General features: G+C 40.9%; 1 long non-coding RNA gene across 2 annotated transcripts; it reads right to left on the minus strand.

Annotated features, from left to right (window-relative positions):
- Positions 1-23,961: 23,961 nt before the first annotated feature.
- On the minus strand, positions 23,962-29,472 carry LOC107772416 (uncharacterized). 2 transcript variants are annotated; one of them, XR_001645066.2, is made up of 3 exons: positions 28,831-29,460; positions 25,027-25,098; positions 23,962-24,229 (listed from the first exon to the last, which is right to left on the minus strand). It is a non-coding gene; the product is annotated as an uncharacterized LOC107772416 (long non-coding RNA). The 2 variants fall into 2 exon arrangements; XR_001645065.2 differs by lacking the exon at positions 25,027-25,098 and having other exon boundaries at positions 28,831-29,472.
- Positions 29,473-72,089: the final 42,617 nt, after the last annotated feature.

The following is a 72,089-nucleotide window of genomic DNA, read 5'->3' on the forward strand; positions in this document are numbered from 1 at the left end:
TGGTCTAATTTCATCAAGTCGCGATTGAATATTAGCGCAAAATATGAGTTAATTATTTAACGAGCGAAATTAATACCGCATTGAGTAAATTAGCTCTGAATTGAGTTTCGATTGAAGGAATAGGTTCGTATTATTATTTTTGACTCATAGGAACAAGAATCGTCGAATTCTGAGTTCGTATGATGGTGTTAGAGCATTTTTAGTGAAATTAAAAGCTGCTGAAATTTCTGGCAGCTGCTGTATTTTTCGCAGATGCGTGAACAGTACCGCACCTGCGTGAACAGCAACCGCAGGTGTGAAAATGCTGGGCAGTGTATTAAATCGAGCAGTCCGAGATTTTTACTCATTTTCGGAGCTATGGAGCTCGGATTAAAGCGATTTTTAGGCGATTCTCACCATATCGAATGGGGTAAGTGTTCTATATCCAAAAGTGATTATATTTAATGATTCCATGGTTATTTTCATCAATTATTAGTGAATCAAATGGAAGAAATTGGAGAAAATTTATAAACTTTTCAAAAACGAAAATTCTAGATTTGGAGGTCGATTCGTTATCGAAATTTGATAAAATTGGTATGGTTGAACTCGTATCGGAATGGATTATCGGATTTGTTGAGTTTTTTTGGAATCCGGGCATGTGGACTCGAGGGAGATTTTGTCAACTTTTCAATCGGAGTTAGGAATTTATCTAAATTGAATTGTTGTGAGTATTAGAGCCTATATTTATGGATTTTCTCATTTCTTGGCTAGTTTTTGAGCGTTGCGCATCGATTTGAGTCGTTGGAAAGGCTTGGAAGCCGGTTATGGAACCTCAGAGCGAGGTGAGTCTCCTTTCTAACCTTGTAAGAGGGAATTGTCCCCATAGGTGAAGTAATTGGATTTGTGCTCCTATTTGTGGGGACTATGTACACACGAGGTAACGAGAGTCAATGCGTAGCTATTATTATGTTTAAGTTCGGGTAGTCTAGGACCCAAAAGCATGCTATACTTGGAATATTTGTAATTTTATTGACAGTTTGAATTGCTTAAATCACATCTAATTAATAAATGAATTTCTAAAAAAATTAAACTTTATTTTCTTGAATTGTTAAAAGAGAATTGGCTTTTTTTGGATAATTGTTTCCTGATAAATTTTTGATTGACTGATTGCAGTGTTTATTTATATTTGACTGCGTCGCATGTATGATTTGCGAGCGGGGTAATAGATGCATCTATGGTTCGCGTCATTCGACCCTCTAGCAGTGCACAGTTTAAATATTGTTGGATCGGGTCGTACGTCCTCGGCATGATTTGCGCATGCTTGTATTGCTTGCCTTGGGATTTATAGATGTTGATATTTGCTCTCCCATACTTGAGAATAAATGTATAAATGATGAAAGGGAATTTGGAAATTTCCTATAAAAGAAAGAATTGTTTACTTGCTTCATGCTATTGAATTACAATCCTGTTATAAAAATCCTCAATTTATTATATTATGGACGTATCATTATTGGACCACTAGTAAGTGTCGAAGTCAACCTCTCGTCTCTACTTCTTTGTGATTAGACGTGATACTTACTGGGTACACCTTATTATCGTACTCGTGCTACACTTCTTGTGCATTTTTGTTGCACATGCACATGATTCCTAGTGGCCTATTGGGCATAGCAGTATGGATGATACGGGGACTAGGTGAGCTGCATTTCTCAAGGTGACCACATCCAGTATAGTCTCTTTCAGCGTATTGTATTTACTTTTTGTCCAATTTGTATTTCGGACAGTTATTGTACTTTATTCGATTCCTTAGTAATTGCTCATGTACTTGTGACACCGGGTTCTGAGATGTCTCTAGGAGTAGTCAGTATTTTGAAATTATTAAAGATATCATTATTTATTTAGTGAAATTTATTCTTTATTGTTTAAATGTATAAAAAGGTGAATTCAAAAATATCTAAAACGAGAAATCACTAGTTATTTAGTATTGGCTTGCCTAACAATAGTATCTGTCGCCATCACGACCCTTAGTGGATTTTGGGTCGTGACAAACTCAGTTTCAAAGTGAACTTTACAACAGATTTCGAGAACTAGATGGTTCAGACGGATCGGGCATCCAGTCCAAAGTGCATGTCATGTTCATTGAAGTTAGATTCCTCCAGATAAGTCAATTCTTATTTTTCCCCCATGAAAGGAATACTTCTTGATTAAGTTGTAATATCTAGTAGTTCACCTTCTTGTTTTCTTTCATACTAATTTTTTGAGTCCCTTTCAGTCTAATTTGGTCAAAGAAAAGTAAAGAAAAGGTCGCAAAATTTGTTACAGTTTCCCCATTATATAAAGCAAAGATTGTTGGCCATAAACCGTAATCACAAAGGCATAAAGCCGTCTGTGATTTTCCCTAATGAGCAAAAGGCTTGAAGGACTGAATAATGTTTCAAAATCCAACGAAAGTTACTCAGTTAAAAGTTGTTTTGGGAGAAAGATTGTTTGCACCATAAACACAAATGGTGATAGGAGCAAAATAGTCAGGTTTTTATGTTGAGAAAAAAGATCTCCAGAAAGTAAAGGCAGAATCTCCCGGCAATTTGTACGACCACCGACAAAGTCAATTTTTCTAACAAGTGTAATGGACGCAAGGTCAAGTCGCCCAAGAAATCAAGGCGAAAAATGACCACCACTTTAAAACTAACGAATCTTTCTTTGCATAACAGGAACAGAACAATTTTAGGAAACAGTTCGTGAAAAGACGAACACTACCAAGTGAAGTTCTCAAATTCTTGATTTTCTTCCAATATACATATAATCATGTTATTTATTTTCATTATAGGGAATCAATATCTATCTTCAATACAGGGTACGACATTCTCTATTAGCCTCTCAGAGCGCCACGAGCAGCATCTTATTGCCAACACAGGATACTATATCCCTTAGCTGTATTATTTTCTGCCAACATAGGGTACGATATTCCTTAGTAGCATCTCAAAGAACCAAAAGCCTCACCTTATTGCCAACACAGGATACTAAATCCCCTGGATGCATTACTTTTTGCCAAAATAGGGTACGGCATTTTCTAGTAGTATCTCAGAGTGCCACGAGCCTCATTTTATTGTCAACATAGGGTACGACATTTCCTAGTAGCATCTCAGAGCGCCACGAGCCTCATTTTATTGCCAACAAAGGGTACGAAATTCCATAGTAGCCTCTCAGAGTGTCAGGAGCCTCATTTTATTGCCAACATAGGGTATGACATTTCCTAGTAGTATCTTAGAGAGTCGCGAGCATCATTTTATTTCCAAAATAGGGTACGACATTCCCTAGTAGAATCTCAGAGCGCCACGAGCCTCATTTTGTTTCCAACATAGGATACGACATTCCCTAGTAGCCTTCCAGAGCGTCACGAGCCTCATCTTATTTTCAACACAAGGTACAATATCCCCTAGTTGCCTTCCTTCTTGTTAACATAGGTTACGACCTCCCTTGTTAAAGAAAACCAATTGTTTTTCAATTCTTTATTCTGCAATAGCAAAGATAGTTTATAGTATTTTCAATAACTCACAAAAAATTTCTAATGCAAGCTGGGGCAGAAAATTATTGTTCGTTTTGTTTGTTGGTGATGGTTTGTAGGTTCTTCTACAAAGCATGGATTGGATGTGCAAAAATATGATTCTAGCTCTCGCCAGAGAAAGTGAAATGTTTGTTCTCAATACCAGCCCGCAACCAGCTTTGACATAATGCATACGGGGAGATAAGATCTCAAGATCCATATTTTCATCATCTGGTCAAGAAAAGGGCCTGTGAGAAGTCTGTTGCATCGAGAACATCAAGTTTCAATCTAAAGTCAATGGGGGAAGCAAGTCAAGAATCAAGACAAGACTCTAGATAGCATTTAGATAGGAATTTTATAACTCTTAGATTTTAAGAGTATGTAATTTTCTTTTCATTTTGATGTAATGGTAGGAACCACAGATCATAACCTCGATGGAACTTTAGTCGACTCTCCCTCTAAGCATACCTCATCACTCTTTTTTCACTTGAACTACATGGGACCTGATTTCCTTATAACCCGGGATATGTAGGCTGCCTAAAACCAAGGCTCGATCACATCTTTTTTTTATCTTCTTTCCTTTTTAAATAATAGTGAGGTCAAAAATCAGTCATCTTGTTTATTTTCTTTGCCTGAAAACTTTTCATGTTTCCAAGCAATGAGGGGCATGCTGTGAACAACTACTTTTTTACCACACCCAAATTCTATACTATTTTAGTATAAATATTTCTTTTAGGTCTAATCTTGATATTTTAAACTTTTATCTTACCTTCAATGGTTTGTTTTTGGGAAAACAATTAATCAAAATTAAAAATTACAAAAAAAGATTCACAAACTTATAGTATAAATATTATTTCTATTTGCAAAGAGAAAAAGAAAATTCATAAAATATATTTTGTTTCTTCTAATAAGAATTTTAAATGCAAACTATGGTAACTATAATATAAATATTTAGTTTTTCTTATGTATATAATATTTAAGTCTAAAAGTAATTGGTTAATATTTTAATCTAAATATTTTACTTTCTCTTGTCTTTATTTTAAAAAAAAGGAAAAAAGTTACTTAAATAAAGGTAACTAACGAAAAGCCAAATAAAAAGTAACAAAATAAGAAGAAGCAAAAAAAGACTATAAATCCTAACTAACCCCCACGATCTGCTCCTCCCAATCCCTCATTTCTCGAACTCCCTCAATTCCCCTCTCCCTCATGTCTCCCCTCATAAATCCTCCCCCCTTTCCCACTTCCCCACTTCCTCACATCAGTTATAGAGCACACACATCTATATATAATTCACACTTGCATCTAAAAAGGAGGGGCACAATATTTTGAAAAAAGAGAAAATTTTGAATAGAAGGGAGGAACGAAAATTGGGAGAAAGAAAGAAAGCTAGTAGCAGCCAAATATTTTGTCTTTTCTCTCATTATCAACACTAAACGTCAGCGACAAAATTTCAGCCATTAAATAACCTACAAACTCAGCTGAAAACAACTTGAGAACAGTCCAAATATCAGTCATTAAAAACGCGTAAACCCAATTGAGTGTGTCCGAGGTTCATCAAATTCCGGCGAGTTTCAAAGTCGAAGTTTTTGTTACGGTTTTTGGTTCTAAAGATTAAAAAGTTGCTGCCTTGTACCAGCTTCGACTTTTTTTATATTTAGAAGGAAATTTTTTTTTCTGCTGCATTAGATGTTCGTTTCTTTCTTGGATCTACTTGTCACGATCCGAATTTCCCACCGTCGGGATCGTGATGGCGCCTAACTTTTAGAATGCTAGGCAAGCCAACAGATATAGTTCTTTACATTAATCTTTAGCCAAAACAGTAATTAACCATAACTTAAACTAAACAAATAAGAAGTGCGGAAATTGTATAACAGTTTAATACACTAATACATGACTACCCAAAAGATCTGGTATCACAATCCACGAACTACTAAGAATTTTCTACAAATACTTGTTTAAAACAAATACATCTGTTCTCGAAATAAAAGGAGACAGGAAAACTAAGATAGTGGGAAGGGGACTCCAGGGTCTGTGAACGCCGGCAAATCTACCTTGGGTCTCCTGGTGGACTGAAGGCAGCAACCCAACACTAATCATGAGGTCCGATACCAAAATTTACACAGAAAGTGCAAAGTGCAGTATCAGCACACTCGACCCCATGTACTGGTAAGTACCGGGCCTAACCTCCGCGAAGTAGTGACGAGGCTAGGACACGACAAATAACATAAACCTGTGCAGTTAGATTATATACGAGAAAATGATAATAACGGAAATTTAACAGATAATAACAGGAAGCGGAAAATATGTTGAGAGGAATATCAAATTCTGAAAATAGTACAGTACAAAAACACAGTAAATATCATGCTTTGAACCAACATAAATAATAACATAGTAACATGTGCACGGCATCACCCTTCGTGCTTTTACTCTCGTCCTTACCATAAGAAACAACAGAAACGGCACGGCATCACCCTTCGTGCATTAACCCTCTCATAACATGGCACAACATCGCCCTTCGTGCATTATCAATATCGGAATACGGTACGGCATCACCCTTCGTGCATTAACACTAACAGAATGTGGCACAGCATCACCTTTCGTGATTTACACTCTTCATCACCCAAACAGCAAAAACAATAACAACCCAACAAGGGAATCATTAATAAACAGCCTCATTTCAACATTTTATTTCACAATAGAAATCCCAACTTGACTCAACACTCACAAATATCCAATACTAGGAAAACATAATAAGACTTGTCTAACATGAAGAATAAGCAGTTTAAGCATGAGCAGTACATATAAAGAAGTACAATAGTCACAATTATAAGACTCACTCGCATGCTATGACCCGACAACAACGCATAGATACTCGTCACCTCACCTATACGTCGTACTCAATAACTAAACAAGTAGCAGATAAGGCAACAATACCTAATCCCTCAAGCTAAGGTTAGCCACAACACTTACCTCAATTCCACAGACTCATCTCAATCATATCTTTTCCCGTCACACAAGCCTCCGGACCAATAGAATGTAGCAAATTACCAATCAAACGATTCAATTTAAGCCTTAGGAACATCCCATGATAGCAAGGAATTCAATTTAGGTCATTTTTGAAAAAGTCAACAAAAGTTAACACCCGGGTTGCTTCGTCCAAACTCGAAATTCTAACAAAAACCCAATTACCCATTCACCCCCGAGCCTGGATATACAATTGATTTTGGAATCCGACCTCAATTTGAGGTCTAAATTTCCAAATTTCGAAATTCCTAAGTTTTACCCAAAAATCCCCAATTCCACCATGAAAATCCTAGATTCTAAGATGAAATCTTGTAAAAAGAAGTAAAAGAGTGAAGAAATGAGTTAAGAATCACTTACTTATGATTTGGAGAAGAAACGGTATTTGGAAAATCGCCTCATATGTTTTAGGGTTTTGAAAAAGTGAAAAATGGATGAAAAGTACTATTTATATAGTAACACCGGATCCTCACTACAGGGTCAGCAAAATCTCGGACACGGCCGCAAACCTTCACCGCGGTCCGCAAAATTATGGGCGTGGACACGAAACCTTGGCCTTACCCTACCGTGACTGTAAAAGCTCCACCATGGCCGCGTTCTCCTACCGCGGTCCGGGAATTTCACTCCGCGGATGCAATCCTAAGATCTGAGACCTGCAATTTTTTGCAACTATCCCACACGAGGTCTTCCTCTAAGTCTAGACACCCCGTAGCCTATCTGAAACCCACCCGAGCCCTCGGGGCTCCAAACCAAACATACACACAAGTCTTAACACATCATACGAACTTGCTCGGGCGATCAAATCGCCTAAATAACACCTAGCACTACGAATTTAGCAGTAAATTGCATGAGTTTTCAAGAAAGTTTCAAAACCTCTAACATTTGAACCAAAGGTCCGAATCCGGTCAAATAAACTCCGTTCGTCACCAAATTTTATAGACATGACTAAAAACCCTATTAAACCTGTACCGGGCTTCGAAACCAAAATACGGGCCCGATAACAATAAGATCAAACATTATTAAATTTCTAAAAAACCATTATATTTCAGTTTAATAATTTTCTTCAAAAATTTATTTCTCGAGCTATGGACCTCGGAATTCAATTTCGGGCATACACCTAAGTCCCATATTTTACTACGGACCCTTCGGGATCGCCAAAACACGGGTCCGCTTCCGTTTACTCAAAATGTTGACCGAAGTCAACTTAAATTAATTTTTAAAGGCAAAACTTAGTATTTTCTAAAATTTCCCCATAAAGACTTTCCGGAATTGTGCTCGGACTATGCACGCAAGTCGAGGAGAAAGAAAATGAGATCTTGAAGGCCTCGGAACTCCGAATTGGCTTCTTAAATACGAGATAACCTTTTGGGTCATCATATTCTCCACCTATAAAACAATCGTTTGTCCTCGAACGGACATAGAAAAATACCTGAGCTAGGGAAAAGATGGGGATATCTGCTCAGTATATCAGACTCGGACTCCCAGGTAGCTGCCTCAACAGGCTAACCTCTCCAATGCACACGAACTGAAGGATAACTCTTCATCTCAACTAACGAACCTACCAGCCTAGAATTGCTACCGGCTCATTCTCGTAGGTCAAGCCCTTGTCCAGCTGGACGGTGCTGAAATCTAATACGTGGGATGGATCGCCGTGATACTTCTGAAGCATGGACATATAAAACACTTGATGTACCGCTGATAAGCCTGGTGGCAGCTCAAGTATGTAAACCACCTCTCCCACTCAATCAAGAATCGCAAAAGGCCCGATGAACCTAGGGCATAACTTTCCCTTCTTCCTGTAATGATCTGGCCGATCGTTTTTAGAATTTATGCCTCGAACCCCTATTAACTGCTTTTCCCAAGTTTGTTTCTGCTATTTTGATTCACTAGGATGTTCGGTTTTGAGTTTCGGAGTGTTTTGGGATACTTAGTCCCTAAATGAGAGCCAAAGCTTTAGAATTTGGACCGTAGTCGGAGCAGTGGAAAGACAGACTCGGAATGGAATTCTTTTGGTTCCATTAGCTCTGTTGGGTGATTTTGGGCTTAGGGGCGTGTTCGGATTGCATTTTGGAGATTCGTAGCTTATTTAGGCTTGAAATGTCGAAAGTTGAATTTTTTATGTTTCCGATTCAATAGTGAGATTTTGATATCGGGGTCGGAATGGAATTTCGGAAGTTGGAGCAGCTCGATAGTATTGAATGTGACGTGCTTGCAAAATTTCAGGTCATTCGAACGAGGTTTGATAGACCTTTTGTTCGAAAGCGTAATTTGAGAGTTTTTGGAGTTCTTAGGCTTGAATCCGATGTTAAATTGGTGTTTTGATGTTGTTTTGAGCGTTCCAAAGATTGGAACAAGTTTGAATGATGTTTTAGGATTGGTTGGCATGTTTGGTTGAGGTCCCGAGGGCATCGGGTGTGTTTCGGATTCTCAACAGGTCATTTTCGAAACTTAAAAAATTGTAAAAAAAGTTGCAGCAGTCAGTTCTGGTTTCCTTCTTCACGTTCGCGAGTGGGGTCTCGCGTTCACGAAGAGGAACTAGGGCTGGTGAAGGATTTATGCTTCGCGTTCAAGAAGGTAATCCCACTTTCGCGAGGCTGTGGGACCTTATGCCTATGCATTCACGAAGGCAGTCTCGCGTTCGCATAGGAGAAGAGAAAATGATCATCGCGTTCATGGCTCGGGTTTCGCGTTCGCGAAGAGGAAGACTGGCCAGTGGAATTTTAGTGCATCACGTTCGCAATCGTTGTCTCGCGTTCGCAAAGAAGAACGCGTCTAGGCAGAATGTTTTAGTTCAAAAATTAAGGTTTTAGCCATTTTTGTGAAAACTAGAGCCTGGGAGCTCGAACTTGAGCAAGGTTTTGAGGAATTTTAGAGATATCAATTGGGTAACGATTCTTAACTCCTTTTGCATGTAACCCATTAATCTATACATGAATTCATTATTTAATTTCGAAATTTGGATGAAAATTGGGGGAAAGTTCTTAGACATAAATTTCGAGTTTTGATTGGGGATTTGACATTGGATTTGGATAATTTTGGTATGTTTAGACTCATGAGAGTATGAGGATTCTAAAATTTTAAATTTTACCCGATTTCGAGATGTGGGTGGGCCCGGAGGGCGTTTTAATCATTTTTCCTAATTTTGCGTATTAGCTTAGAATTAATTAGTGGAATCAGTTACTTGAAGTGTTATTTACATTATGCAATTGATTTGAATAGATTTGGGCCATTTGGAGTCGGATACTCGTGGCAAGAACGTGGTTTCGGGTTGATTTTGAGCCGGTTCAAGGTAAGTGGGTTGTCTAACCTTGTGTGGGGAACTTCCCTTAGGAATTGGTATTATTGATATTTGAAATACCTTGTACGTGAGGTGACGAGTGCGTACTTGTGCTAATTGTTTAACATTCAGTTTTCTTTAAGTAATTTTAACTGTGTTTCTTTGTCCTGTCTATACTACTTGCAATTTAAACTTGTTGTTAGCTTAGGTAAGCATGTCTAATTGACTTAGTTGCATTACTAGCTAAAATTGCTTTATTTGAATTATGTACAGCATGCTAGGCTAGAGATACATGTTTTACCTTGTTATGGAATTTGAAATGAATTGTGTATTCTTCGTATTGTTGCTGTGTGTTTATTTTAGGACTACGGGATGGTATCCCAGGAGATCCCCCTGCATGTTTACTTTGGGACTACGGATCGGTATTTCGGAAGATCCCCCTGCACTTTTACATTGGAACTATGGGACTGCACCCAGTAGATTCCCCCAGTACTACATATTTATATTTGGGACTACGGATCTGAAATTCGGTTGATCCCCGTGCACTATGAGTTGGACTACGGGACGGTATCCCGGGAGATCCACTTGATATGTATATTTGGGACTCCAGGACGATATCCTGGGAGATCCCCAGTTGTTACCTCTGTGTTGAGCTATACTCCTTTCCGTGATTGTTTTGCCTCTGTTATAGTTGTTGTTGCTCTTTCTATTCTATGTTGTTTCTTACTGTTGCACTTAATTATACTATCTTATTCTATACTGTTACACCTTATATTTCATAAATCTCAGTAGGGCCCTGACCTTCCTCGTCACTACCCGACTGAGGTTAGGCTTGGCACTTACGGAGTACTGCTGTGGTGTCCTCATGCCCTTTTTGCACATGTTTTTCATGTGTAGATCCAAGTACTTCCACTCAGTCTTATCACACTTGAGGTGAGGCGCTTTCATAGAGACTTCAAGGTATATATGCTGTGTCCGCAGACCGAAGAGTCCCTTTCTATTATCAGTACTATTATAGCCCTTCTGTATTTTCCTTTTTGATAGATATTTCTGGAGTTAGAGCTTTTTATGTAAACTCTTAGCTTATGATTCATGGGGTTTCGGATTTTGGGAGTGTTAGGTTGAGATTTTGTATTGTTATATGCTAGGAGGCATCTCAAATACTATTTCATTTTGTTATCACAGTTTTTAATTATTTTCTTTCCGTAATTGTTTTCTTTTCCCCATTTGTTAGGCTTACCTAGTCATATAGACTAGGTGCTGTCACAATAGTTCACGGGTGGAGAACTGGGTCGTGACAAGTTGGTATCATAGCTCTAGGTTCATAGGAGTCATGAATCATAAGCCTGTTTATTAGAGTCTCGCGGATCAGTATGGAGACGTCTGTACTTATCTATGAGAGGCTATGTAACTGTTAGGAAAATTCCACTTCATTTGATTTCCTTGTCATGCGAGATTTTAATATTACAACTCTAAACTTCTATCTTCTATTCTCTCACAGATGGTGCGAACATGTGCTACCCAAGATGATTAGGCACCCGCACCCCCTACTGCAGCCATTAGAAATCGGGGCTGGGGTAGAGGCCGAGGACGCGCACGCGGTACAGCCAGAGTGCCCGCTCGAGCTACTACCAAGGAGTAATCTGCAGTTCCAGCCAGAGTCCAAGCACCTGATACGCCTACTGCTACTACTACTCCAGCACTTCAGGAGACCCTGGCACAGTTCATGATCATGTACACCACTCTGGCTCAGGCAGGGTTGCTTCCCCTTGTTGCCGCTACATCTCAGGTCGGGGGAGGAGCACAGACTCCCACCGCCCGCACTCCTAAGAAGCGAGTGCATGTTGAGCAGGTCCCAGATATTATTCCTGTACAGCCTGCAGTCTGAGATCAGCCCGAGGATAGGGCAACGGTTTCCGAGGATGACTAGTTGAGGCTTGAGAGGTTCAAGAAGTACAAGCCTCCTATATTCGGCGGTCTAGCATCGGATGATGCTCTGGGATTTCTAGATGAGTGCTACCATATTCTCCGTACCATGGGTATATCATGATCGATCGGGGTTTCCTTCATTGCTTTCCAGCTTTGAGGAGCCGCCTATGAGTGGTGGTGCACCTATGAGTTAGACAGTCCGGATGAGGCTGCTTCCCTAACTTGGACCCAGTTTTCAGATATGTTCCTGAAGGAGTATGTTCCTCAGAGCCTCAGGGATGCATGGCGCGCAGATTTTGAGAATTTGCGCCAGGGTACTATGACTGTCTCGGAGTACGCTGCCCGTTACACTAGCTTGGCTAGAATGCCCCAGCCTTGGTTTCTACTATTCGCGAGAGGGTTCCCCGGTTTATTGAGGGGCTTATTCCCAGCATCAGGTCTAGTATGGCTCGTGAATTAGAGATGAATATTTATTATCAGCAGGTGGTCAGCATTACTAGGAGGATTGAGGGTATGCATGCTAGGGATAGAGAGGAGAGGGAGGCCAAGAGGTATCGAGAGTCGGGCCATTATTTTGGTGCCCGTGCCCCAGCTGCAGGTCGTCATGGTAGGGGTTATATGAGTCACCCTGTTCATTCAGCTCTTCCAGCAGCCAGTGGTATTCCAGCTCCTCCTAGGCCTTAGGAGCCTTATTATGCACCTCCAGTATCTAGTGCGCCTCCTGTGCGGGGAGCTTTCAGTGGTCACTCCAGCAGACCTGGCCCAAGTCAGTCACAGGGGCCACGTCCTCCTAGAGCTTATTTAGAGTGTGGTAATACACACAATATGGTGAGGGATTACCTCAGACTGAGGAGGGGTGCACCTCCACCGACTTTTCAGCCATAGCGTGCCCCCCCAGAGTTCTCAAGGTATGGTTACAGCTCTAGTTGCTACCCCACCTGCACAGCCAGCTAGAGGTGGAGGTCGGGGAGGTAGAGGTCTCCCTAGAGGGGGAGGCCAGGCTCGATACTATGCCATTCCTTCCCGTACCGAGGTTGTTGCCTCCAATTTTTTCATCACAGGTATTATACTCGTTTGTCATAGAGATGAATCGGTTCTATTTGATCCAGGCTCCACTTATTCTTATGTGTCTTCTTATTTGCTCCACATTTGGGTGTACCTCGAGATTCCTTGAGTTCCCATGTTTATGTTTCTATCCTGTAGGAGATTCTTTTATTGTGGACCACAATTATCGGTCGTGTTTGGTTTCCCTTAGTGGTTTTGAGACCAGAGTCGATTTATTGTTGCTTAGCATGGTAGATTTTGATATTATCTTGGGCATGGACTAGTTGTCGTCCCATTATGCTATTCTTGATTGTCACACCAAAACCGTGACGCTGGCTATGCTAGGTGTACCGCGTGTTAAGTGGAGGGGTGCTTTAGATCGCACTCCCAATAAGGTTATTTCTTTCCTTAAGGCTCAACGACTGGTTGAGAAGGGGTGTGATGCGTATCTAACTTATGTGAGAGATGTCGGTATTGATACCCCTACAGTTGATTCAGTCCCTGTAGTACGGGATTTTCCTGATGTGTTTCCAGCTGACCTTCCGAGCATGACACCTAATACAAATATTGATTATGGCATTGATTTGTTGCCGGGCACTCAGCCCATTTCTATCCCTCCGTATCGCATGGCCCCTCCTGAGTTGAAGGAGTTAAAGGATCAGTTATAGGAATTGCTTGATAAGGGTTTTATTCGGCCCAGTGTATCACCTTGGGGTGATCCTATCTTGTTTGTGAAGAAAAAGGATGGTTCTATGAATATGTGTATTGAGTATCGCCAGTTGAACAAAGTTACAGTGAAGAACCGTTATCCTTTGATTTGTATTGATGATCTATTTGACCAGCTTCAGAGCGCACGAGTGTTTTATAAGATTGACTTGCGCTCAGGTTACCATCAGTTGAAGATTCGGGAGCCATATATCACAAAAGATGCTTTTAGGACTCGGTATGGTCATTACGAGTTCCTTGTTATGTCATTTGGGCTGACCAATGCCCCATCAGCTTTTATGCATTTGATGCACAATGTGTTCCGGCCATATCTTGACTCGTTCGTCATTGTATTTATTGATGATATTCTTGTGCATTCCTAGAGTCGGGAAGATCATGAGCAGCACCTGAGGACAATGGTCCAGACTTTGAGGGAAAAGAAGTTATATGCTAAGTTCTCGAAATGTGAGTTTTGGTTGGATTCTATGGCGTTCTTAGGCCACTTAGCATCGAGTGAGGGTATTCATGTGGATCCAAAGAAAGTGGAAGCAATGCAAAGTTGGCCCAGACCATCTTCATCTATAGCGATCCATAGTTTTCTTGGCTTGGTGGGTTATTACCGTAGTTTTGTTGAGGGGTTTTCATCGATTGCAGCCCCTATGACCAGGCTAACCTAGAAAGGTGCTCCGTTCCAGTGGACGGAAGAGTGTGAGGCGAGCTTTCAGAAGCTCAAGACAACTTTTACTACAACCCTAATTTTGATACGGGGTCTTATACCATCTATTGTGATGCCTCGAGGATTTGCCTTGGATCAGTATTGATGCAGGATAGTAGGGTGATTGCCTACGTGTCTAGACAGTTAAAAGTACATGAGAAGAATTATCCTGTCCATGATCTCAAGCTAGCTGCTATTGTTCACGCCTTGAAGATCTGGCGTCATTATTTGTACGGTGGGCCTTGTGAGATTTATACTGATCACCGGAGTTTGCAGCATCTGTTCAAGTAGGAGGATCTTAATTTGCGCCAGAGGAGGTGGTTAGAGCTACTGAAGGACTATGATATCACTATTTTGTATAACCCGGGCAAGTCCAATGTGGTGGTCGATGCTTTGAGTTGCCGGGCAGAGAGTTTGGGGAGTTTAGCTTATTTACCAGCAGTGAAGAGGCCCATGTCGATGGATGTGCAGGCCTTAGCTAGCCAGTCTGTGAGATTGGATCTTTCGGAGCCTAGTGGGGTTCTAGCTTGTGTGTTTCTCGGTCTTACTTATTTGATGGTATCAGGGAGCGTCAGTTTGATGACCCTCATTTGCTTATCCTCAAGGATAAGGTTCAGCACGGTGATGCCAGTGATGTGACTATTGGTGATGATGTGGTATTGAGGATGCAAGATCGGATTTGTGTACCCAATATTGATGGGCTTCGGGAGTTAATCCTAGAGGAGGCCTATAGTTCACGGTATTCCTTTCATCCAGGTGCCGCGAAGATGTACCAAGATTTGAGGTAGCACTATTGGTGGAGACGAATGAAGAAAGATATATTTGGGTTTGTATATTGGTGCCTCAATTGTCAGCAAGTGAAGTATAAGCACCAGAGACCGGGTGGGTTGCTTCGGCAAATAGAGATTCCGGAGTGGAAGTGAGAGCAGATCACTATGGACTTCGTAGTTGGACTCCCATGGACTTTGAGGAAGTTCGATGCCATTTGGGTGATTGTGGATCGGCTGACCAAGTCCACGCACTTCATTCCTATGTGTACTGCCCATTCTTTAGAGCGGTTAGCGGAGATTTATATCCGGGAGATTGTTCGTCTGCATGGTCCGGTTTCCATCATTTTAGATAGAGGTACTCAGTTCACATCACGGTTATAGAGGGCTGTACAACATGAGTTGGGTACTCGGGTGGAGTTGAGTATAGCATTTCACCCTCAGATGGATGGACAGTCCGAGCGCACTATTCAGATTCTTGAGGTTTCTCTGTGCGTGTGTGATTGAGTTTGGAGGGTCTAGGGATCAGTTCTTGCCATTGGCGGAGTTTGCTTACAACAACAACTATCAGTCCAACATTAAGATGGCACCGTATAAGGCTTTATATGGTAGGCGGTGTAGATCCCCGGTGGATTGGTTTGAGCCGGGTGAGGCTAGATTATTGGGCACAGACTTGGTTTAGGATGCTTTGGAGAAGGCTAAGGTGATTTAGGATAGACTCCATACAGCCCAGTCCAGACAGAAGAGTTACGCGGACCAGAAGGCTCATGATATTTCCTATATGGTTGGAGAGTGGGTTATGCTTCGGGTTTCACCTATGAAGGGCGTTATGAGATTTTGGAAGAAAGAGAAGTTGAGTCCAAGGTTTATTGGCCCTTTCGAGATATTGAGGCGTGTTGGGGAGGTTACTTATGAGCTTGCCTTACCTCCCAACTTGGCAGGAGTTCATCCGGTATTTCATGTTTCGATGCTCCATAGGTATCAGGATGATCCATCGCACATGTTGGATTTCAGTTCAGTTCAGTTGGACAAGGATATATCTTATGTTGAGGAGCCAGTGGCAATATTGGACAGGCAAGTTCGAAAGCTAAGGTCAAAGAACATTGAATCAATGAAGGTTTAGTGGCGGGGTCAGCTGGTCAAGGAGGAGACCTACTTCAGTCATTACCCTCATCTTTTCACTACTTCAGGTATGTCTCTATGCTCGTTCGAGCACGAACGAATGTTTAAGTGTAGGAGGATGTAACGACCCGGCCAGTCATTTTTAGAATTTATGCCTTGATCCCCTATTAACTGCTTTCCCCGAGTTTTTTTCTGCTATTTTGATTCGCTGGGATGTTTGGTTTTGTGTTTCGGAGTGTTTTGGGACACTTAGTCCCTAAATGATAGCTTAAACTTTAGAATTTGGATCGTAGTCGGAGCAGTGTGAAAACGGCCTCGGAATGGAATTCCGTCGGTTCCGTTAGCTCCGTTAGATGATTTTCGGCTTAGGGGCGTGTTTTGATTGTGTTTTGGAGGTACGTAGCTTATTTAGGCCTGAAATGCCTAAAGTTGAATTTTTGAAGTTTCCGGTTCGATAGTAAGATTTTGATATCGGGGTCGGAATGGATTTCCGAAAGTTGGAGTAGCTCCGTAGTGTTAAATGTGATGTGCTTGCAATATTTCAGGTCACTCGGACGGAGTTTCATAGACGTTTTGATCGAAAGCGTAATTTGAGAGTTTTTGGAGTTCTTAGGCTTGAATCCGATGTTAAATTGGTGTTTTGATGTTGTTTTGACCGTTTCGAAGTTTGGAACAAGTTTGATTGGTGTTTTAGGATTGGTTGGAATGTTTTGTTGAGGTCCCGGGGCCTCGGGTGTGTTTCAGATGCTCAACGGGTCATTTTTGGAATTTAGAAAATTGTAGAAAAAGTTGCAACAGTCAGTTCTGGTTTCCTTCTTCGCGTTTGCGAGTGCGGTCTCGCGTTCGCAAAGAGGAACTGGGGCTGGTGAAGGATTTATGCTTCGCGTTAGCTAAGGTAATCCCGCGTTCACGAGGCTGTGGGACCTTATGCCTACGCATTCGTGAAGGCAGTCTCGTGTTCGCGTAGGAAAAGAGAAAATGATCATCGCGTTCACGGATCAAGCATCGCGTTCACGAAGAGGAATATTGACCAGTGGAATTTTAGTGCATCACATTCGCGACCGTTGTCTCGCGTTCGCGAAGAAGAACGCGTCTGGGCAGAATGTTTAAGTTCAAAATCGAGGGTTTAGCCATTTTTGTGAAAACTAGAGCCTGGGAGCTCGAATTTGAGCGAGGTTTTGAGGAATTTTCAGAGATATCAATTGGGTAACGGGTCTTAACTCCTTTTTGCTTGTAACCCGTTAATCTAAACATGAATTCATCATTTAATTTCGGAATTTTGATGATAATTGGGGAAATGTTATTAGACCTAAATTTCGAGTTTTGATTGGGGATTTGACATTGGATTTGGATAATTTTGGTATGGTTAGACTCGTGAGAGTATGAGGATTCTTAAAATATAAATTTTACCAGATTCCGAGACTTGGTCCTGGAGGGCGTTTTGGTCATTTTCCCTAATTTCACGTATTAGCTTAGAATTAATTAGTGGAATCAGTTACTTGAAGTGTTATTTACATTATGCAATTGATTTGAATAGATTTGGGCCATTTGGAGTCTAGTACTCGTGGCAAGAACGTGGTTTCGGGTTGATTTTGAGCTGATTCGAGGTAAGAGGCTTGTCTAACCTTGTGTGGGGGAACTCTCCTTAGGAATTGGTATTATTGATATTTGAAATTCCTTGTACGTGAGGTGACGAGTGTGTACTTCTGCTAATTGTTGAAAATCCGATTTTCTTTAAGTAATTTTAACTGTGTTTCTTTGTCTTGTTTATACTACTTGCAATTTAAACTTGTTGTTAGCTTACGGAAGCATGTCTAATTGAGTTAATTGTGTTACTTGCTCCAACTGCTTTATTTGGATTATGTGCAGCATGCTAGGCTAGAGATACCTATTTTACCTTGTTATGGAATTTGAAATGAATTGTGTATTCTTCGTGTTGTTACTGTGTGTTTACTTTGGGACTACGGGATGGTATCCCGGGAGATCCCCCCTGCATGTTTACTTTAGGACTACGGATCAGTATTCCAAGAGATCTCCCTGCACTTTTATATTGGAACTACGGGACTGCACTCGGTAGATTCCCCCAGTATTGTGTATTTATATTTGGGACTACAGATCGGGATTCCGGTTGATCCCCGCGCACTATAAGTTGGACTACGGGACGGTATCCCGGGAGATCCACTTGATATGTATATTTGGGACTCCAGGACGGTATCCTGGGAGATACCCGGTTGTTACCTCTGTGTTGAGCTGACTCTTTTCCGTGATTGTTTTGCCTCTGTTATAGTTGTTGTTGTTCTTTCTATTTTATGTTCTTTCTTACTGTTGCACTTAATTATACTATCTTATTCTATACTGTTACACCTTACATTTCATTAATCTCAGTAGGGCCCTTACCTTCCTCGTCACTACCCGACCGAGGTTAGGCTTGACACTTACTAAGTACTGCTATGGTGTACTCATGCCCTTTCTGCGCATGTTTTTCATGTGCAGATCCAGGTACTTCCACTCAGTCTTATTAGACTTGAGGCGAGGCGCTTTCATAGATACTTCGAGGTATATCTGCCCCGTCCGCTGACCGAAGAGTCCCTTTCTATTCTCAGTACTAGTATAGCCCTTCTGTATTTTCCTTTTTGATAAATATTTCTGGAGTTAGAGATTTTTATGTAAACTCTTAGCTTGTTATTCATGGGGTTCTGGATTTTGGGAGTGTTAGGTTGAGATTTTGTATTGTTATATGCCAGGAGGCATCTCAAACACTGTTTCATTTTGTTATCTCAATTTTTAATTATTTTCTTTCCGCAATTTTTTTCTTTTACGCATTTGTTAGGCTTACCTAGTTGTAGAGACTAGGTATCGTCACGATAGTTCATGGAGGGCGAACTTGGGTCGTGATACTTCCCAAATCTCATCACGCCCTTCATGGGCGACACCCGAAGCAACACTCTCTCTTCGACCACGAATGCTAGCACGAACTTTACAAGCGGTATAACTCTTTTGTCTGGACTGAGCTGTACGAAGTCTATCCTGAATGATCTCAACCTTATCCAAGGCATCCCGTACTAAATCTGTACCCAACAATCGACCCTCCCCCGGCTCAAACCTCCCAACCGGTGATCGACACCATCTACCATATAATGCCTTATAGGGAGCCATCTAGATGCTCGATTGATAGTTGTTGTTATAGGAAAACTCCGTTAACGACAAGAACTGATCCCAAGAACCTCCAAAGTCAATAACACATGCGCGAAGCATATCCTCTAAAATTTGAATAGTACGCTTGGACTACCTGTCCATCTGAGGATGCAATGTTGTGCTCAACTCGACCCGCATACCCAACTTACGCTGCACTGCCCTCCAGAAATGCAAAGTAAACTGCATGCCTCAGTCAGATATGATAGACACAGGCACACCATGAAGAGGAACGATCTCCCGAATATAGATCTCCGCCAATGCTCCGAAGAAAAAGAAACTGCCACAGGAATGAAATGAACTGACTTAGTTAGCCTATCCACAATAACCCATACTGCGTCAAACTTCCTCTGAGTCCGTGGGAGTCCAACAATGAAATCCATAGTGATACGCTCTCACTTCCAATCGGTAATCTCAATCTCCTGGAGCAAACCACCAAGTCTCAGATGCTCGTACTTTACCTGCTGACAATTCAAACACCGAGCTACATATGAAACAATATCCTTCTTCATCCTCCTCCACCAATAATGTTGCCGCAAGTCTTGATACATCTTGGCGGTACGCGAATGAATAGAATACCGAGAACTATGGGCCTCCTCTAGAATCAACTCATGAAGTCCATCCACATTAAGCACGCAAACACGACCCTGCATCCTCAAAACTCTATCATCTCCAACTGTAACCTGCTTGGCATCTCTGTGCCGCACTGTATCCCTAAGGACAAGCAAATAAGGGTCATCATACAGCCGATCTCTGATACGCTCAAATAATAAAGACTAAGCGACTATACAAGCTAGCACACAGCTGGGCTCAGAAACATCAAACCTCACGAACTGATTGGCCAAAGCCTGAACATCCAAAACAAGCGGTCTCTTACCGACTGGAATATATGCAAGGCTACCCATACTAGCTGACTTCCTACTCAAAGCATCGGCCACCACATTGGACTTCTCGGGATGATACAAGATGCTGATATCATAGTCTTTAAATAGCTCCAACCACCTCCTCTGCCTCAAATTGAGCTCCTTTTGCTTGAACAAATAGTGCAAACTCTTGTGATCTGTGAACACTTCACACGACACGCCATATAGATAGTGCCTCCAAATCTTCAGCGCGTGAAAAATGGATGCTAGATCCAAGTCATGAACTGGATAATTCTACTTGTGATTCTTCAACTTCCGCGAAGCATATGCAATAACCTTGCCATTCTGCATCAACATCGCACCAAGTCCAATACGAGATATGTCACAATATACTGTATATGGCCCTAAACCTGTAGGCAACACCAACACCGACGTCGTAGTAAAAGCTATCTTGAGCTTCTAAAAGATCACCTCACACTCGTCCGACCACCTGAACGGGGCACCCTTCTGGGTCAACAAGGTCATCGGGGCTGCTATGGATGAAAACCCCTTCACAAACCAATGTTAATAACCCGCTAAACCCAAGAAACTTCGGATCTCCGTAGCTGACGTGGGCCTAGGCCGGTCCTTAACTACCTCAATCTTCTTAGGATCTACCTAAATACCCTCTGCTGATACAACGTGACCCAAGAAAGTAACTGAACTCAACCAAAACTCACATTTCGAAAACTTAGCATATAACTGACTATCTCTCAGAGTCCGAAGAACAATCCGAAGATGTTGCTCATGCTCCTCTCGGTTGCGGGAGTAGATCAAGATATCATCAATGAAAACAATCATAAAGGAATATAGGTAGGGCTTGAACACTCGGTTCATCTTATCCAGAAAATGTTGTTGAGGCATTTGTCAACCCGAATGACATCACTAGATACTCATAATGCCCGTACCGACTGTAAAAAGTTGTCTTAGGGACATCGGATGCCCTAATCCTCAACTGATGGTAGCCAAACCTCGAATCAATCTTTGAAAACATCTTTGCACCCTGAAGCTGATCAAATAAATCATCAATCCTCAGCAATGGATACTTGTTCTTGATGGTGACTTGTTCAATTGCCGATAATCTATGCACATCCTCATTGATCCATCCTTTTTCTTTACAAACAACACTGGTGCACCCCAAGGCAAGACAGTGGGCCTAATAAAGCCCTTATCAAGCAAATATTGCAATTGCTCCCTCAATTCTTTCAACTCTGGCGGAGTCATATAGTATGGTAGAATAGAAATGGGCTGAGTGCTAGGAACCATATCAATGCAAAAGTCAATATCCCTGTAGAATGGCATCCCTGACAGGTCTGCAGGAAATACCTCTGGAAACTCACGAAAACTGGTACGGAGTCCATGGAAGGAACCTCCGCACTAGAACCGCGAACATAAGCCAAATAACTCAAACACCCCTTCTCGACCATACGTCGAGCCTTCACATAAGAAAGGGCCCTATTGGTAGAATGACTAGGAGTCCCTCTCCACTCCAATCGAGGCAACCCCAGCAAGGCTAAGGTCATGGTCTTGGCGTGACAGTCCAATATGGCATGATAAGGTAAAAACCAATCCATTCCTAAAATGACATCAAAATCGACCATATCAAGAAGTAGGAGATCTACACAGGTCTCAAGACCCCCAATAATAACCACACACAAACGATAGACACGATCTACAATAATAGAATCACCCACCGGTGTGGACACATATATAGCAGCAATCAAATAATCATGAGGCACAATCAAATAGGTAACAAAATAAGATGACACATAGGAGTATGTAGACCCTAGATCAAATAGAACTGAAGTATCTCTACTGCAAACTAAAACCGTACCTATGATAATGACATTGGATGCGTCAGCCTCAGGCTTGGCTGGGAAAGCTTAACATCGGGGCTGGGCTTCACCACTCTGAACTGCATTCCTGGGACGGCCTCCTGCTGGCTGGCCTCCACCTCTAGGTGCCTAACCCCTACCTCTACCTGACTGAGCGGGTAGTGAAACACCCGGTGCCGGGACCATGGCACGAGAACCCTGATCTGAGAACTGCTCGATACCTGAGGGTAATACCTAGCAATATTCCTCGAATTTCCACAAGTATAACAAGACCTCGGCTATTGAGAATGCTAGCCCTGAACCTGACCCTGACAGCCTGGGTAACCACTCTGGAAACTCTGGAGCGGAGGTGCACTGATAGGAGCTGGTGGTGCACTGTAAGGTAGCTGATCAGAATAGTGGATATGAGAGCCACGACCACCTGACACATCGTGAGAAGCCTGAAGTGTTGAATGAAATGTCCTGGGAGGATAACCTCTACCAAAAGAATCCCTGGCTCCAGACGAGGCACCACTGAACCTACCAGAATGACGATGCCTCTTATCAGACCACTTACCACTCTCCTGAGCTAAAACCATCTCCACTCGCCTGGCTACGTTGGTCGCATCTTGGAAAGAAATCTCGCTCCTTGTCTCCTTAGCCATCTACAATCTGATAGGCTGAGCGAGTCCCTCAATAAACTTCCTCTCTCTCTCTCTCTCTCTCTCTCTCTCTCTCTCTCTTGATAGGAAGTATAAGAATAGCATGGCAGGCCAAATCAACAAACCTAGTCTCGTACTGAGTGACGGTCATAGAACCCTGCTGAAAATGCTTGAACCGCCTGCGATAGTCCTTTCTCTGAGTAACTGGAAGGAACTTCTCGAGAAATAGTTGAGAGAACTGGTCCCAAGTCAGGGCAGGCGACCCAGCAGGTCTAGTCAACACAAAATCATTCCACCATCTCTTGGGGGAACCTATCATCTGGAATACAGCAAAGTCAACCCCATTGGTCTCCACTATCCCCATGTTCTGCAACACCTCATGGAAGTGGTCAAGATAATCCTGGGGTTCCTCAGAAGTTGCCCCACTGTAATGAACCGAGAAAAGCTTGGTGAACTTGTCCAACCTCAACAAAGCCTCAGAAGACATGACTTATCCACCAGCGACCTGTGCCGCAATAGCTGGCTGAACTACTCCAACTGGCTGAGCTTCCGGAGTTTGAAACTGAGGAGCCAACTGCTTCGGAGTGTGGGTAGGGGGAGTCTGTGCTCCCCCCCAGCCTGAGAGATGGCTAGTGCCACAGGAACTGTTCCAGTCTAAGCTACACTCTCCATAAGACCCACTAAACCGACCAAAGCATCCTAAAGCACTGGATGGCTATGAACCCCTCCCCCCCGGGACCTAAGCTGGTCTTGCTGGAACGGCATGGGCTGGAGCCTTCTCATCAAACTCTACTTGAGGCTCTGACGCTGGTGTTGCTGCTTGAGATCTGGGCTGAGCCCTGCCCCTGCCTCGGCCTCTAACACGACCTCGGCCTCGTCCTCCGCCCCTCATAGGAGCTGCTGCTGGGGGCTCGGGCTGCTAGTCAACTAATGAAGCGGTACGTGTTCTCGCCATATGCGAATGAACCAGAGTAAAAAGTTCAATTAGCATTGAGAAATCAAACCGCACGGCAGAGAAGAATAGAAGTGAAGTTGTTCCTAAACTCTGTAGCCTCTGGGGATAAGCATAGACGTCTCGGCACCGATCCCTCAAACTCTACCTAGCTTGTTCGTGAATCATGAGACCTAGGCAACCTAGTGCTCTGATACCAACTTCTCACGACTCGGATTTCCCACCTTCGGGATCATGATGACACCTAATTCTTAGAATGTTAGGCAATCCAACAGATACAGTTCTAACACATTAATATTTAGCCAAAACAGTAATTAACCATAACTTAAACTAAACAAATAAGACGTGCGGAAATTATATAATAGTTTAAAATTCTAATACACGACTACCCAAAAGATCTGGTGTCACAATCCATGAACTTCTAAAACATTTCTACAAATACTGGTTTAAAAGAAATATATCCGTTCTCGAAATGAAAGGAGACATGAAAACTAAGATAGAGGGAAGGAAACTCCAGGGTCTGCGAACGCCGGCAAATCTACCTTGGGTCTCCTGGTGAACTGAAGGCAGCAACCCAAATTCTAATCACGAGGTTCGGCACCGAAATCTGCACAGAAAGTGCAGAGTGTAATATCAGTACAACCAACCACATGTACTGGTAAGTGCTGAGCCTAACCTCGACGAAGTAGTGACGAGGCTAGGACACAACAAATAACATAAACCTGTGTAGTTAAATTATATACGAGAAGCTGATAATAGTAGAAATTTAATAGATAATAACAAGAAGGGGGAAAACATGTTGAGGGGAATATTAAATTCTGAAAATAATACAGTACAAAAACATAGTAAATATCATGCTTTGAACCAACGAAAATAATAACATAGCAACATGTGCACGACATCACCATTCGTGCATTAATTCTCTCATAACATGGCATGGCATCACCCTTCGTGCATTATCAATATCAGAATACAGCACGACATTACCCTTCGTGCATTAACACTGACAGAATATGGCAAGGCATCACCATTCATGCTTTACACTCTTCCTCACCCAAACAGCAGAAATAATAACAACCCAACAAAGGAATCATCAATAAACAGCCTCATTTCAATATTTAATTTCACAATAGAAATCCCAACTTGAGTCAATACTCACAATTATCCAATACCAGGAAAACATAATAAGACTTATTTAACATGAAGAATAACTAGTTTAAGCATGAGCAGTACATATAAAGAAACACAATAGTCACAAGTATATGACTCACTCGCATGCTATGACCCGACAACAACGCATAGATACTCGTCACCTTACCTATACGTCGTACTCAACAACTAAACAAGTAGCAGATAAGGCAACAATACCTAATCCCTCAAGTTAAGGTTAGCTACAACACTTACCTCAATTCCACGGCTGATCTCAAAGCTCAATCACAGCTTTTCCTTTCACACAAACCTCCAGACAAATAGAATCTAGAAAATTACCAACCAAACAATTCAATTTAAGCCTTAGGAACTTCCTATGATAGCAAGAAATTCAATTTAGGTCATTTTTTAAAAAGTCAAAAAAAGTAAACACCCGGCCCGCTTGGTCCAAATTCAAAATTCGAACCAAAACCTGATTACCCATTCACCCAAGAGCGCAGATATACAATTGGTTTTGGAATCTGACCTCAATTTGAGGTCTAAATTCTAAAATTTCGAAATTTCTAAGTTTTACACAAAACTCTCCAATTCCACCATGAAAACTCCAGATTCTAAGATGAAATCTTGTAAAAAGAAGTAAAAGTGTGAAAGAAATGAGTTAAGAATCATTTACTTATGATTTGGGGAAGAAAAAGTATTTGGAAAATCGCCTCTTATGTCTTAGGGTTTTGAAAAAGTGAAAAATGAATGAAAAGTCTCGTTTATATAGCACCCCCGGATCCTCACTACGCGGTCCGCAAAATCTCGGGCGCGGTTGCGAACCTTCACCGCGTTTCACAAAATTATGGGCGCGACCGCGAAACCTTGGCCTTACCCTACCGCGTCCGCGAACCTTCACTGCGGTCCGCAAAATTATGGGTGCGGCCACGAAACCCTTGGCCTTACTCTACCGCGTCCGCGAAACCTCCACCGTGGTCCGCAAATTTCACTCCGTGGCCGCACTCCTAAGATCTGAGACCTGCAAAATTTCGGCAACTATCCCACACCAGGTCTTCCTCTAAGTCTAGACACCCCGTAGCCTATCTGAAACCCACCCAAGCCCTCATGGCTCCAAACCAAATATGCACACAATCTTAGCCCATCATATGAACTTTCTCGGGCGATCAAATTTCCAAAATAACATCTAGCACTACGAATGTAGCACCAAATTGCATAAGTTTTCAAGAAAGTTTCAAAACTTCAAACTTTTCAACCAAAGGTCCGAATCCAGTCAAATAAACTTCGTTCCTCACCAAATTTCACGGACATGAATTAAATACCATATTAAACCTGTAGCGGGCTCCGGGACCAAAATACAGGCCTGATACCAACAAGATCAAACATTATTCAATTTCTAAAAACTCATTATATTTTCAGTTAAACAATTTTCTTCAAAAAATTATTTCTCGGGCTAGAGACCTCGGAATTCAATTTCGGGCATACACCTAAGTCCCATATTTTACTACCAACCCTCCGGGACCGTCAAAATACGGGTCCGAGTCCATTTACTCAAAATATTTACCGAAGTCAACTTAGTATTTTCTCAAATTTTTATATAAAGACTTTCCGGAATTGCTCCCAGACTGTACACGCAAATCGAGAAAAAAGAAAATAAGTTCTTGAAGGCCTCAGAAATCTGATGAGTTCTAAAATACGAGATGACCTTTTGGGTTATCACACTACTACTTTTTCTCCTAATATTGTCACTATTTTTAATGAAAATTCTCCTTAAGTGATTCATGTTGATAGCCTATTACATAATGGTTTGTTGATATGAACATTTTAACAGTAGGTCTATGAGCTACATGAGAAAGATAAAAGATTCTATTTCTTGTTTTCTTTTATTCTAAATATGTCATGGATGAATGAAGCTTTTGTCACACCTCCTTTTTCACCACACCCCCGGAAGGGTATAAAAGAGTTTTTCCAATTAAAGGACAATCGAAACATGATTTATTATTAAAAAATTCAGAGTCTCCACTTGAGAGATTTATGGTGTCCCAAGTCACCGGTTCCAATCCTGATTCGAGGAAAAAAATTGACTCTGTTTAACAGTCCGCGAACCAGAAATCCGGGTAAGGAATTCTTTAACCCGGGAGAAGGTGTTAGGCATTACTGAGTCCCGTGGTTCTAACACGGTCGCTCAACTGTTATACTCGGCTTAATTATCTGATTTTAGACAATTATGAACCTATATGCAAATTTTAACTTTAACCGCTTTTATTTATTGTTTAAAAAAAATTGCAACGTTATTAAAACACGTTTCGAACCACGTCACATAAATGCACCCGTGATTTTGACATATTTTAACATTGTTGAGATTTGGATTTGGGTCACATAAATGCGCACCCGAATTTAAGAAGGTAAATTATTAAATGACGCGCCTAAAGTAAACTACAAATGTTCATGGTTTAATTTATTTCAGCGCATCCCTTGGATTAACAAGCAATTCCATGTTTCCCTCTATCAGCACAAACCCCATATGGATTTAATATAGGGACGGGCAGTCAAGCAATTTTGGGAACCAAACAATTTGATAGCAGCAAACTCAAACATGGACAAAAATACAAAATGAAAGGCTAAACGTGGCCTTGACCCTTCAACTAGCTTGAGACAACTAAGGGAATCAGAAATTCAAAGAAATTGAAGGAAAATTGCCAAAACTTGAAACGATCGAACTGGTAAAAGGTCAACGAGGACTAAGAATATCCAACAGAATGTGTAAGCAAGCTTCAAAGACATCCTAGAGAAGCTATAGTAACAATTGAAACCCAAAATCATTTCAGCCAGAGAATATCACCCATGAAGAACAGTTGGACCTCGCGTAGAATTACTCCAAAGCTAAAGGATTTTCTATCACCAGATCTTTTTAAAAAAAAAAGAATGAAAAACAGAGGAAGTTTAAACAGCTTAACAACTCTGACAAATATCCCGGAACACTGCATATTTCAACACAATTCATTGCTTGAATCAATTGTTTTTAGCAGCACGACAGAACAGAGTTCTTGTAGCTGTAACAATGCAGATACATTTTCGAAGAAGAAAATGAGGATAGAGCAAATCTATACATATACAAGCAGCGAAACAGTTTAGTTTCAACACCATTTTAAACCAAGATCTAATAAGAATGAATCGTCAAGTGGCGTACCAAATTCACAAATTCTTGCAAGCAACAGAGGATCCTACTGCCTGTGTGATTTAACATGAAAAAGCCAAGACAACCTAACATGGGCTAACTCACTAAGACATAAACCAATGTAGATTAGTGTCAGATTTTAAAATCAAACAGAACATGATACTACATGGATCACTGAGATTCAATCCAGACATTATTGTTATCCTAGGAATACAAGAAGAATTACCAGGACTGAATTTTAGGATTTAAATAGCATATTTCTAGTACAGCAGTCTACAGAACTATTAATTAACCCCCTGAACTTTACGGCTCAAACAAGGTACAGCGGAAGGAACATACAAGGACTAGATGAACCCTTAAGTCAATAACTCCATCAAAGTTTTCTTGATTTCAAATGTAAAACAGGAAAAAGAATCGAGTCAAACTTTCATGTTCTAATGCCATAACAGAAGTAGGAAAAATGATACGAATCGCGAATATACGGACATTCCTTCGACATGAGAGCAATCCATGAACATAGACCAATGAATCAGAATCACAACACACTATTAACAAGAGCACAGATTATATTTCAATACTTAAAACCTTGGATTTTCATGAATAATCACAAAACTTCCCTTTTGTTTCCTCAGAAGAAAAAAAACAATCTGAACTTAGTTTCATTTCAGGAATGTCCAGTTACATAACATCGGAGAAAATCGACATAACTCAACAGAATTTACCGGAAAAAAAAATCTCAGCTAGTCACAAATCGATAAGAAACCAAATTCGAACTCACTGATAACGCTCAAATGACAGCAACAATGGAGTACAAACTCAGAAATTCCATAGCTCAAGAACAGCTGAGAAAACAGAGTTACATGGGATAAAAATAAAAATCAAACCTGAAGTTGCAACCTTCTTTTAATAATTATAGCTTTAATAATACGCCTTTTGCCTCCGAGTTCTAGCGAGGTTCAGCAACAAATCAGCAGGACGACAGTAGAAAACCAAGCTTGAACTTCAATTTGTATCTCTTTGGAACTCAAATCTGGATCCGAAAAAATAAAAAAAAAGTGTATGCTTCTCTTAACCTTTGAAAGAACTCTTAAACGAAGGAAAAAAGAAAAAGAGAACAGAAACCAAAAGTTAAAGAAAACCCTTCAACTTTTCTCTCCAAAATTTTTTACCAGCATCCCCCTCTCAAAATCAGATCTCGTTCCTTTTTGAGGACGAACCCCTTTATGAATGTGGGGCTCGGATTGAGTGAAATCAATCCAACGCCTCACACTCATCCAGCGAATCCTCCTTCAGAACCTTCCAATCGTTAGATAAATCCAAATTCGAGCGAGTGAGAGGAGAGGGGAATCTTGGCATCAGAAACCGTTAGAATGGCAAGAGGAAAGATGGAACGACGCGTGGGTTAGGGATTTGGGATCACTCACCATGGATTTGGCGAGTTGAAACGCGGCTTTGTGAAGGAGACGATGAGCAGTGCGCGTCTTTGGGGATTTAGGGATTTTTGGGTCTATGTACAACTGAATGCATATTTGTTTGAGATGGGTCGGGTTTGGGAAGGGGAAATGTTTGGGCTGGGTGGAAAAGTTGAAGAGTGGCCCAACTAATTCCTCCTCTCATTAAATTCCTTTTGTTTTCTCTATTTTTCTCTTCTTCTTTTTTCAAAATTAAATTAATTCCTAAATTCATCCTTAGAACCTAATTAACTTAAATAAAATATTAATTAAACCTAAATGATAATTAACACAATTAATTAAAAATAAAAAAATAAATTAATTAATTAAAAGAAAAACTACTCAAAATCAAAAGTTGAAATTAAAAGTGCAAATTAAACTATCTTTGTGATTTTTCCTTTTTATAAAATAACCTAATTACTTAATTAATCCTAAAATGCTAAATTAAATCCTAAATGTAAATGCTCATATTTTGTATTTTTCATTAATTAAATAAAATAAACATGCGCAGACAAATACAAACAATAACAAAGTACTACGAAAATCCACGAAATTACAAACACTGAAAGGAATTATTTTGTGTTGAATTGATGGGAGTAATTCATATAGGGCAAAAATCAAGTGCTCACAGCTGCCCCTCTTTGCTCGAAAACACGAAGAGTTTTCGTGCAAAGATAAAGTGAGTGGATACAAATGATTTTTGCCCGTTTAAATACTCCGTGGGAAGCATTTTTGAAAGATTTGACTGCACCCTGCTTCCGAGGTTGCCTATATATTCTTGGCTAAAAAGGAATCAGGTCAGTGTAGTTCAGGAATGTTTGGTAGCTGGGATTACCATGAAGCTGTGATTTCACTATTGTTGTTGTTGCTGCTGCTTACTGAACCCCCTTATTACATCATGTCAAAAATAAAAGAAGCTAGACTAGACTATGATTTACGCTTTACAAAATCCTATCTATATCTTCAAACTTGCTCTTGTGTTTCTTGTTGCCTTGTTGACTTATATTCTCCTGGTGAAATCCATTTGTTACCGCCTTGAATTGTAATCTGAGATGTTTTCCCTTTCTCCAGGTGGATGCCTGACTGCTGAATTTGATATGTATTCCCATGCTCTCCAGGCGGGCACCTGACTCCAAAACGTGAATATATTCCCATGCTATCCAGGCGGGCTACTGAGTACGAAACGTGAATGTATTCTCATGCTCTCCAGGCGGGCTCCTGACTTCGAAACGTGAATGTATTCCCATGCTATCCAGGCGGGCTCCTGACTTCAGCAAAATAGACAAAAACAAAGAAACTTTTCTGGCCCAGTTTGGGTATGTGGGCCCATGTGTAAGTGCAAAACGAATCACATTGCCGAATATCAAAGAATTTTGGAAAACCAAAACTTGAATTGTACTCCCTTGTTCTCGAGGCGGGCTCCTGACTGTTAAACTTGAAAGTATTCCTTGCTTTTCAGGCGGGCGTCCTAACTTCAATTTGAAATGTATTCCCTGCTTTCCAGGCGGGATCCTCACTTCAACTTGAAACGTGTTCCCTGCTCTCCAGGCGGGCTCCTGATTGCTAAACTTGAGTGTATTTCCTGCTCTCCAGGCAGGCTCCTGATTTCAACTTGAAACGTATTCCCTGCTCTCCAGGCGGGCTCCTGATTGCTAAACTTGAAACGTATTCCTTGCTCTCCAGGCGGGATCCTTACTGCTGACTTGAAATGTATTCCCTGCTCTTCAAGCGGGCTCCTAACTACTGACTTGCAATTCTTCTCCCTGTTCTCCAAGTGGGTACCTGATTTCTACAAAATAGACAAAACAAAGAAAACTTTTTGCCCCAGTTTGGTAGCTGGGCACATATGTGAGTGTTAAACTGAATCATATTACCAAATATTACTAAGAATTTGAAAGTTAGGTCTCATTATCCAGGGGGGTCCTGACAATTCTTACCTAAACGAAAATTTAAATCTAAGCTATAACTTTTAAAGGCATGACTTCTGCTACATCTTGTTATCTAAGAAGATCTTAAACTACTCCCCATTATCTAGGAGGGTCCTGAAAATCCAAAGTCAAATTTTATCTTAAGAGTGATAGCTTTTATAGCTGAATTATACTACCCTACAACAAGATTTATGCTAAATGTTGCTATCTAACCGAAACTTTAAAGCTAAGTCCCATTATCCAGGAGGGTCCTGAAAACTCTTAATTGAATCCTATCTCGAACATGCAAACTTTTACACCGACTTATATTCCTTTGGGATGCATTTATGCTAGATTATGCTATTTTGAACATTTAAACTAGGTCTCATTTTCTAGGAGGGTCCTGAAAATTAAAAATCAAACCTGTTTGGTGACTGCCTTTCTCCACGGAAGGTTTCTCTGAAACAAACAAAATTTCCTGCCCCTGTTTAACCAAAGAAAAATCTTGTCAGTTTTAAATATGGTGGTTAGTTGATGGCATTCTTGCTGAAGGTCTCTCCGCTGCATTGTTTTGTTTTGACTGGCTTCTCTGAGCTGGCCCTGAACCACTTGACTTTCCGACTGACTTTCAAAAACCCATAACTTAAATGGCCCGCGTGTTCTATCCCCGAACCGTTGTTTCACATCCCTGACCCCTTTAACTGAACCTCTGCATCTCCCATGAAATCATCAGATCATTTTGCCGATGGAACTCTTACTGGCATTTTATTCCCTTTTACATCATGCTATCTTTGGTATGCTCTAGCCGCACTGTGCTTTGCAATCTTGAAGCTGGTAGTGAGCTTTGAAATTCCTTCTTATTTGCTTAAACAAAACTGACATTTGGAACATCTTAGAGAAATAAACCCAAAGAAATGAAATGCAGTGACTTTCAGAGTTAAGGATAAGGAAATCCAAAACTGGAAGACTAACTGAAGAGAAAAAGAAAAGAATCTTATCTGAGTGGAACAACTGGCACCAATGATCATGACATGCAATTTGGATTAATCGGCCCAATCTGTCCAACCAATCAACTTTCAGTTGCCATACTTTGTTGCCCTAGAATTTTCATAACTTGATTTCTTCACCTCAAATCCCGACCTTGTTCATCCTGTGGTGCCTTGAAAGGTTTTCACCAGTAGACCTCTATGATTCCTTCATCTGTCAACTGACTTTCGCCTTAAGGTGCCCGTGAGGGTTTTCACCAATAAGAATCTCTCATTTTTTATTCCTCTCAGCTCCCGGCGCCTTATGGTGCCCATGAGGGTTTTCACCAATAAGACTCTCTCATTTTTCAGTTCTTTTCCCTGTTTGGACCAAAGTGTTGCCCCCTGATATGAATCACTTCTCCCTGCTCGACTTGGCTTTCTCGAAGACTGATTGGAAGGTCTTTCTTTGGACCGTAATGTGGCTTTTGGATGGGGTTAGAAAGAAAGGGTGTAAAAGGCTCAACACAATTCAAATAGGTTAAAATTACAACTTTCGGAATCAGATTTCTCGCAACAACCACAACTTCTGCCCCAGTTTCTTTCTTGGGAGCTTTTGGATTTTTGTTTTGATGGGACCGAACCGTGAGGCTGCCTACGTATCCTTAAAAGGAATCAGGTCGAACGTAGTTCATGACATAGGAATTACTTTGTTTGTCGTGCTTTTTCTTCCCTTTTCTTTCTCTTCTTTTCCTCTTTTGTTTTTCCGTTTGTCATTGTTGTTGTTTTTTTTCTCTTTTTTTTTTTCTTTTCTTTCTCTTTCCATTCTTTTCTTTCTCTTTTTTTTTTCCTTTCTCTTTTTCTCTCCTTTCTTTACTTATCTTTACGCTTGTGTTTCCGATATTTTCTATTGATTCCGAATGAGGAGTATGAAAGAAAATAAATGAGGCTCAAAGGGGTAACGAGGGATAAAGTGTTTAGATAGCAGAACAAAATGTCTTCGTCATTTCAATATTCGAGACATGCCAAATACAAACAAGTACAATCAAAGAAAGAAATTATACACAATATCTCTTGACTACATCAGAATTGATAGCCATTTCTACACATTTGCCTTCTACATCTGTCAAATACAATGAACCATTGGACAACACTCTAGTCACAACGAATGGCCCCTGCCAATTTGGGGCGAATTTTCCTTTTGCTTCAACTTGATGAGGAAGAATGCGTTTCAATACTAACTGCCCCACTTCAAACTTTCGTGGACGCACCTTGTTGTTGTATGCTCTTGTCATTCTCTGTTGATACAACTGGCCATGATACACTGTTGCCATTCTCTTCTCATCGATCAAACTCAATTGTGCTAAGAGGGTTTTGACCCACTCCTCATCATCGATCTCAGCCTCCGCGACAATTTTAATGGATGGAATTTCCATGTTTGAGGGTATTACTGCTTCAGTGCCATATACCAACAAGTAAGGAGTCGCCCCTACTGAAGTACGGACAGTAGTGCGATAACCCAGCAATGCAAACGGCAGCTTTTCATGCCACTGCCTAGAACCCTTCACCATTTTTCGAAGTATCTTCTTTATATTCTTGTTAGCCGCCTCAACTGCTCCATTTGCCTTGGGGCGGTACGGGGTGGAATTGCGATGTGTGATCTTGAACTGCTGACATACCTCTTTCATCAGATGACTATTGAGATTAGCCCCATTGTCTGTAATGATCACCTTCGGTATCCCAAACCGGCAAATGATATTTGAATGCACAAAATCAACCACCGCCTTCTTGGTTACAGACTTGAATGTTTTAGCCTCTACCCACTTGGTAAAATAATCGATGGCTACCAGAATAAACTTGTGCCCGTTGGACACTGCTGGCTCGATTGGTCCAATGACATCCATTCCCCAAGCAACAAAAGGCCATGTTGCAGACATTGTATGTAATTCATATGGTGGAGAATGAATCAAATCTCCATACACTTGGCACTGATGACATTTACGCACGAAACTGATACAATATCGCTCCATGGTGAGCCAATAATAACCTGCCCAGAGGATCTTCTTTGCCAGCACATACCCACTCATGTGCGGTCCACAGACTCTAGAATGTACTTCGGTCATGATAGCCGTGGCCTGTTTGGCATCTACATATCTTAATAACCCAAGATCTGGAGTTCTTTTGTACAAAACTCCTCCACTGAAGAAAAATCCACTTGCCAAGCGATGAATTGTTCTCTTTTGATCACCTGTGGCTTGTACCGGATATACTCCCCTTCGGATGTATTTCTTGATGTTGTGAAACCAAGGCTCCCCATCGAGCTCTTCCTCCACCATGTTACAATAAGCATGCTGATCACAGACCTGAATGTGCAACGGGTCTACATAAGCTTTATCTGGATGATGTAACATTGATGCCTGAGTAGCCAAAGCATCGGTGACCTCATTGTGGATCCTCGAAATATGCCTAAACTCTATTGATTTAAACCGTTGACAAAGATCATGCAAGCATTGTCGGTACGGTATGAGTTTTAAATCTCGTGTTTCCCATTCTCCCTGAATCTGGTGTACCAGAAGGTCCGAGTCACCCAAGACCAAGACTTCCTGGACACTTATATCCACAGCCATCCTCATACCCAAAATGCATACCTCGTATTCTGCCATGTTGTTAGTACAGTAGAACCGAAGCTGAGCCGTAACACGGTAATGATGCCCTATTTCAGAAACAAGTACCGCTCATATTCCAACGCCTTTCATGTTAGCAGCCCCATCAAAGAAAAGTTTCCATCCTGGCCTTTCAATCTGTTCCAACTCATCAATGTGCATTACCTCTTCATCAGGGAAGTAAGTCTTCAAAGGTTCGTATTCTTCATCCACAAGATTCTCAGCCAAGTGGTCGGCCAATGCTTGTGCTTTCATCGCGGTCTGAGTCATGTAGACAATGTCAAATTCTATGAGCAAGATCTACCACTTTGCGAACCTTCCCGTGGGCATAGGCTTCTGGAAGATATACTTCAATGGATCCAAGCGAGAGATGAGGTAAGTAGTATAGGAGGACAAATAATGTTTCAGCTTCTGGGATACCCAAGTTAGGGCGCAACACGCCCTCTCAAGCTGAGTGTACTTAACCTCGTAAGATGTGAACTTCCTGCTGAGATAATATATGACCTGCTCCTTCCTTCCAGTGATGTCATGTTGTCCCAACGCACATCCAAATGAATTGTCCAAGACTGTCAAATACAGAATCAAAGGTCTCCGTGGTTCTGGCGGGACCAACACAGGTGGGTTTGACAAGTACCCTTTTATCTTATCAAAGGCCTCCTGAAATTCATCTGTCCATTTGATTGCAATATCTTTCTTTAACAATTTGAAGATAGGATCACAAGTTGTCGTGAGCTGAGAAATAAACCGGCTGATGTAATTCAATCTTCCTAACAGACTCATCACCTCAGTCTTATTCTTTGGAGGCGGCAATTCCTGAATGGCTTTGATTTTTGACGGGTCTAATTCAATACCTTGTCGGCTGACTATGAATCCCAGTAACTTTCCAGACGAAACACCGAATGCACATTTTGCAGGATTAAGCTTGAGATTGTACCTGTGAAGCCTTTGGAAGAACTTTCTCAGATCTCTGACATGGTTAGACTGCTTTCTAGACTTTACAATCACGTCATCCACATAAACCTCGATCTCCATGTGCATCATATCGTGGAATATGGTCGTCATTGCCCTCATGTAGGTTGCCCCAGTATTTTTCAAACCAAATGGCATGACCCGATAACAGTACGTTCCCCAGGGCGTGATGAATGTTGTCTTTTCTGCATCTTCTTTATCCATTAAGATCTGGTGATAGCCCGCATAACAATCCACAAAAGAACCAATCTCATGTTTGGCAAAATTATCGATCAATATATGGATGTTCGGTAGTGGGAAGTTATCCTTGGGACTCACCTTGTTGAGGTCTCGATAATCAACAGACACACTGGTCTTGCCATCCTTCTTCGGCACAGGCACTACATTGGCTAACCAAGTGGGATACCGAGTGACCCGAATGACCTTGACCTCAAACTGTTTGGTGACTTCTTCCTTAATTTTCACACTCATATCAGTTTTAAATTTCCTCAGCTTCTGCTTGACAAGGGGGAATGTCGGATCAGTGGGAAACTTATGAACCACCAAGCCAGTGTTTAGACCTGGCATGTCGTCATAGGACCATGCAAAAACATCATTATACTCAAACAGTGTTTTAATTATCTCCTCTCTGAGTTGTAGTTCAAGATGGACACTTATTTTAGTTTCCCCGACATTATCTTGGTCCCCTAAATTGATTGCTTATGTGTCACTCAGGTTAGGCTTGTGTTTTTCTTCAAAAGGGCTTAATTCTTTACTAATCTCTTCAAAGGATTCATCCTCGTCATATTCTGATTCAACGTCGCACTCTATTTCTTAAATTACTATTTCAGAATTAGATTGGCTTTTAAGACTGGGCCGGAGATTCCGCATGCATGTCATATCATTGAAGCCAGCATAAAAAGAACTGTACAAGGAAGAAAAGAAAAACAAAAATAAAACTAGCAGGAAGAGAGGAAAAGAGAAATTGCATTTCATTGAAATTAAAGATAACGGGGTTTATACATCCAAACGGACGAAACATAGAATCTGAATTACAATCCTGGAATAATCCAGATAAATTGAAAGAAAATCAAAGCAAACTATCAAAACTCCCTCCTGGTGGGGAGAGGAGTAGCTTCCTAATTGTTAATCTTTGCACTGGGCGCAACAAATTGCACATCCGCCTTGCTAGAACCCTCTCTAGCTTCCAACATGTTCACATTGGCGAATATCCTCTTGAACCTTTCCATCAAATCTCCATCCATATCAACCACGGAACTGGGAATCGTCGTCATTGGGCGCTTTCCGGTACCAGGCCTGACAAATGATCTGGAAAGACGCGGGACTGGCATTGGAAGGGTCCATGCTCTTTGTTTCATTTTTCTGGCTTTTCTCACGTCTGCGACTGTGGGCTTGAACCCCCAGACCAAATGTATCCAAGTTTTTAGGAAGAGAAACCAGCTGTAGGATACCTTGCAGAGATGCACCTGGACCCTTGTCCGGTACAAAACCATTTTTCAACATTTCATCAGCTACCATGACTGATGCAGCAGCTACCCTTGGAGTCGGCATGCATTTCCCTTCAGGAATTTTCTCTACCGATACTGTGTCAAAAACCTGATAAACCCATGGACCCTTGTCGTCTTCAAACTCTATGAACGGAACAATGGTATCACTGGGAACACACAAATTATCTTCGCCATGCACAACAATTTCCTGTCGATCCCATTTAAACTTGACTATTTGATGCAGAGTAGATGGGACAGCTCTGGCAGCATGAATCCAGGGTCGTCCTAACAGCAGATTGTAAGAAACAGCTACATCGAGTACCTGGAATTCTATAGTAAATTCAACTGGCCCTATTGTAAGCTCAAGCACTATGTCCCCGACTGAATCTTTCCCTCCACCATCGAATCCCCGAACGCAGATACTGTTCTTGTGAATTCTTTCATCATCCACCTTTAACTTGTTTAGAGTGGAAAAAGGGCAAATGTTTGCACTGGAACTGTTGTCAACCAGTACCCGAGTAACTACAGAATCTTCACATTTTATCATCAGATAAAGGGCTCTATTGTGCTCAGTGCCCTCCACGGGCAACTCATCATTAGAAAAAGTGACTCTGTTTACCTCAATTATCTTGTTAGCTATCTTTTCCAAGTGGTTTACTGAGATTTTGTCAGGAACGTGGGCTTCGTTCAAGATCTTCATCAATACTCGATGGTGCTCGTCTGAATGGATCAATAATGACAAGAGCGCGATTTGAGCCGGTGTTTTCCTTAACTGCTCCACAATGGAATAGTCTTGTACTTTCATCTTTCTCAGAAATTCTTCTGCTTCTTCCTCAGTCACCGCTTTCTTCACAAATATTGGATTATCTTTTGAGGTCTTAGCTTTTCTCAACTCTTCGGTGGCAAAGCATCTCCCGATCGAGTCAAACCATGAGTCTCACACACTTCTTCTTTAACCTCTTTCTCCTTGTAAGTCACTGTCACTCGTTCATAATTCCATAGGACTGCCTTGCTGTTGACTATGGGTAATTGAGTTACCGGTTTGATAATGACAGGATCTGTGTAGGCGCCTTTCACAATTACCACAGGCTTGTTCGTCACTCCTGGCACAACCACTTTTGCTCTTTCATGTTTTCCTGCAACGTCGCTTGAGGACCCCTTCTTGACCTCCATAGATGGTTCGTTATTTTCCCCGTTCAACTTGATCACAGACTTCTCACTTGTTGACTTTTCAAATGGCCTGGCTTCACTAGCCCGAATCATCATGATGGTTTGCGAAGGCTTCTTAGGCTCCCCTCCCTTATGCACTATCTCAATCATATTAGTCTCATGATGGGCCGACAACGGGTTCTGGTTGATATTGGGTGCCTCTGGGGCTTGGACCTCAATCCGATTAGTATCAATAATCTCTTGAATAGCTGTTTTCAACTTCCAGCATTTCTCTGTGCCGTGACCCGGGGTACCTGAAAAATACTCACAACTCACCGAGCGATCAAGATTTCTAGGAGGAGGATTCGACAGTTTAGCCTCAATCGAATACAACATACCCAACTGTCTCAGTCGGTGGAATAGACTAGCATATGATTCTCCCAATGGAGTGAAAGTCTTCTGCTTCTTCATCTCTCATTCTTAAAGGCTTGATTTGGCCGGAAACCTGTTCCAGGGGGATTTCTGTAGGCTCTTGGGGTTGGATGGGAATTTTGTGGAGCTAGGTATGGACTTGGTGGAACCGGCGCATGCCATTGTGCGTGAGCGGGAGGTTGGGTATAGGTTTGTGCATGATGGACGGAAAAATGGAGATCTTGCGGTGGGTAGTAGTGTTGTGGTGGACTATATGGAGTGTGGGGGTAAGTTTGGTGGTAGGGTCGAGGCGGGTTGTAGTAACATGGAAGGTTCCTGGATCCAACCCAAGCTCCTCACTCAATTGTAGCAACATCCTCTTTCTTCTTCTTTCCGAGTACACCTCCAGTACCGTTTTGAATGGCCTGGGTGGTTGTTTTGATTGCTGCATAACTCATGATCTTGTTGGACTTGAGTCCCTCCTCAACCATGCCTCCTATTTTTACAACTTTATTAAAGGACTTGCCCACTACTGACACCAAGTGACCAAAATAAGTGGGTTCCAAAGCCTGCAAGAAATAATCAACCATCTCACTTTCTTTCATCGGAGGGTCAACCCTCGCTGCTTGCTCTCTCCAACGGAATCCATATTCCCTGAAGCTCTCACCAGTCTTCTTCTCAATCTTTGTCAATGACAGACGGACTGGGATAATTTCAAGGTTGTACTGAAAATGGCAGGCAAAGGCTTGGGCCAAATCGTCCCATGTGTACCACCTGCTGTGATCTTGTCTGGTATACCATTCTAATGTCGATCCACTCAAACTTGGCTGAAATATGCCATCATCAATTCATCTCTTCAACCTGCTCCTCTCATCTTGCTACAAAATCCTCTTAAGTGTGCTACTGGGTCACCATGCCCGTCGTACAGATCAACCTTGGGCATTTTGAACCCTGCTGGTAACTGAACATCTGGGAACAGACATAAATCCTTATAGGCCACACTTACTTGACCTCCCAACCCCTTCATATCTCAGAATGATTGTTCTAAGCTTTTGACCTTTCTGATCATCTCTTCATGCTCGAGATTTTTGGGTGGCTTCTCGGTCTCCGCCGGGAGATCAAGATGAGGGGTATAAGAATATGGTTCTGGAACTTTTAAGGTAGGTTCAGGGGGATAGTACTGGTTGTCATGAGTTTGGAACAGAGGTTCACTGGAAGATCGGTGTAATGTAGCAGGTGGAGGTGCCACAAAAACATGTGTAATTGGTGGGGGAGGGTATGGGACTTGTTCGGGTGGTGGAGCTTGAGAAGTATGGGAAGTGGCGCCATAGCATTGTTGGTAGAGGGGAAAGGCTGGAGATGAGTTCACAGTGGGAGGCTTCGGAGGTTGGGCCGATGGTGGGATATAAGCAGGGTTGGTGGGATAAACCGGTGGGGGATGCCCCTTTGCCCAGGCTTGGTATATTCCAGCCATCTACTGCTTTAACTTATACATCTCTTCCTTCATTGCATTAACATCTAATTCTTCCACCTCTTTTGACGGGTCAACAATACTTGTCTCTGGTTCTTGGTTGGCCATATTCAGCCTATCTTTTGATCGGGTGTTGTATGAGTGAGTTAATAGAATGTCAATCAACTAACCATATGTCTGAACTCAATACATCAAACAACAACCTTGTTAGCGATTAGGCTTTAACAGATTGGTAACCGCACATTGGGCATGAATGCACCTAAACAGTTAACCTTCTCTATTATGTATTTGATCGGTTGCATGCGTCATCCCGGCCTTTTCTTACTTTTAATTGCAAACTTCCCCCTTTTTCTTTCTTTTTCTTTTCCTTCCTTTCACTCTTGCCTATGTTCTCTCTTTGTTTTTATTCTCTCTTGATTTCTTACTTTCTCTCTTTTCTTTCTTGTTTTTCCGTTCTTTTTCTTTTCTTTACTCTCTTTTTCTTCTTTTCCTTTTCTCCTTTTCATTTAGTTACGATCGAATCCTATGGAGATTGCCTACGTATCATGACCCCGCATGAATCAGACCAAGCGTAGTTCTTGGAGATAAAAATAATAAAATATTTTTTTTGGAATTTTCAAATTTTTCATCATAAGACTCGGAAATAGACTTAAACAAAAACTAACAGACTCTGATGAAAGACTCAAAAAACAAACAACCCACATACTCTAATAAAAGAAATACAGACTCTAAGACAAACTGGCAGACTTTAACGGAAAGAAAATACAGACTCAAGAAATCACGAATACATCAGTGCCTCAATTGCCCCCGGGACCCGCGGGGCATAATTCGGCCTCGCCGCGGGCCGACTCGCTAAATCCCCTTGGAGGTGGTAGAGATCTTCCATTACCCGGCGAACAAAAATCATCACGGTAGCGAAAAACATAGATCTAGTCATATCCTCACAGCTACTACACTTCATCGCGATGTAGTTGGCGACCCTTTTGACTCGCTCTCTTATGACGCCCTTCTCTTGCAGCAAACGCCCAATCTGTTCGGTTCTGGCTTCCAAAGTTTGTTTGGCTACCTGGTTTTGCTCTTGGAGTTGTTGCAAGTCTCTTTCTAGCCGTGCCATTGCCGTATAACACTGTTCCCTTTCAGCCTTGAAGTCTTTTGCCTGTATGATTATTTTATTCTCCGTGGTGATGACCCTTTTCTTTAGTCCTGCGACCTCATTATCGTACTTTTCTTTCAACTGCTTAACCAGGTGCGCTCGTTCATCTGCGTTTTTAGCCAATTGCTTTCGAGCCCTGGCTAGTTCACTTTCTGCTTTGTTCAAATCAAAACTGTAGTCATTCACTTTCTGCCTCAGGTTATTTATGAACTTTTCATCTTTGGCATTTCGGGCGGGGTTTTCTGCTGCTATTTTCATTTTCTGAATTTGGGCTCGAAGGGCCTCATTTTCTTTGGCTAACCTTTTCTTTTCTCCTTCGTCCGCCGCGACTTGCAAGTCACTCTCGAATTGAAGCTTTCTGACTTGCTTTTCCAATTTTCCTATTGTGGCCCTGTACTCATTCTCCTTAGCCAACCAAGCCCACTGTTCTTGTGACGCCTCAACGAATTCCTGAATGTGAGGCTTTTTGGTTGGTCTTTCTGGTTCGGCCCTTGCAGTGTTCTTCTTTCTATACCATGCAAGATAGGCGGGTGAGACCTTGCCTCTAGATAGATCACGCACTCGAGTGTTCACCGTCAAATACTGGCATTCATTCCAAATAGAACGAACTGTTTCTTCATGAAATTGGCCGTCGGAACTAACCTCGACCGCATAAATGCTGAGATCTTCATCTGGGTGCATCACCTGACACATTCCCAGCTGTCTCATCACCCGGTAAGGAGCGTACGGCTGGATACCTCGCAGACCATTAGGAGAAAGTAAGGACCAGTGGCGGGCATATACACAATTTCTTCAACAGGAAGCCAACCCAATGTCCATTCTATTTGTCCCGCAGTGATGGAACGAAGGCAGGATACCCAATCTCCAAACCCTCTGGCAGCTTGAACCCTGAAGTCCTTGTGTCAAACTCTTCAATGCAACCTTTCTTTGTAGATCCATAACTCATATACTGAGGGCGATGACACAGGTGCTCGATCATCCACATTTGTAATAGCAAATTGCATCCCTCGAAGAAATCTGCCCCAGCTTTACAAGCTGTGATAGCTCGGTATATCTCAGACACTATCATAGGGGCAAGAATTCTCTTGGCGTTGGTGATCAGGACCTTGACGACTCCAGCCACCCGCAAATCGATATTCCCGTATTTTCGGGGGAACACCACAAGTCCTAGGAAAGCTACCATGAAGGCGAAACGCTTATGCTCATCCCATTTTGTTCGGTTTCCTCTGCTACAAACCCCGCTTGCCGGATCATTGAACCCTCCTACATGCCCGTACCTCTAATATATAAAACGTAGAGTAGAAAAACCATCCTCCAACTCGGAATACGGGACTCCCTTGCTTATCTATAGCAATCCATGAACTTGTGAGAGTTAACGGCTCTTGGAGCGATCAGGTACTTATGCCTCAGCCCTTCAGTACTTCCCATATAACCTGCTATTTCTTCTAAGGTTGGGGTGAGTTCAAAATTCAAAAAGTGAAATACGCTATGGGCCGGGTTCCAAAACGTAACCAAAGCCTTTATGATGTCTCCTCTAGGTCTGATTTTCAACAACCCGGTGAGACCTCCCAAATGTAGATTGACTTTATCTTGCTCCGATTTTCCCAGATCCTCCCACCACATATGCAACTCCAAAGGGATCTTGTTCATGACTGTTATCGGCAAATTTGGACTCGTGCTCATTCTGCACATTTATTAGGGTGATTAAGCAAAAATTAGGACTCATTTGACTCAAAGACAAAATTGACACTTTTTTTTCTCTCTTTTTTTATTTAAAAACAAAATCCGGTTTTGCAAGTACGACCTTTCAGCACCTCGGAGACGAAGATTTTAAGGCTGTGTTGGCTAACCGGCGAAAACCTTGAAAAATGACCACAGGTGGCTGTTCTTGCAAAAGCAGCCTTCCGGCACCCTTTTAGAGACATTCGGCTATTTTTGACAAGAATGGCATCACCCTAATTATTTTCAAATAAAAGTAAATTTTTTGTTCTTTTGGGCTATTTTTGCTTAAAAGGAAGTTGGACCCGATGGGGGTTGCCTACGTATCCCACACCCTGTGAGAATCAAACTGGCGTAGTTCGGGCAAATAAAACGAACTATTTTCGAAAACAAAACTCCTTTCTCATTTTTCAATTCGTTTTCTCTCTCTCTTTTTTCAAAAATTCGGCAGAGTTTCAGTGCTATTTGGACACTGTTTTTTTCTTTAAACAGGTGGTTCACTCCCTTAACCCTCTATATTGCTATTTCTTTCCCAAATTCTCCCCTTTCATTCCAAAGCCGGTCAACATGCAAATCCGAAGCAAATAAATGCGCAAGTAGCAAGTAAGATGCATCAGGATGATCTTTTTATTTCGGGTGCACCTGTCCTAGATAGACCCAACCCCTGTGTTGAGTCTCCAAAGTCAAAATGCACATGATGAAAACAAACGTTCCTACTAGGGATCCGGCATGAGGTATTGTTATACTAGGTTAAAAATCCTGGGTTTATTTGTTCTAGACCTGGCTTACCCGAGCGGACAACTCGAGCCGAGGGGGGCTGCGCACCGGTAACCAAAAGATCATCCGGCTTTGCAACTTGTCCGAACCTCGTTCTATTTGGGATTTGACACTAACAGAAAGAAGTCACGACCAGCGTGCACTCCTCAGGAGGGAGAAGAAAGGGGTTTCGTAGCAATTTATATATACAGTTCATATAATATCAAAGCGGTAAAAAGCAACAATTAGCACATCAGGCCCAAACACGTAATAAAATCAGATAATAAATAAAGCCAAATAATAACAATTATTCTAAGGTCGAATTCTGAACCCTGAACTAGAGATTCTGGGTTCGATCCCCAGCAGAGTTGCTAGAGCTGTCACACTTCCTTTTTTCACCACACCCCCGGAAGGGTATAAAGGAGTTTTTCCAATTAAAGGACAATCGAAACGAGATTTATTATTAAAAAAAAAAGTCGCCACTTGGGAGATCTATGGTGTCCTAAGTCACCGGTTCCAATCCCGAATCGAGGAAAACAATTGACTCTGTTTAACAGTCCGCGAACCAGAAATTCGGGTAAGGAATTATGTTAACCCGGGAGAAGGTGTAGGCATTCCCGAGTTTCGTGGTTCTAGCACTGTCGCTCAACTGTTATACTCAGCTTAATTATCTGATTTTAGACAATTATGAACCTATATGCAAATTTTAACTTTAACCGCTTTTATTTATTTTTTAAAGAAAATTGCAACGTTATTAAAACACGTTTCGAACCACGTCACATAAATGCACCTGTGGTTTTGACATATTTTAATATTGTTGAGATTTGGATTTGGGTCACATAAATGCACACCCGAGTTTAGGAAGGTAAATTATTAAATGGCGCGCCTAAAGTAAACTACAAATGTTCATGGTTTAATTTATTTCAGCGCATCCCTTGGATTAACAAGCAATTTCATGTTTTCCCTCTATCAGCACAAACCCCATATGGATTTAATATAGGGACTGGCAGTCAAGCAATTTTGGGAACCAAACAATTTGATAGCAGCAAACTCAAACATGGACAAAAATACAAAATGAAAGGCTAAACGTGGCCTTGACCCTTCAACTAGCTTGAGACAACTAAGGGAATAAGAAATTCAAAGAAATTGAAGGAAAATTGCCAAAACTTGAAACGATCGAACTGGTAAAAGGTCAACGAGGACTAAGAATATCCAACAGAATGTGTAAGCAAGCTTCAAAGACATCCTAGAGAAGCTATAGTAACAATTGAAACCCAAAATCATTTCAGCCAGAGAATATCACCCATGAAGAACAGTTGGACCTCGCGTAGAATTACTCCAAAGCTAAAGGATTTTCTATCACCAGATCTTTTTAAAAATAAATGAAAAACAGAGGAAGTTATACCGGAACACTGCATATTTCAACACAATTCATTGCTCGAATCAATTGTTCTTAGCAGCACGACAGAACAGAGTTCTTGTAGCTGTAACAATGCAGATACATTTTCGAACAAGAAAAGGAGGATAGAGCAAATTTGTACATATACAAGCAGCGAAACAGTTTAGTTTCAACACCATTTTAAACCAAGATCTAATAAGAATGAATCGTCAAGTGGCGTACCAAATTAACAAATTGTTGCAAGCAACAGAGGATCCTACTGCCTGTGTGATTTAACATGAAGAAGCCAAGACAACCTAACATGGGCTAACTCACTAAGACATAAACCAATGTAGATTAGTGTCAGATTTTAAAATCAAACAGAACATGATACTACATGGATCACTGAGATTCAATCCAGACATTATTGTTATCCTAGGAATACAAGAAGAATTACCAGGACTGAATTTTAGGATTTAAATAGCATATTTCTAGTACAGCAGTCTACAGAACTATTAATTAACCCCCTGAACTTTACGGCTCAAACAAGGCACAGCGGAAGGAACATACAAGGACTAGATGAACCCTTAAGTCAATAACTCCATCACAGTTTTCTTGATTTCAAATGTTAAACAGGAACAAGAATCAGGTCAAACTTTCATGTTCTAATGCCATAACAGAAGTAGGAAAAATGATACGACTCGCGAATATACGGACATTCCTTCGACAAGAGAGCAATCCATGAACATAGACCAATGAATCAGAATCACAGCACACTATTAACACGAGCACAGATTATATTTCAATACTTGAAACCTTGAATTTTCATGAATAATCACAAAACTTCCCTTTTGTTTTCTCAAAAGAAAAAAAAACAATCTGAACTTAGTTTCATTTCAGAAATGTCCAGTTACAGAACATCGGAGAAAATCGACATAACTCAACAGACTTTACCAAAAAAAAAATCTCAGCTAGTCACAAATCGATAAGAAACTAAATTCGAACTCACTGATAACGCTCAAATGATAGCAACAATGGAGTACAAACTCAGAAATTCCATAGCTCAAGAACAGCTGAGAAAACAGAGTTACATGGGAGAAAAATAAAAATCAAATCTGAAGTTGCAACCTTCTTTTAATAATTATAGCTTTAATAATATGCCTTTTGCCTCCGAGTCCTAGCGAGGTTCAGCGGCAAATCAGCAGGACGACAGTAGAAAACCAAGCTTGAACTTCAATTTGTATCTCTTTGGAACTCAAATCTGGATCCGAAAAATTAAAAAAAAAGTGTATGCTTCTCTTAACCTTTGAAAGAACTCTTAAACGAAGGAAAAAAGAATCAGAGAACAGAAACCAGAAGTTAAAGAAAACCCTTCAACTTTTCTCTCCAAAATTTTTTACCAGCATCCCCCTCTCAAAATCGTATCCTGTTCCTTTTTGAGAACGAACCCTTTGATGAATGTGGGGCTCGGATTTAGTGAAATCAATCCAACGCCTCACACTCATCCAGCGAATCCTCGTCCAAAACCTTCCAATCGTTAGATAAATCCAAATTCGAGCGAGTGAGAGGAAAGGGGAATCTTGGCGTTAGAAACTGTTAGAATGGCAAGAGGAGAGATGGAAGGTCGCGTGGGTTAGGGATTTGGGATCACTCGCCATGGATTTGGCGAGTTGAAACGCGGCTTTGTGAAGGAGACGATGAGCAGTGCGCGTCTTTGGGGATTTAGGGATTTTTGGGTCTCTGTACAACTGAATGCATATTTGTTTGAGATGGGTCGGGTTTGGGAACGATTTTTGGCCGGGTTTACACGGGTTTGGGAAGGGGAAATGTTTGGGCTGGGTGGAAAAGTTGAAGAGTGGCCCAACTAATTCCTCCTCTCATTAAATTCCTTTTGTTTTCTCTCTTTTTCTCTTCTTTTTTTTTTCAAAATTAACTTAATTCCTAAATTCATCCTTAGAACCTAATTAACTTAAATAAAACATTAATTAAAACTAAATGATAATTAACACAATTAATTAAAATAAATAAATTAATTAATTAATTAAAAGAAAAACTACTCAAAATCAAAAGTTGAAATTAAAAGTGCAAATTAAACTATCTTTGTGATTTTTCTTTTTTATAAAATAACCTAATTACTTAATTAATCCTAAAATGCTAAATTAAATCCTAAATGCAAATGCTCATATTTTGTATTTTTCATTAATTAAATAAAATAAACATGCGCAGACAAATGCAAACAATAACAAAATACTACGAAAATCCACGAAATTGCAAACACTGAAAAAAATTATTTTGTGTTGAATTTATGGGAGTAATTCATATAGGGCAAAAATCACGTGCTCACAGCTTTCATGTTAATCTTCGCATCATCTATTGTTAAGTTGGTATGAATGTTATGTCAAGCACGTTAGTATTTTCTGCGTTTTAATCCGGAGTTGCAGTGTATTTTTGCTTAGGCTCGTAGGAGCATCAGTTAAAAAAAATGCGATTCATTCTTGCCTGTTCAATCAAAAGGTTTTCGTGGCACTCTATATATTTTCACATGTTTCATCCAATCAGTTAAACGTCTCTTTTGGAGATTATCCTTTACTTCCCTTATCAGTTAGGTTTTCTTTTATAAATAAATTTGAAGTTGCAACTTAATGGCCGTAGATTACATTCACCTTTTGTCACTCACACGTGTCTTGAAACAAGTTAGCTAAACCATATATTCTTTCTATAATAATTTTATATTTATAAATTATGGCCTCATAACAATCTCAAATATTGCAAAAATAATAATAACCGAAATGTCTGAATATTCTAGAAAAGCTTTAGACACACTTTAAATATTAGTCCATGTATTTATACTAAATCTTAGATTGATATTTTTAAATAATAAAAGGAACATATGTGTATTCCCGCGTCTCGATACCTTTACATTTAAAATAATTATATTTTAACTATGTATAAATTCCGTACCTTGATTTAACATCTAACTTCAAAGGAATACCTTGTGTCCGTACCACATTTACGTCAAAATAATTAATAAAATATAATAAATTAAGTGAAGTGGTAATAGACAAGCCATAACCAATAAAATACAAGAATAGCCAAGAATTGATTTAAGCCGGACATGAGTTAATAAAGCGACCATGCTAGAACTAGAGGACTCGAGAGGTGCCTCATACCTTCTGCTTGATCAACAGAATTTCTTACTCAGTCTTTTATTTTCGTAGACCATAAATAAGGAGTCAAACCTTCCGTTTGATAAGGGATTAAAATAACACTCTGTTTGGATCATTGTTCCTCATCGTTTTATAATATATTGTATTGTATCGTACCGTATTGTATCGTATCATTTTATTAATACAATGTTTGGATAACTTGTATTGTTTATTATTCTTAAATAATATTTTGTTATTTGGTTTGACTGTATCGTACTGTACTGTAACTGATAAGTTTACTAAAATACCTTCAATTGTTTAAATATTAAATTTATCAAAAATTGCATAAAAAATAATTTAAAAAATAAAACAGAAGAAGGCAAAACGCCTTAAGAAAGCAGAACAAAGGAGCGAGACAGAAGGAGGCAAAATAACGGAGCACAGCTAATTAGAATTGAGTTAAAAGCAAATTAGGAGAAACAATAAAACATAAGGCGGCAAAACACCTTTAACGTTGGCTGTAGAAGTTCTGGAAAAAGATAAAGTAGGTCATAGGTTGGAGATTTGGAGTTAAAATAGCAATAAAAAAAACTAAAGGGTAAAATAGAATTGTGGAGTAATAAGTTAGGGCATAATTGGAAAGAAAAATAGAAAATAATCCCACCACACCAAATCGGTTGTTTCAAAAAAGGGGCTTTTCATTGTTCCGGAACAATGGATTTAACAATACAATACAACCAATTTTAATAAAACAATTAAAACAAACATTATTTTGGGATAATAATAAAATACGATACAATGAGGAACAATCATCCAAACAAGCTATAAAATGTGACTTGGAACACAAAAACTCAATTTCAAGTGGCGACTCTAAATAATAAATAAACCATTTTCAAAACATCACTTTAATTTGAAATATTCTTCAAACTTAACCTTATAATAGGGTCGCGAGAAAAAAGAGGTGTGGCAAATGGTAGTGTCAAAAATTAGTTACCACAGATGGTGAAAATACGGGACTCTAAACGACCCTTTAGTGTTGCTTTTTAACGTCTAAAATTAGATGGAAAATTAAGTTTTGTTTACACTAAAGGTGCTACATCCTTGTAGCGCCTTCAGGTTCAGTGAAAAAATTAGAAATAATTACAAGAAAATACACATGACTTCACACCAAAATAAAAAATAGTTCATATTTTTAAGTTTTATCTGGTCTAGCCAATATTGCACATATTTTGAAAACATTAGCTCTTGCAAATTCAAAATCGATGTTCTTACAACCATTGCTTCTAAAAGTTATGGAGTTAAATCTGTTTTCTCACAACCATTGCTTTCACTCTCTCTTCTTCTCACATCTTTTACATATTCTTCAAGGGGACATCCGTCGTTACTGCTTCTCCCCCTATGTCACCTGGTTGCAATGTAAAAAAATTGAAGAGTAGGAGTCCACCATTGAAGGCCATCAAAGCTTTGCTTTCGAAAATAGGACTTTTTTATTTTGTTAGTTGTTTGGATTGGGTGTTGTTCTAATTGATTGAAAATATCAAAAGGAGTTCAAAATTTAAATTTGAAGTGATTTGGAGTAGATTTGAGCAAGATTTGAGTTAAATTTCAGAAAAGACGCAAGGAAGAAGACGAAGTCAGTTTTTTGTTTAATTATGTATAATCTTGTATAATAGTGTATATGAGAGTATAAACACATCGTATACACTATTATACACTTTTATACACCTTTATGCAAGGGTCTGTAGAAGAACTTCTTCCACGATTTTCAGTTGCAATTCTTATTCAAACCTAATCCAAATACTCATTAAATGACTTCAAATTTTATATACAATATCCGTATATTATTTCTAACAAGTCTATATAATACATACTCCAAATTTCTCACAAAATCAAATTCGAAATTCTTGTTAAAAATCTAATTTTTACCACCCAAATGGATTTTGTTTGTTGAACTAATATTTGAGTCACAGTTACTGAATCGAAAATTAAAGTAAAAGTTTCAACAATCATTTTTTAAAAATTAAATAGTAATTTTGAGAATGTATTGGAGTTGGATGTTGAATCTTAACCTATTATTTTTGGGCTAGTTGGTTGTAAATTAAAATATGGACTATAAAATTGAAAAATAGGGAGCCTAGTTGTTCTTATGTGAAATTTTTACAAAATATTATACTAAAGGCGTGTGGCAATGTTCGAGCCTTTAAACCTGCTAGTGTTTTGAAAAGATTCAGAGGACAGGTTTTTTATTATACTGAAGGGAGTCCGGAACCGAAATGTGGTTCTTTTAGACTCAAAACACTTTTTTGAGTGTAAAAAAAATTTACATTTTTATGTAAAACGTGATTATGAACCGCGTTTTTACCTTAACGGCCGTTTGGGATGTTAAGGCAAAACGCGGTTAAGGTAAAACACAGTTCATAACCGCATTTTATATAAAACGCTTTAGCATACCGCGTTTTACCTTTAGGTGATATGATAACTATATAAAACGCGGTTTATTACTGCGTTTTATATAAAACGCGTTAATTAACCATGTTTTATGTATTTTGTGGGCCCACCAATAACTCTTCTACGTTTAACTGACATAACAATAATTCAAATATGTAAAACGCCCTTTTAAACCGCGTTTTACTTCCAAAAATTTGACCCCCCCCCCCTCCCCGGATTGGGCATTGCCTTATTTAAAGGCGTTAAGGGTTTTGAGAAAAATCATTCAGAAATAGTCCAACTTCGTAATAAATATTTCTTGTTGTTAAATTCTCAAACGTTTTTCATAATGTCTGAAGAGCGAAAAGTAAGGGTTTCATTATATTGGGGGGTGAGGTTGTAGTGGCGAATAACTCAATGAGCTATAGTTTATCTCCACAGAGTCATGTTAACATACAATGGAGTACGATAGACTAGTATCGTTGTTATGCAATAAAATGAGGTTAAGCAATCGTTCAGTGAATTTTAAAATAACCGGAAGATATCTGTATTCTGTGACTCCGCAAGGGGTTGCTTGTTACGCTGAGTTTAACATAGAGGATGATGAAACTCCAAGAGATTTTTTGGGTACTCCGGATGAATACCGGAAACTTATTTTGATAAAAATGTTGGAAATGTACGTGAAGCATGAAGACGTTCGCAATAATAATGTTGCGCAGATCAGTGATAACCCTCAATCATCGGGTGGTTATTCTGGAGCAGTTGCAGCCCAACAGGATCCGGCTGAAAGAGTTTGGCCGAATCTAAACTTATCTCCACGGGCGAACGAGGACCGATGAAATAATTTCTCTCCTACTTTACATAATCTACAAGATGACTGGTAAACTTTAATTTTCCTTTGTGTTACGATGTTTATTTTTTGTTGTATTTAATTTGTATTAACACTCATATATTCCATAGGGGGTACTGTCCAAATATGAATTTTACAAGCTATGACCCCACGCCCAGTCGGAATATACGTAGTTTTGGTATGTTGGATCATGGTGGTCTATCCGGGAGTCATCAGCAACAGGATAATGTCCATCATGGAATGTCAACACATTACGACTTGTAAGTGAAGTGATACGGCTATATGTAAAGTATTTATCAATTTGAGCAGCTTATCATTTTGTTGTTTGTGCAGTGAAAACGAGCAACTTGATGGTCCTGACCTCACTTAGTTTCTCGTAGACGTATTTACTCGGGATTTGGTAGATGTGCAGAGTCTGGAAGATAATAGTGATTATGACAACAATGCCGATGAGTCTAGAGATGACACACCCTTCCCTAACGAGGGTGATGATGGGGAGGAAGTGAATGTCGAACCTGAGCTGACGAGGGAGCATGCTCCACCTCCACCAAGAGTGTACGAGTCCCAAGTGCCATTTCATTCAAGGCATATTCCCTACCTTGATAATTTGCCAAGTATGCCGGATGTGGATGCCCTCACAAGGGATCTTGATGAAATTCGGTCAGCAATATGGGATGAGCCTAGACCAACGGTGTTGGCAAAGGCATATTTTTCCCGATAAAGCTCGCCTATCCAAGGCTTGTAAAATGTACAATGTAAGAGAGTATCGTGAGATGATGGTATGTGAGTCATGTTCGGATGTATGAAAGGTTGTTTGCCGTAGATGGTTTACGAGTTGTCAACTGCGTGCGAGCAAGAAGGAAACAGGGTTGTGGAAAGTGGATAAATATATTAGCACCCTCAATTATGAAATGGACACATTCAATGGGAATCACTTCAACTTAGATGTTAACTTGATTTCTCTTCAACTGATTCCACACTTGGAAGCGTCCATTAGGTACAAGATCAAAGAGTGTATTACATCCATCCACCAGGAATATGGGTGTACTATTACCAAAATAAAGGCATATCTCGGGTGCAAACATGCATATGAAATTGTTTATGGTGATTGGGATAAGTCATTTGCATCTCTACCCTGACTACAAGTGTGTCAGAGTCTTTCAACGGGTTATTGAAGTCTGCACGTGGATTGCCTGTCACTGCCATGGTCCGGATGACATTCAAACAGATGGCGGAGAGGTTTGTTGAAAGGCATAGATGTGCATCAGAATTGATGGAGAAGGGTGTTGAATTTATGCCAATACCGATGAAAAGATTTGAGAAATACAAGAGGTGAGCACATTGGCATTCATATTTACAGTATGATCACGACCGGGGTGTTTTTGAAGTTTGCACTACTATCCATCAACACCGGGGGAATAATATACACACCATAAATGAAGCCAGCAAGTTGTGTTCATGTGGGAAATGGACCATCTACCATATGCCGTGCTCACATGCCATGAAGTACTTTCAACAAACAGGTTTAGGGCCAACCAACTATGTCGATAGGCAATACAGTGTTGCTGCATACTTAAACACATATAGTGGGAAATTATAGTTGTTGCGCATTATTGGCCGCCGGAATCATTTAAAATACTGTGTAACAAGGACTATTTGCGCAAACTACAAATACAAAAGAGAACGTGTATACGAAACCAAATGGATGTTGGTGATATCGTTTATGCACGTAAATGTGGCATATGCTCGCAAATAGTACATAAAATGTCCTTCAGCTGGTTCGGGTGGCGGTGGTAATCCAGTTCCTGGTGCAAGTTCGTCTAATGTACCCAACTATCAAGGATATACCTAGTGTTTTGCTTTCGTAATATTTTTTGTAATAAGTGTCTGTACTTGTTTATGTTGCAAGATGTATCAAATAAAATTATGTTTTCACAACCTTATTACATCTTATTGATATTTAAGATTTTTCAGTTGAGTAAATTAATGAATTTCTCCCTCCTGTTCATGTAATCAAAAAAAGTATTATATTAAAAAACGGATAAATTTTACGTTCACTTTCGAGTTTCACTGTAAAATTATTAGAAAATTACATTGTCAGAGGAGGAAGATGTTTGATAAATAAGTGAATATATATAGCGCGGTTAAATACTGCATTTTGTGTGTTGTCTTGTCTATCTGAAAAGCTGCCCGACTGCGAAAAAGCCGTTTCATTTCAGAAAAAATATTTAACACGCCATATATAGCGCAGTAAAATACTACGTTTTGTGTGAATATATATAGCGTGGTTGAATACTATATTTTTTGTATTGTCTTGTCGTTCTGAAAAGCTGCACGACTGTGAAAAAGTTTTTTTGTATCAGAAAGAATCTTTAACACGCCAAGTATAGCGCGGTTAAATACTACATTTTGCATGAATATATATAGCGCATTTAAATATTACGTTTTGTGTGTTGCTTTGCCTAGAAATAACGGGCGCTTTCTAGTTATTTTATGCGCTTAACAATAACCAATAGCAAAACTTTCCGTAAAAGCAAGGTGTTTTTTTACGCTTTTGCCAATGTTTGAACGCCTTTATGTACTACGGTGTGAGTGCGGCAAAAAATGCATCTTGAAAGACTGTTAGGATGATGGTGAAGTTGGACACCGCTATTGGATGTGTGTGAACAAGTTTTATAGGGTTCCCAATGAATCTTTTTGCAATTTTGAGGTATGCATTGATGAACCCTGTCACCAGGAATGCTACAAACAATCTTTGCAGTTTTTTCATGATTTGACCAAAAAATAGTGTGAATATGAATGAGAATACAAACGAGAAGTTGCGGAGTTAAAGGAGAAACTCAAAGTGGTGGAAGAAGAAGAAAATAAGCCGAAAGAAAAATTTAAGTGGTTGGAGCAGAGAATACTAGGCGGTGGTGACTAATGTATGACATGTATGTGTTGAGTGTAGTACTTTATCTTTATTTTTCTGTGTCATGTGTTTTCATTAATTGTACTGCATTTAAATTATGTTAAGTTTCTATGTTTGTGTTGTCGTATTAAAATAAAGAAGAAATAGGGAAATTAAAACATAATGCGCATATTATGTAAGCATAAAAAATTGTTGTTATTATTTACATAATGTACATAAAAAAGACAAAAAAGAAAATCAATGTGTCTCACAGCCTGTGTGCTTCAATGCAGCCGCTAGCCTGAGGCGCATCCCTTCCTGCCCAGATATACTATCAGGATCATCCTTATCATGTCGCCTCTTTATATGAGAATGCGCTGCAGCATGATCGTCGGTTAGGCTGGCAGGATTGGTAGAAAGGATTGTCAGTCCATCAGCAACCTACAAAACAATAAGTCAGCTTAGTATATGAAAATATATATTAGTAATGTACGTGTTAAGTAAAAAAGAATTCTTACCATGGTCTCGTCGGGCTCCTGAATATAAGCATCCGTGGGGTTATGCTAAGCATCGCACAAAGTATCCTCCATGACGGGCTGGGATGAAGCCTTAATAAGAAAATTATAAGGTTATTTATGGCGAATTAATGAGATAAAAACAAATTTAAATTTAATAGTAATACAAACATACTTGCTCCTATGAAAGATCCAAAGCACCCGCCAACGATGAGCCAAAACTCAGCCGGTACCCACCATCCACATCTCGGGTCGGCTGATCCTCAGTAGCAGTCGATGGACCTGAAAATAACTGCTCCCAATCTCCGGTAATGATCGTGCCCATGATCAACAATGGATCTTACGGGGGTGCGATGCTGGCAACGCCAGTTGAAGGCTGTACGACAGCATGCTGCTGGGATGCTCGTCTGGCTGAGGGAGGTAACCCGGTAGATCAGCTCCAACATCCTCATCAGGTGGCTCAACAGGTGCCTCAACACCCCTTGCTTGGGACCACCTCCTCGCCAGCCCCACAACCCCGTGGGGCACCCCTTCCTTCGTGGGACAGCCCTGCCTCGTGCACGTCCCCTCGAGCGTGGAACATGACTATCCGATGGTAGTTCTCTAGCACCATATAAGTAGGGACGTGCTCTAAGCGCTCGTCCTCTCTGGCTCACTGCAGTGTCCGAGCAGCCAGCTTTGTAACATGTCGGTCATACTCCTGCAAAGCGACCATAGGATCGCCGGCATGATGCTGCATCTTCAGTCCCAACTGGTGGGCAAATAGACCAATAGCATGCACAACATGTAAAATATAAATTACGAACGCTATATCACAGTTATAAGTAAGAATATCAAATAACATACCAGTGCCTCGTGCCTCCCAGCGTATGTAACGTACCAACTGCTAGCTCGGTGAATGGGGTTCTCGACGAAAAGTTGGGTAACACCGCAATACCAGGGCATATAATCATGCTCAGTATCCTCCCAGGTCGGTGGAGGGGGGGAGGAATCAACTCTAATCGATGGTCCCATGTAAATATCTGATCCTGTAGCCATGCCAAATATGTGTCGTCCACCCTGGTACGATCATCCCGCTGGTAATGTATGACCTCCCAAGTGGGCACTGTCGGTACGATTTGTGGCCTGCCAAACTGGCGAAGTACCCTCTCGGTGGCATGATGCTCCACAATATCAAGGCATAACAAAGGAACAGAAGATCCCCACATATCACGGTCGGCCGATCAACAATCGGGCAAGGCAACTATTGGTTCGTCGCTGTATGGCGTCCAAATAAACTATTAAGAAAGAACACAAATGTCAGTAGTCAATGACAAGTAAACTTAGATATACATGTACCTGTACGCCATCCATCAAATCCAATATATCGCTGCACAAGGAGAGATTATGCTGAGCCTCGTACTCGCGTGTATGTCCCCACCGGAGTACCCACGTCCTAGCTAGAGGGAGAAACTCTGGTGGTAAATCTGGATCTAATGGTGGTAGAGGTGGCTACAACTATAGAAACCGCTCCCAGACCCAAACCTAATATAAAAGGTTGACGTAAAAGTTAAGATATACTTTTACTAGGTATGTTAAAATGAATAGAGTATTCTGTCACACTCCAAGTTCGTCCTCCGTGAACTGTCGGGACAGCACCTAGTCTCTACGACTAGGTAAGCCTAACAAAGTGCAGAAAAGAAATCAACAGAATAAAACTAGCCAAAACTGTAGAAAAATATCAAAATGAAGCATTTAAGATATCGCTTGGCAGATACAATACAACTCTCAAACTGGAACTACATTTCCCAAAACCTGGAATCTCATGAAATTACAAGCTATTGGAATGTCTACAATTATCTAACTCCAGAATGTCTAAACAAAAGTAAGTACAGAAGGGCTAATACTTTAAGAGAGGATAGAAAGGGACTCTTCGGTCTGCGGACGAGGCAGATATACCTCGAAGTCTCTGGAAAATCGCCTTGCCTCAAGGGTAGTAAGGCTGAGTCGAAGTACCTGGATCTGCACATGAAAAACATGCGTAGAAAGGGCATGAATACACAACAGCGATACTTAGTAAGTGACAAGCCTAACCTCGGTCGGGTAGTGACGAGGAAAGTCAGGGACCTACTGAGGTTAAATGAACTACAAGGTAAAACTGTATAGAATAAGACAGCATAATTAAGTGCAATAGTAAGAAGTAACACAGGAGAGAAAGAACAACAAAGTTACCACAGTGACAAATAATCACAGAAGGAATACAGCTCAACATAGAGATAACAATTGGGGATCTCCAAGATATCGTCTTGTAGTCCCAAATATAAATATCTAGTGGATCTCTCGGGTGTCGTCCCATAGTCCAACTCATAGTGCGCAGGGATCTCCCGAAATACCGATCCGTAGTCCCAAATGTAAATACTCTGTAGTGGGGGAATCTACCGGGTGCAGTCTCATAGTTCCAATATAAAAGTGCAGGGACATCTCCCAGAATACCGATCCGTAGTCCCAAATTAAACATGCAGGGGGATCTCCCGGGATACCGTCCCGTAGTCCCAAAGTAAACACACAGCAACAACACAAAGAATACACAATTCAATTCAAATTCCATACCAAGGTAAAACAGGTATTTCTAGCCTAGCATGCTGCACATGATTCAAATAAGGCAGTTTGAGCAAGTAAAGCAATTAAGTCAATTAGACATGCTTCCCTAAGCTAACAACAGGCTTAAATTACTAGTATAAACAAGAAAGGAAACACGATTATAGTTACTTAATGAAAATTGGATTTTCTATAATTAGCACAAGTACATACTCGTCACCTCACGTACAAGGCATTTCAATATCAATAATACCAAATCCTAAGGGGAGTTTCCCCCACACAAGGTTAGACAAGCCACTTACCTCGAACCGGCTCAAAATCAACCTGAAACCATGCTCTTGCCACGAGTACTCGACTCCAAAAGGCCCAAATCTATTTACATCAATTGCATAATGTAAATATAACTTCAAGTAACTGATTCCGCTAATTAATTCTAAGCTAATGCGTGAAATTAGGAAAAATAACCAAAACGTCCCTCGGTCCCACATCTTGGAATCGGGTAAAATTTACAAATTCAGAATCCTCATACTCTCACGAGTTCATTTATACCAAAATTATTCCAATCCGACATCAAAATCTAGATCAAAACCCCACAATTAGGCCTAAGAACTTTTCTCCACTTTCCCTCAATTTTCATCCCAAATCCGAAATAAAATGACAAAACTAAGATTAGATTATAGGAATACAACTAGAAAGGGATTAGGAATCGTTACTCACTGATTTTCTCTTTAAAATCCTCCCAAAATTGCCCTCTATCAAGTTCCAAATCAATTTTCTAACTTTTGATTTCAAACCCTCGAAATGTCTTATTTTTGCCCAGCAAATCCGCTTCTGCGGCTATGGGACCGCACCTACGGTCCCGCTTCTGCGGAAAATAAACTGCACCTGCGATAACTCATTAAAACCCGGACCTCCGCACCTGCGACCAACTTACCGCATCTGTGGTCTCACAGGTGCGAGCAACATTCCGCACCTACGACTTCTGGCTTTCCCTCATCTTGCCACATCTGTGGCTGCCCACACGCTTTTGCGGTTCCGCACCTATGGTCCCCAATCCGCAGGTACGGTTATGACAGCAATTTAGCAGCTTCAGCTGCACACTCTAACTCTCAACTTCCCGTCAACCATCCGGAATCATCCCAAGGTCCCCGGGACCTCAACTAAAAGCACGAACAAGTCATATACCACTATTCAAACTTATACCAATACTCAAAACACCTAAAACAACATCGAAACATTGAATTAACTATGGATTAAAGCTTAAAAACTCCAAAAACTCTCAAATTACGCTTTCGCTCAAAAAGTCTATCAAACCTTGTCCGAATGACCTGAAATTTTGCACACATGTCACGCTCAACACTACGGAGCTACTCCAACTTCCGGAATCCCATTCTGAACCTTAGATCAAAATCTCACTATCGAACCAGAAACTTCAAAAATTCAACTTTCGGCATTTCAAGCCTAAATAAGCTACGGACCTCCAAAGCACAATCTAAACACGCCCCTAAGCCCGAAATCACCCAACGGAGCTAACGGAGCCAACAAAATTTCATTCCGAGGCCGTCTTCACATTGCTCCAACTACGGTCCAAATTCTAAAACTTAAACTCTCATTTAGGGACTAAGTGTCCCAAAACTCTCCGAAACTCCAAATAAATCCTCTCGTCAACTCACAATAGTAGAAACAAACATGGGGAAAGTAGTTAACATGGGATCGAGGCGTTAATTCTTAAAATAATCGGTTGGGTCGTTACATCCTCCTATACTTAAACATTCGTTCGTCCTCGAACGAGCATGGAGACATACATGAAGTAGTGAAAAGATTCGGGTAACGGCTGCGCATATCTTGCTCGGTCTCCCAGGTCGCCTCCTCGACCGGCTGACCCCGCCACTGAACCTTCATTGATGCAATGTTCTTTGACCTCAGCTTTCGAACCTACCTGTCCAATATTGCCACTGGCTCCTCAACATAAGATAGATCTTTGTCCAACTGGATTAAACTGAAATCCAACACGTGCGACGGATCACCGTGAAACTTCCGGAGCATCGAAACATGAAATACCGGATGAACTCCTGCCAAGCTGGGAGGTAAAGCAAGCTCATAAGCAACCTCCCCAACACGCTGCAATATGTCAAAGGGACCAATAAACCTCGGACTCTACTTTTCTTTCTTCCCAAAACTCATAACGCCCTTCATAGGCGAAACCCGAAGCAGAACACGCTCTCCAACCATATAGGAAACATCACGAACCTTTCAGTCTGTGTAACTCTTTTGTCTGGACTGGGCTGTACGAAGTCTATCCTGAATCACCTTAACCTTCTCCAAAGCATCTTGAACCAAGTCTATGCCCAATAATCTAGCCTTACCCGGCTCAAACCAACCCACCAGGGAGCTACAACGCCTACCATATAAAGCCTCATACGGTGCCATTTGAATGCTGGACTAATAGCTATTGTTGTAAGCAAACTCTGCCAATGGCAAGAACTGATCCCAAGACCCTCCAAACTCAATCACACACGCACGGAGCATATCCTCGAGAATATGAATAGTGTGCTCGGACTGTACGTCCGTCTGAGGGTGAAATATTGTACGCAACTCCACCCAAGTACCAAACTCATGCTATACGGCCCTTCAGAACCGTGATGTAAACTAAGTGCCTCTATTTGAAATGAAGGAAACTGGAATACCATGCAGACGAACAATCTCCCAAATATAAAACTCTGCCAACCACTCCAAAGAATAGGTAGTACACACATGAATAAAATGTGCGGACTTGGTCAGCCGATCCACAATCACCCAAATAGCATCGAACTTTTTCAAAGTTCGTGCGAGTTCAACTACAAAGTCCATGGTGATCCGCTCTTACTTCCACTCCGAAATCTCTATCTGTTGAAGCAACGCACCCGGTCTTTAGTGATCATACTTCACTTACTGACAATTGAGGCACTGAGCTACAAACCCAACTATATCTTTCTTCATCCTCCTCTACCAATAGTGCTGCCTCAAATCCTGGTACATCTTCGCGGCACCCGGATGGATGGAATACTGCGAACTATGGGCCTTCTCTAGAATCAACTACCAAAGCCCATCAACATTGGGTATAAAAATCCAACCCTGCATCCTTAATACCCCATCATCACCAATAGTCACATCTTTGGAATCACCTTGCAGAACCTTGTCCTTGAGGACAAGTAAATAGGGGTCATCAAACTGACGCTCCCCGATACGATCGAATAATGAAGACCGAGAAACAATGCAAGCTAGAATCCGACTGGGCTCCGAAAGATCCAACCTCACAAACTAGCTGGCTAAGGCCTGAACATTTATTGCCATAGGCCTCTCTGCTACTGGTAAATAAGCGAAACTCTTTGCCCGACGACTCAAAGTATCAGCCACCACATTGGCCTTGCCCAGGTGATACAAAATAGTGATATCATAGTCCTTCAGCAGATCTAACCACCTCCTCTGACGCAAATTAAGATCCTTCTACTTGAACAGATGTTGCAAACTCCAGTGATCAGTATAAATCTCACAAGGCACACCATACAAATAATGACGTCAGATCTTCAAGGCGTGAACAATGGCAGCTAACTCGAGATCATGGACATGATAATTCTTCTCATGTACTTTCAACTGTCTGGACGCATAGGCAATCACCCTACCATCCTGCATAAATACCGCTCCAAGGCCAATCCTCGAGGCATCACAATAGACAGTATAAGACTCCGAACCTATCGACAATATCAAAACTGAGGATGTAGTCAAAGCTATCTTGAGCTTCTGAAAACTCGCCTCACACTCTTCCGTCCACTGGAACGGAGCACCCTTTTGGGTCAACCTGGTCATAGGTGCTGCAATCGATGAAAACCCCTCAACAAATCGTCGGTAGTAACCCGCCAAGACAAGAAAACTACGGATCTCTGTAGTTGAGGATGGTCTAGGCCAACTCTGCACTGCTTCCACTTTCTTCGGATCCACCTGAATACCCTCACTCAATACTACGTGGCCCAAGAATGCAACAGAATCCAACCAAAACTCAAATTTCAAGAACTTTGCATATAACTTCTTTTCTCTCAAAGTCTGAAGCACTGTCCTCAGGTACTGCTCATGATCTTCCCAACTCCAGGAGTATACCAAAATATCATCAATAAAGACAATGACGAACGAGTCAAGATATGGCCGGAACACACAGTGCATCAAATGCATAAAGGCTGCTGGGGCATTGGTCACCTCAAATGACATAACAAAGAACTCGTTATGACCATACCGAATCTTGAAAGCAGTCTTCGGGATATCTGGCTCCCGAATCTTTAACTAATGGTAACCTGAGCGCAAGTCAATCTTAGAAAACACTCGTGCGCCCTGAAACTGGTCAAACAAATCATCAATACGAGGTAAAGGATAACGGTTCTTCATTGTAACTTTGTTCAACTGGCGATAATCAATGCACATATGCATAGAACCATTTTTTTTCTTCACAAACAAGACAGGAGCACCCCAAGGTGATACACTGGCTCGCAATTCCTGTAACTAATCCTTTAACTCCTTCGACTCAGGAGGGGCCATACGATATAGAAGGATAGAAATGGGTTGAGTGCCTGACAACAGATCAATGCCAAAATCAATATCTCTATCGGGCGGCATGCCCGGAAGGTCAGCTGGAAACACATCCGAAAAATCCAGTACTACTGGACTGAATCAAGTGTAAGGGTATCAATACCGACATCTCTCACATAAGCTAGATACACGTCACACCCCTTCTCAACCATATGCTGAGACTTAAAATGAAATAACTCTATTAGAAGTATGATATAAGGTACCCCTCCACTCTACTTGCGGTACACCTGGCATAGTCAGCGTCATGGTTTCGGCGTGACAATCAAGAATAGCATAATGGGGCGACAACCAGTCCATGCCTAAGATAACATCAAAATCTACCATGCTGAGCAATTATAAATTGGCTCTGGTCTCAAAACTACTAAGAGTAACCACACACGACCGATAAACGTGGTCCACAACAAGAGAATTTCCCACATGAGTAGAAACATAAATGGGGGAACTCAAAGAATCCCAAGATACACCCAAATGCGGGGCAAAATAAGAAGACGCATAAAAATAGGTGGAGCCTGGATTGAATAAAACCGATGCAACTTTATGATAAACCAGGACAATACCTGTAATGATAGAATCGGAGGCGACAGCCTCGGATCCACCTGAATACCCTCACTCGATACCACGTGAACCAACTCTATCCAACTCGATCCACCTGGGCCAACTCTGCACTGCTTTCACTTTCTTCAGATCCACCTGAATACCCTCACTCGATACCACATGGCCCAAGAATGCCACAGAATCCAACCAAAACTCACATTTCGAGAACTTTGCATTTAACTTCTTTTCTCTCAAAGTCTGAAGCACTGTCCTCAGGTATTGCTCATGATCTTCCCAACTCCGGGAGTATACCAAAATATCATCAATAAAGACAATGACGAACGAGTCAAGATATGGCCGGAACACACTGTGCATCAAATGCATAAAGGCTGTTGGGGCATTGGTCACCCCAAATGACATAACAAGGAACTCGTACTGACCATACCAAGTCCTGAAAGTAGTCTTCGGGATATCTGTCTCCCGAATCTTCAACTGATGGTAACCTGAGCGCAAGTCAATCTTAGAAAACACTCGTGCGCCCTGAAGTTGGTCAAACAAATCATCCATACGAGGCAAAGGATAACGGTTCTTCACTGTAACTTTGTTCAACTGGCGATAATCAACATATGCATAGAACCATCCTTTTTCTTCACAAACAAGACAGGAGCACCCCAAGGTGATACACTGGGCCAAATAAAACCCTTATCAATCAATTCATGTAACTGATCCTTCAACTCAGGAGGGGCCATACGATACGGTGGAATAGAAATGGGTTGAGTGCCCGGCAACAGAACAATGCTAAACTTAGTATCTCTATCGGGTGGCATGCCCGGAAGGTCAGCTGGAAACAAATCAGAAATATCACGTACTACTAGACTGAATCAAATGTAGGGGTGTCAATACCGACATCTCTCACATAAGCTAGATACGCATCACACCCCTTCTCAACCATATGCTGGGCCTTAAAAAATGAAATAACTCTATTAGAAGTATGATCTAAGGTACCCCTCCACTCTACTCGCGGTACACCTTGCATAACCAGTATTACGGTTTTGGCGTGACAATCAAGAATAGTACAATGGGGTGACAACCAGTCCATGCCCAAGATAACATCAAAATCTACCATGCTGAGCAATAATAAATCGACTCTGGTCTCAAAACTACTAAGAGTAACCACACACGACCGATAAATGCGGTCCACAATAACAGAATCTCCCACATGAGTAGAAACATAAACGGGGGAGCTCAAAGAATCCAAAGATACAACCAAATGCGGGGCAAAATAAGAAGACATATAAACACAGGTGGAGCCTGGATCAAATAAAACCGATGCATCTTTATGATAAACCAAGACAATACTTGTGATGACAGAATCGGAGGCGACAGTCTCGGTATGGGCAGGAAGGGCATAATATATGGACAGGCCTCCTCCTCTAGGGTGACCTCTACCTCCCCGACCTCCACCTCTAGCTAGCTGAGCAGGTGGGGTAGCAACTGAAGCTATCACCATAGCCTGAGAACTCTACGGGGCACACTGTGGCTGAGAAGTCTGTGGAGGTGCACCCCTCCTAAGTCTGGGGCAATCCCTAACCATATGGCGTGTGTTACCACACTCAAAACAAGCTCTGGGAGGACGTGGCAGCTGTGACTGACTCGGGCCAGGTCTGCTGGACTAACCACTAAAAGTACCCCGTGTAGGAGGCGCACTAGATACTGGAGGTGCATAATAAGGCTCCTGAGGCCTAGGAGGAGCTAGAATACCACTGGCTACTGGAAGAGTGAAATGAACGGGCCGACTCATATAACCCCTACCATGACGAACTGCAGCTGGAGCACGGGCACCAGAATAATGGCCCGACTCTCGAGACCTCTTGGCCTCCCTCTCCTCTCTATCTCTAGCATGCATACACTCTATCCTCCTAGCAATGCTCTCCACCTGCTGATAAGAAATATCCATCTCCACCTCACGAGCCATGCTAGACCTGATGCTGGGAATAAGCCTCTTAATAAACCGGCGAACCCTCTCGCGACCAGTAGAAACAAAGGCTGGGGCATGTCTTTCCATATTAGTGTAACGGACAGCATACTCCGAGACAGTCATAGTACCCTGGTGCAAATGCTCAACCTCTGTGCGCCATGTATCCCTGAGGCTCTGAGGAACATACTCTCTCGGGAACATATCTGAAAACTGAGTCCAAGTCAGGGAAGCTGCCTCATCCAAAATGTCTAACTCATAGGTGCACCATCACTCATAGGCGGTTCCTCGAAGCTGGAAGGTAGTGAAGGAAACCCCGCTCGATCCTGATATACCCATGGTACGGAGAATACGGTGGAACTCATCTAGAAATCTCAGAGCATTATCTGATTGTAGACCACTGAATACGGGAGGCTTGTACTTCTTAAACTTCTCAAGCCTCAACTGCTCATCCTTGGAAGCCGCTGCCTTGTCCTCGAGCTGATATGGGGCTGCAGGCTATGCAGGAATAATCTCTAGGACCTGATCAACATGCACTCACTACTCATGAGTGCGGGCGGTGGAAGTCTGTGCTCCTCCCTCGGCCTGAGATGTAGCTGCAGCAAGGGGAAGCAACCCTGTTTGAGCCAGAGTGGTGTATATGCTCATGAACTATGCAAGAGTCTCCTGGAGAGCTAGAGTATAGTAGCAGTAGGCGTATTAGGTGCCTGGACTCCGGCTGGAACTGCTGGTGGCACCTCGGTGGCAACTCGCGCGGGTGCTCTGGTTGCACCATGTGTGCGCCCTCGGACTCTATCCTGGCCCCGACCTCTAACGGCTCCAGTAGGGAGCGCGAGTGCCTGATCATCTCTGGTATCACGTGTCCTCACCATCTGTGAGAGAATAGAAGAGAGAAGTTTAGAATTGTGATATCAAAATCTCGCACGATAAGGAAATCAAATGAAGTGGAATTTTCCTAATAGTTACATAGCCTCTCGTAGATAAGTACAGACATCTCCGTACCGATCTGCAAGACTTTAATAAATCGGCTTGTGATTCATGACTCCTATGAACCTAGAGCTCTGATACCAACTTGTCACACTCCAACTTTGAACTCCGTGAACTATCATGACGGAACCTAGTCTCTACGACTAGGTAAGCCTAACAAAGTACGGAAAAGAAATCAATATAATAAAACTAGCTAAAACTGTAGAAAAATATCAAAATGAAGCATTTAAGATGTCGCTCGGCATATACAATACAACTCTCAAACTAGAATTACATTTCCCAAAACCCATAATCTCATGAAATCACAAGATTTTGGAATGACTACAAGTATCTAACTCCAGAATGTCTAAACAAAAGTAAGTACAGAAGGGCTAATACTTTAAGAGAGGATAGAAAGGGAATCCATGGTCTGCGGACACGGCAGATATACCTCGAAGTCTCGAGAAAATTGCCTCGCCTCAAGGGTAGTAGGGCTTAGTCGAAGTACCTAGATTTGCACATGAAATACATGCGCAGAAAGGGCATGAGTACACCACTGCGGTACTCAGTAAGTGACAAGCCTAACCTCGGTCAGGTAGTGAAGAGGAAAGTCAGGGCCCCACTGAGGTTAAATGAAATACAAGGTATAACAGTATAGAATAAGACAACATAATTAAATGCAATAGTAAGAAGTAACACAGAAGAGAATGAACAACAACAGTTACCACAGAGACAAATAATCACAAAAGGAATACAGCTCAACACAGAGATAACAACTGGGGATCTCCCAGGATACCGTCCTATAGTCCCAAATATAAATATCTTTTGGATCTCCCGGGTGCCATCCCGTAGTCCAACTCATAGTGCACGGGGATCTCCCGGAATACCGATCCGTAGTCCCAAATATAAATACTTAGTACTAGGGGAATCTACCGAGTGCAGTCCCGTAGTTCCAATATAAAAGTGCAGGGGGATCCCCCGGAATACCGATCAATAGTCCCACAGTAAACATGCAGGAGGATCTCCCAGGATACCATCCTGTAGTCCCAAAGTAAACACACAGCAACAACACAAAGAATACACAATTCAATTCAAATTCCATACCAAGGTAAAATAAGTATTTCTAACCTAGCATGCTGCACATAATCCAAATAAGGCAGTTTGAGCAAGTAAAGCTATTAAGTCAATTAGACATGATTCCCCAAGCTAACAACATGCTTAAATTACAAGTAATATAAACATGAAAGGAAACACGATTATAGTTACTTAATGAAAACCGAATTTTCAATAATTAGAACAAGAACGCACTCGTCACCTCACGTACAAGGCATTTCAATATCAATAATACCAAATCCTAAGGGGACTTTCCTCCACACAAGGTTAGACAAGCCACTTACCTCGAACCGGCTCAAAATCAACCCGAAACCACGCTCTTGCCACGATTACTAGACTCCAAATGGCCCAAATCTATTCAAATCAATTACATAATGTAAATATAACTTTAAGTAACTGATTTTACTAATTAATTCTAAGCTAATACGCGAAATTAGGAAAAATGACCAAAATGGCCCTCGCGACCACGTCTCGGAATCGGGTAAATTTTACAAATTTAGAATCCTCAAACTCTTAAGAGTTCATTTATACCAAAATTATTCCAATCCGACATCAAAATCTAGATCAAATCCCCAAAATTAGGCCTAAGAACTTTTCTCAACTTTTCCTCAATTTTCATCCCAAATTTGAAATTAAATGACAAAACTAAGATTAAATTATAGGAATACAACTAGAAAGGGATTAAGAATCGTTACCCAATGATTTCCTCTTCAAAATCCTCCCAAAATTGCCCTCTCCCGAGCTCCAAATCGATTTTCTAACTTTTGATTTCAAGCCATCGAAATGTCTTATTTCTGCCTAGCAAATCCGCTTCTGCGGCCATGGGACCGCACCTGCGGTCCCGCTTCTGCAAAAAATAAACTGCACCTGTGATAACTTGTTAAAACCCGGACCTCCGCACCTGCGACCAACTTACCGCATCTGTGGTCTCGCAGGTGCGAGCAACATTCCGCACCTGCGACTTCTGGCTTTCCCTCATCTGGCCATATTTGCAGATGCCTGCATGTTTCTGCGATTCTGCACCTGTGGTCCCCATTCCGCAGGTGCAATTATGACAGCAATCCAGCAGCTTTAGCTGCACACTCTAACTCTCGACTTCCCGTCAACCATCCGGAATCATCCTGAGGTCCCCGAGACCTCAACCAAAAGCACGAACAAGTCATATACCACTAATCCAAACTTATACCAACCTCAAAAATACCTAAAACAACATCGAAACATCGAATTAACCACGGATTCAAGCTTAAAAACTTCAAAAACTCTCAAATTACACTTTCGCTCAAAAAGTCTATCAAACCTCGTCTGAATGACTTGAAATTTTGCACACACGTCACATTCAACACTACGGAGCTACTCCAACTTCCAAGATCCCATTCCGACCCTTAGATCAAAATCTCACTATCGAACTGGAAACTTCAAAAATTCAACTTTCGGCATTTCAAGCCTAAATAAGCTACGGACCTCCAAAACACAATTTGAACACGCCCCTAAGCCCGAAATCAACCAACAGAGCTAACAGAGCCAACAGAATTTAATTCTGAGACCGTATTCACATTGTTCTGATTATGGTCCAAATTCTAAAACTTAAACTCTCATTTAGGGACTAAGTGTCCCAAAGCTCTCCGAAACTCCAAATAAATCCTCCCATCAACTCACAATAGTAGAAACAAGGGAAAGCAGTTAACAGGGGATCGAGGTGTTAATTTTTAAAACGACCGATCAGGTCGTTACATATTCGAATATGTTATCACTTGTAGTAGCGGCAAGAATCCAGCAACCACACATTGGGTGCACATGCTCGTCCGACAGATACATCTGTACAAGTAGGCGAGAACAGTAGAGCCCCAACTATACTGGGGTAAGTCATCTAGCCGCTCAAGATGATGAAGAAATCTCAAGCTGACTAGGTTCCCCGAAGTGTTTGGGAACAAGACCCCTCCAAACAACAGGAGTAGCAGCAACCTCGTATACCGGTCAACATGATCATCCGATGTAGCGCCATCGATCTGAGGATGTCATGCCTCCAACCACAGTCGAATAGTCGTCAATGGAAAATGACTGGTCCTATACAGTACAATCTCATCTTCTGGCCGGAAAGCAGTGAGCCGTTGCAGTATGTCCAGGTACTACACACATGTCATCTCTCTCATGCCATTCGGCAGAGCAATGGGCAGTCTATCAATGGGCAGCCCATATAAAAACCCCACTTCCTGCAGTGTGACGGTGGCCTCTCCAATGAGCAGGTGGAATGTGTGTGTCTCCAATCGCCACCACTCTATTAGGGTCGTGACCAAAGACCAATCGAGTTGCAGCCTCCCAATCTCAATCATCCTATAGAAACCCGTGTCCCGCAAGCACGCGACTACACGGTCATGAACTCTGGCATGCAGAAAGTCCTACATGTCGTCCACTCTCCTGGCGCGGAGAGTCTGGGTCAGTAACTCACCCTCCCATATGTGGGCAGACCTATGATCGCCATGTAACGAGACTAGCGTATTGCTGGAAGCTCCGGTATGAATAGGCGGCACCTCCATGTCGTTACAGTAAATTAAACAACATTAATTACATATTAGTTTTATAATTTAATATGTTAGTTTGTAAATTAAATAATTATTTTTTATAGTTATACAATATTTAATTATGATGTATTCACATAAGGTTTCCAGGCTAGATATTTGAGGCTCACTAGCACCAAGATATCCTAAATCTTCCATGTGTTAGTTTTATTATATTTTTATATGTTAGTTTGTAAATTAAATAATTAATTTTTATAATTTAATATTCACATATGGGTTTCAGGCTCGATATTTGAAGCTTAGTAGCACTAATTTATTCTATGTGTTAGTTTTATTATTTTACATGTTAGTTTTATAATTTTATATGTTTGTTTGTAAGTTAAATAATTAATTTTTATAATTATACAATACTTAATTATTAAAGATTCATATATTGGTTCCAGGCTCGATATTTGCGGGCCAGTAGCACCAAGATATCCTAAATTCATCCATGTGTTAGTTTTATTATAATTTTATATGTTGGTTTGTAAATTAAATAATTAATTTTTATAAACAAATATTCACATAAGGGTTCCAGACTAGATATTTGAGGTCCAGTAGCACCAAGATATCCTAAATTCTTCCATGTATTAATTTTATTATAATTTTATATGTTAGTTTGTAAATTAAATAGTTAATTTTTATAATTTAATATTCACATATGGGTTCTAGGCTCGATATTTTGAGCCCAGTAGCACCAATTTATTTTATATAATAGTTTTATTATTTTACATGTTAGTTTTATAATTTTATATGTTTGTTTGTAAATTAAATAATTAATTTTTATAATTATATAATATTTAATTATTAAAAATTCATATATGGATTCTAGGCTCGATATTTGCGGCCCAATAGCACCAAATATATGTTGACTATAATTGGACAAAGTTTTTTTTGGATCTATCAGTTATTTTGACGTATTTTTGAGTATAAGAGATACTTAAACTACAGGGAAACAACGCTAAAAGGCACTACATTTTACTACGCTAAAAGGCATTACATTTTACTACCCTAAAAGGCATTATATTACTAGTCTTTAACAAAATAAATAATCTAAACTAGAAAAAACACAACAAATGCATTGTGATCATAAAATATTCACAAAAATACATATAAAACAGTAATAGTAATTTATTAATATTTTTATTAACAATTAATAACGATTACACAATTTTACATATTTTTTTACAATATTAATATCTTAGTCCAGATAAAAATAACATACCAATTTAATCGCAAAAAATAAAAAAAACACACAAAACAACATAAAATACATTCAAAACAACTAATATGCATTATTTATACGAGTTTGGACATGTGACGACCCGGCCGGTCATCTTAAGAATTAACGTCCCGATCCCCTATTAACTGCTTTCCCCGAGTTTATTTTTTCTATTTTGATTCGCCAGGACATTCAGTTTTGAGTTTCGGGGAGTTTTAGGACACTTAGTCCCTAAATGAGAGCTTAAGTGTTGGAAAGTTGACCGTAGTCGGAACAGTGTGAAGACGGTCTCGGAATGGAAATCCGATGGTTCTGTTAGCTCCATTAGGTGATTTCAGGCTTAGGGGCGTGTCCGGATTGTGTTTTGGAGGTCCGTAGCTAATTTAGGCTTGAAATGCCGAAAGTTGAATTTTTAAAGTTTCCGGTCCGATAGTGTGATTTTGATCCGAGGCTCGAAATGGAATTCCAGAAGTTGGAGTAGCTCCATAGTGTTGAATGGGACGTGTGTGCAAAATTTCAGGTCATTCGAACGAGGTTTGATAGACTTTTTGATCGAAAGCGTATTTTGAGAATTTTGGAGTTATTAGGCTTAAATCCATGGTTAATTCGAGGTTTCGAGGTTGTTTTAGGTGTTTAAGGATTGGTACAAGTTTGGATAGTGGTTTGTGACTTTTTGGTGCCTTTTGTTAATGTCCCAGGAGGCCTAACCCCGCACACTATGAGTTGGACTACGGGACGGGATCCTGGGAGATCCATTGTATATGTACAAATGGAACTACAGGACGGTATCCTAGGAGATCCCCGATTGTTATTATTTGTGCTGAGTTGTATTTCGTTTCCGTGTTTACCTTGTTTTTGTATAGTTGTTATTGTCATGTACATCATGTGTTATTTTACTACTGTACTTATTTATATCGTTTTGTTTTATACTGTTGATCTTTATATTTTATTTAACCTCAATAGGGCCCTGACCTTCCTCGTCACTATCCAACCGAGGTTAGGCTTGGAACTTACTGAGTACCGCAGTGGTGTACTCATGCCCTTTATGCGCTTGTTTTTCATGTGCAGATCCAGGTACCGCTACTCATGCCTACCATCCTTGAGGGAGGCGACTGCTCTAGAGACTTCGAGGTACATCTGCCGCGTCCACAGACCGAGGAGTCCCTTTCTATTCTAGCTGTTAAACGTTGCCCTTCTGTATTTTCTTTCTTGTTAGATATTCTGGAGTTAGACTGTTAGATATACCAAAGGCTTGTGTTTCTGTGAGTTTTCGAGTT

The sequence above is a fragment of the Nicotiana tabacum genome, chromosome 6 (genome assembly GCF_000715075.1).
Source record: "Nicotiana tabacum cultivar K326 chromosome 6, ASM71507v2, whole genome shotgun sequence".
Taxonomy (NCBI): domain Eukaryota; kingdom Viridiplantae; phylum Streptophyta; class Magnoliopsida; order Solanales; family Solanaceae; genus Nicotiana; species Nicotiana tabacum.